Here is a 72,089-nt window from a genome sequence, read left to right as displayed (position 1 = left end):
CTGATCTCACTCCTGTGACACTTTTATCCCCATCACTGCACTAAAATTGCTCTTGCTCATCAGCCTGTGGGCCAAAGAGTCCCGGGTTCAGTTCCGATCAAGGACACGTACCATGGTTTCAGGCTCCTCCCAGGCCAGGGCCCTGGTCAGGGTGCATACAGGAGGCAACTAATTGATGTGTTTCTCTCACATCGATGTTTCTATCTTTCCCTCCCTCTTCCACTCTCTTTAAAAAATCAATGGAAAAATATCCTCGGGTAAGGATTATTACAATCGCTCTTGGTAATGCAACGAAGATACTTCCCACTACTAAAACCAGTGACCAGTTCTGTTCTTATATTTGGACCAACCAAATTTTAATCTGGTCACTTCCTCTTGCTTGCTGTATTTGGCTCACAAGACACCAAATACCTAGGCTTTCCTCCTACCTCAAAAGTGTCTTCTTACTCTCCTCTGCAGATCCTTCTCCTCCTCCAAACACTTCAGTGCTGGATCCCCCATAGCTCAGTGCTTTGCATTGTTCCATCCTCTTCTCTATCTACACTCCCTCCTTTGGTGATTTCAACCTGTCTCAAAGCACTAAACACTATTGTCACTATTCTGAAGACTACAAAATGTATATCTTATTTTAGATCACTTCAACTATTTTCTAAACATTTAAAAGAAATTCTGTCTTAGTTTAGGCAGCTATAACAAATAATAAAAAATGTGGTTTAAACAACAAACATTGATTTCTCATGGTTCTGGAGGCTGGGAAGTCCAAGATCAAGGTGCCAGCCAGTTCAGTTCCTGGTGAGAGCCCTCTTGCTGGTGACAGAGGCTGCTTTCTAGCTATATCATCACATGACACAGGAAGAAAAGGGCTGGTCCTCTTCCTCTTTTGATGACACGGATCCCATCTTGGGAGCTCCATCAGCATGACCTAATGACCTCCCAAAGCCCCCATTTTCAAACACCACCACACTAGGGCTTCAACATATACATTGCAGGGGGTCACAACAGTTCAGCCTATAGCAAACCCTAAATTTACAAGTCTATTTGAACCTTTAGTCTTTTTTTTAACCCATAAATTCTCTTCTCGCTGCTTTGCCTACATCAGATTATGACAACTGGATCCTTCCTGTTGATCAGACCAAAATCTCTGGAATCACCCCTAATTCCTCTTTGTCTTACACTCCATTTTTTGGACCCATCAGGATATATTGTTGGCCTTATTATTAAAATATTTCCAGCCGAAACCGGTTTGGCTCAGTGGATAGAGCGTCGGCCTGTGGACTGAAAGGTCCTAGGTTCGATTCCGGTCAAGGGCATGTACCTTGGTTGCGGGCACATCCCCAGTGGGGGATGTACAGGAGGCAGCTGATTGATGTTTCTCTCTCATTGATGTTTCTAACTCTCTATCCCTCTCCCTTCCTCTCTGTAAAAAATCAATAAAATATATTTTAGAAAAAATATTTCCAGTGTCTCTTTCCTTTGGCACCTAGAATGGAACTTGTCTATAAGAAGAGCTCAATACATATTTAATGATTGAAGAAAAAAAGGAATATGCAAAGAATAGAAGGAGCAAGGCTAAGACTGGATGCCTTGTTCACAGTAGTTTATAAGAGATTCGTGATCAAAGAATAGGCCATAAAGTCATCATCACAGAAGTATAAGAAAAACTAGAAAGGATAATATGAATGAAGCCAAGGGAGGAGTGGATTTTAAGTGAGTTGTCAATCATTTCAGTAAAGAAAAAACTGAAAGATATTCAGAAAATTTCCAACTAGAAATGAGGCAGATTTCATTTGAATGGAATTGCAAAGATGACTCTGGTTTTGACAAAATTTTGAAAAATAGGAAACAGGAGAGGAAGAGCCAATTTCCAGTAAAATATTGAAGCAGATACCAGATGCTTTGGGCCTCATATGGAGACATAGAAGTCAAATGAAGGATTATAGAAGCAGAGTACAGCCTCTTCTATTAACAAGCTGTGCTGAATAGAATGGGGCTTATAGCATTAAGGAATAATTTTCTCAAAGTGCATTAGCTTCTAGGAAAATAGTATGCAGAGGCAAAGAACCAATATGGATTAAAAGGTTGGAAATACTATTTACTAAGAATTCTCAGTAGTACAGCTAAATTATTTTCCCATATTTTTCCATCAATGGTCACCATTTCTTTTAAGTTATTTTTTTCTTACCTATGCCAAGAAGGAGCTCTGTAAAGAGCTTTACATAGGAACTGTACCTTCCCAATCCCCAGCAAATGAATTTGAAATGCCAACACCTCCATCACCCCAGAGCTCAGCACTAACCTGGGTCCAGTGACATCAGTAAGGTCTAGGCCCACTCATCCTTTTCTATCTGGAGCAAGAGGTGCCTTCTGAATACTCTTTCTATCATTCATGGCTGAGTGAACTCTCTAACTCAGCAGGGGCCATCCACTCACAGATGGGCTGCATACATATCAAACCAGAGAGCCAGAGCCCCAGCTGCCAGGAAGAGTAGACTTCAGGACCTGGCAGAGGCAAGCTGACACCACCTCCAGCTATGTGCTTTCTGCAGCAGAAAGGGGAGGATCAGCCCTCTCAGGCAGAGGTGGTAGCCAGTGTGATTGCAGAAAAATGCACTGAACAGAGTAAGGGGTATATCAGCACACAGGCCCAAAAGTGTAGCAAGTGTGACAGAGGCTGTACTTGGCCAAGAGCCTGACTTAACTGCCCCTTTTTAACATTTTTTTCTCTAAAGCGAGAGCAGAAGGGTCAACAACCCACTACTATGCCCTAATAAGCTCTGATCGCCTTACCATCTCTTTTTTTATTAGCACAAGACCACATTTGTTGACATAATTGATGCTTATTTTTCTTGATTTATTCATTTTTTTAAAATATGTTTTTATTGATTTTTAGAGAGAAGAAGGGAGAAGAATAGAGAGATAGAAACATGGATGGGAGAGAGGAACATCATCAATTGGCTGCCTCCTGCACGACCCCTAATGGGGATCAAACTTGCAACCTAGGCATGTGCCCTGACCTCTTGGTTCCTGGATCCATGCTCAACCACTGAAACACACTGGTCGGGTGATTTATTCATTTTTGACACTTTGGTAATTGGTCTTGCATGATAGTGGTATGTTTTTATTTAGATGTTTTGTTACATAACTTATGTTATTGAAAATAGGATCTCACTTTTATGTAATTATTTTAGATTCAAGGAAGATGATCAAAATTCAGAGAGACTAGATTTAAATATTGAATAGTAAAGAAGCCTTCATTTCCAAGGAAAGTATGAAAGAATAATGTACAGAGAATCCTAATGGACAATATTGAATACATGCACACACACAAATTGATTTCTAGAGGTGTGGAAAGTGGGCCAGTTGAGATGAGTCTATTTCATTTGTCAGTAATTTCCTAAAATGGCTTTGTTAACTATTATACTTACTCTGCTCTTTATGGATACACTGAACTACTTTATCATAAACTTCAAAATAAGGGTAAGAAGGTTGCCAAGAGGAAGTGTCTATGGGTATCATAATTCTGGAAAAACTGCCAACTTTGGGGAGGGAGGTTATAAACTAGGCAGCTTGGATTTTAGGAAAAGTGATTCATTAAGAAGTATGATCAATTAGCCAGAAAAACATCAATAAAGACTCTGCACAGTGGTCTACCATTTTTTGAAACAAGTCACAAATAAATGTCCATAACTGGTCAGAACATGAATAGAGTGGTACCTCCATTGGCAGGCAGCAGCACAGTGGGGAAGTTCAATGAAAACTCCAGGAAACTGTATGAATCAAGGCTGGCTGGATTAATTTAAGCTAAAGAAGAAGAAAATGTGGTACACCGGATCTTAATTTGATTATTCTAACCACAAGGGGATCAAAACATTAGAGCAGCAAAACAGAGTATAGCTCAAGAGATTTGGATATTGTGCGTGTGTGTTTGTTTTTTTCATGTGTGGAGCCAATTACCAGCACTCCCCTTGGCCTAAAGGTCACATTCTCCAATTAGCAAATCATTTATGGCTTCAGACTGGGCGCTGTTCCTTCAGCGATCAATTGGGGCACGTCAGTGAGAGCCTGCACCTATGGAGGTATCTTTGCAGGCTGTTGCTGGCCACTGTCACTGCCTTTATTCCTCTCCTTAGGGAAGATCTTCTAAATTCTTTGGGATATGTTTCTCCTTTCATTTTATGTGTTTATTTGTATTACAGAAGCCTAAAGAACAAAACTGATCTTTTCCAATTAAGGGCTAGTATCACCAGGGCATTTGCCAATGATAAATATTCTTTTCCATTGTTTCAGATAAAATATTTATCCTCCAGGAAGGAATATCCAGATGTCTGTGAAGCTTATTGTTACAAAAGTGTTCTATACTCACAGTGCCCAGTACATCACTAAAAGGGAGAAAACGTTTTCATGGCGGCCACAGAGGATTGTCAACCCTGCGAGGTGATTCTCTCATGGGTCTTACCACATCCAATCCTTACCTCAGAGGCCAAAGTTTTGTAGCTGTTCCTGGAAGTAATCCATATCACATTGTGAAATGTATTATAACCCCTAAATTAGAGAGACCTTGCCATGGAGCGCCTGGATTATTTTGTGGGCATGTCGTAATTCTGTAGGATCTGGCCTCCATCTGAAATCCTGCAAAAATCTTCAGCCAGAACACCCCAATAAATTGGCCAACTCCATATCTGGCTAACTTCATCCTCATAATGTACAAGAAACAATGTTTGAAATGGTAAATAATATATTTTGTAATAGGAATATCTAGGATCCTGAAGATCTAGAGTCTCAATTTACAAAGGACACTGATGAAAGTTCCTGTGGGAATATGCCCTCTGCTACTGTCACAGATATAGCTCACTAAGTGGTCTTCATCTCTTCCCATTTCTGTTTCCCAAGTCATTCCTTTCTCATTGAGTTCAGCTACTTCTTGGTTTGGTATTTTCTTGCTGGTCTCCTTCATGTCAATCCAGGGCACCCATAATTCTCCCTGGGAAATTTTGGTATTATTAGATTGCTCTTGAGATTTCTCAGATATTATATATTCAATGATAAAATGAATATGAACAAAAAATGGCAATATATACATACCTATCAACAATTGAATCTAAAAAAAATAAACAGACAAGCAGAACAGAAACAGACACAGAGAACATTTTGATGGTTGCCAGATGGCACAGAGGTTGGGGGGGATGGATGAAAAAGGTAAAGTGATTGAGAAGTACAAATTGGTTGTTACAGAATAGTCATGGGTATGCAAATTACAGCATAGGGAATATAGTCAATAATATTCTAATAACTATGTATGGTGTCCAATGGGCACAATTTATTGGGTTGATCACTTGGTAAGTTACATACTGTCTAACCACTGGGGTGTACATGTGAAACTAACATAATATTGCATGTCAACTATAATTGAAAAATAAAAAAATGATTTAAATTAAAAAATAAATCATATTAAAATGCACATATTTAACAAAAGAGAGCTAAATTCATTCCATTCTTTTATAGTTTATTTACTGTAACAATTTCCATCATTTATGATTATAATGCAATGGGTAGAATACTCACCTCAAATTGATTTAAACAATGAAGATAATTTATTGCTTTCATTAACATTTTATGAACAGGGTTATTTCTTCTGATACTTTTTCCAGAGGCTTCAGTAATATGTTCAGGACTCATTTTCTCTCTTTTTCTCTAGTCTGCTTCCTACAGAGTGAGCTCCATCCACAGCCTTTGCACAGTGGCCTCCAGGGTCTCCATTAATAACCACAAAAACAGTGACCCCTGTTTCAAAGTCTTAATTCTCACACCACATAGTAAGAGAAAGAAAAGGTGTCTGCTGTCCAAGTATTAGGATTCATCAGCCCTTATTGTGTCTGAGTGACTCATGCAGCCAGGCTTGGGTATGTCAACTGGATTCCACCAAACAGCGCTAATCCAGGAGGAGCAGGAGCATTTCCCACAAGCTATTAGGGTATTGTTAGTAAGAATGAGAATATGGCTATTTGTTGACACCTAAGGAATATCTGCATATTTACTATAACATTGCCTACAACATAGGTCCTCTCAAAAGTAAATCCATGGTAACTTTACACAGGCCTCCCTCCTTTGCTGAAGTCCTTTAGCTTTCAGCTTTACCTTATGGTTATAGCACTGCAATAAACCCCATCTCTCAAGTTTTTAACCGTCCACTGATCAGATTAAGGCACATAACCTCAGCTTCTTCTTCTCCATCCACGAGACCCTAATTCACACTGATGAGCTGTGTCAGCCATTGACTAAGAATTATCCCTTATGAACTTCAATGAAAATAGCTGTACAACATTAGGTCTCTAGTTAACAACACTGTGTTATGCACTTAAAAATTTATTAAGAAGGTAAATCTCATGTTAAGTGTTCTTAACCCCCCCCCCCCCCCACCACCACACACACACATAGGAGAAAGCAAGGAAGGAAGGAAGGAAGGAAGGAAGGAAAGGGAGGGAGGGAGGGAGGGAGGGAGGGAGGGAGGGAGGGAGGGAGGGAAGGAGGGAGGGAAAGAAACAGCTATTACTAATTTCTATCCCAGAAAACAATTTATTCTTAGCAGTTGGTACTCTACATGGTCCCTGGAATTTGCTCTTCAATCTTGTTAACTCAAGTTGATAAGAAAGAGAGACTCTATGTTCCAGGGGTCCTGGCCAACCAGAATGCAGGTATAAAAGTCAGAGCCAATGAATTTTTAAAATAGGTTCTGAATGTCAAAGTTAAGTGAATACATTATAATTTTGGTTTAAAAGAAAACAGCCTTCAAAGCTATGAAATATTTTCTTCATAAAATATAAAAATATAGATTCATAGTATGCATAGTTCATTTATCTTTTGATACAAACAATTCTGCCCTTTTCTATTGGTAGATTTTTCCAGTGTTAGATGTTTTTCTTTAATATATTTTTATTGATTTCAGAGAGGAAGGGAGAGGAAGAGACAGAGACATCAATGATGAGAGAGAATAATTGATCAGATGCCTCCTGCAAGCCCCACACTGAGGATCAAGCCCACAAAAACCTGGATATATGCCCTGGCCAGGATTCGAACCCTGACCTCCTGGTTCATAGGTCAATGCTCAACCACTAAGCCACTTTGAGGATTTTCAAAGTGCAGTCCTCAAATTGGCATCACTGGAATTATCTGAGAACCTGCTAGTAAAGCAGAATCCCACTAAACTTAATGAGTCAGAATCTGCATTTTAACAAGGTTCTCACAAGAATTACGCATGCACTGAAAATAGAGATGCTGTGCTGTATAGCTGGAGTGTGCCAGTGAGAATCCCTCCCCTCTAGTTGCAAGGAACTGAAAACAAAATAAAAGTGTCTTGGTCATAGACGGGAAGAAAATTATTAATCTAAGTCTCCATCTAGAGAATCTGGGAAAAGAAAAGCAATCAAGCCCAAAGAAAGTAGACAGAAGGATATAATAAAAGTAATAACCAATGCAATAGTAAACAAAAGTGCAACAAAGAAAATCAACAGAGTTAAAATAGGTTCTTTAAAAAGATTGGTAAAATTAGTCAAATCCTAGTTAGATTTATCAAGGGACAAATAGAGGAAACACAAATGATCAATATTGGGAATAAAAAAGAGGGGAGACCATGATTGCTCCTATAGATATTAAAGGGTAATGAGTTAATTTATATAGAACTATACATCAACACATTTGACAAGAAAGATAAAATTGAAAAATTTTTTGAAAAACATTACTTACAAGAACCAACAGAAGTAGAAAATCTGAACACCTATTTATGCATGGAAGACATTGAACTGATAAAGGCTTTCCTATAAATAAAATTCTAGACCCAGGTGGCTTAATAAATAAATTTCCTCAAACTTTTGAAGAAAAAATAATTGTAACCTTGCACAAAATTTTCCAGAGATGAGGGGAATAATGAATTTCCCAATTTATTTTATGAGGCCAGCAAACTCTTGCTACCCAAAATTGATAAGGCCACTAAAAGAAAGGAAAATTATAGATCAATCACTCTCATGCACATAGATATAAAATCTTAAACAAAATATGAGCAAAGCAAATCCAGTAACATATATAAAAGGACAATACATGAATACTAAGTGATAGCATGTCTAGAGTGCAGAGGTATCTTAACATTTGTACATTTCCATATTAATTTTTTAAAGGAGAAAAATTTTACAACCATCTTAGTAGATGCAGAAATGTGCTTGATATGTAATAGAATAATAAAGCATGGAACTCAAAACTTATTTTGTTTAATATATGTAAGACCTCTACTCTGAAAATTAACTACAAAATATTAATAAGAAAAATCAAACAAGATCTAAATAAATGAACAGAGATGCCATCCATGGTTTAATGGATTATAAGATTTCATGCATGAAATATGACAATCTTCCCCAAGCTAGCCTATAGTGCTCATTCAATATCAATAAAACACCCTGTAGGTTTTTATGGGTATTAATCAACTGATAGTAAAATGTATATGAAAATGCAAAAAAAAGCAAGAATAGTAAAGACCATCTTAAAGAAAAAAATATAAATCAAATGGTTACACTACAAGTTACCAAGACTTAGTATAAATGTATAGTATATATAATAATGGTTTGGGTGCAAGATTAAAAAAAGAAAGGACCAGTGGACCAGATAGAGTTCAGATATAGAGCCACACTTACATGGTCATGTGATTTACAGCAAAGTAAAGTGAAAAAGAATGATCTATTTCAAGAAATGTAGGTCACTTAGATATCCACATGGGAACAAACGAATTCCTGACCCCACCACATCATATAGCAATATAAAGTCAAAAGAGGTCAAAGATTTACACATGGAGGGTAAGTAATAAAGATTTTACAAAACAACGTAAGGAAATATATTCACAAACTTGGCAAAGATTTCTTAAAGAGGATACAAAAGCACTGACGTTAAGAAAAATTTGATGAAAATTAACATTAAAACTAATTTCTGTTAATCAATTTACACTATTCCCAGCAGGAAGTCCTCTTAGTTTCCATCAAACATTCAGACTTAAAAGCTTAATAGGCTATATTTCATGTGGGTTTACCTAGAAGTGTATTGTCAGGGCAGCGCCAGGTACCCTCTCCTGTGGGTGTCTGCTAAGCAATACACAGAGCAGGACAATTCAGGTATAGTGATGGGACACAGGATCCACCCTAGCTAAATGCCAAAGTACTGAAAATTGAAGTATCTTGTAACAAAATGAAAGGCATGATTTTATGGTCTCTGCAAAGGACATGCTCATTTATAAGAGTTACCAACCTCATTATGTACAGTTGTCACAATTCAATGCAGTTCATGACTTGGGTCATTTTTGCCCAAAGCAACCCAATTAACATCTTACCCCTATTGGGTTGCCAGAAAAACAGAGCTAGAAAGTTAACTAAAGGTCAAATTCTCCAGCAAAACAGGGTAGAACTGCTATCAAACACACACACACACACACACACACACACACACACACACACACGATCAAAAAGAAAAAGTCAAGCACCTAGTTTTAAAAATTGACCAAAGATTTTAAAAGAGAATATAAAAAAGCCAGCTATATAAAAAGGGGTCAACTTAATTAGACAACAGGGAAATGTAAATTAAAACCATAAAGAGATACACACACCAAGATTTGCATATGCTGCTGTAGAATTATAATTAGGGATAACCATTTTAGAAAACTCCTTGACAGCATCTACAAAGCTGAGCATATTTATATATTATGATGCAACAATTTTAATCATAGGTATATACTGAAGAGAAATGCATATGCCTGTTCATCAAAAGAAGTGCAGTGGAGATCTAATGTATAACATAGTGATTATAGTCAATCCTACCTAATAAAATAGTAATATGCAAATTGACCGCACCTTCGCTACGCCCAAGCCACATCCACCAGCCAAAGCCACGCCCACCAGCCAATCAGGGCGAGTATGCAAATTACCCAACAAAGATGGCGGTTAATTTGCATACGCTGAGGGAGGGAGGAGTGAAGACTGAAAACAACTTAGAAGGAAGACAGATGAAAAGCAGAAAGCAAGATGGCTGCCAGAGGGAAAGCCCGGCGGGGTGGGGCGGGGCAGGGCGGAGTGGGGCGGGGCGGGTGGCAACGGCGCGTGGGTGCAGGCGCAGCGGCCGCAACGGCGGCGGCAGCAGCAGCGCATGTGGCCACAGAGGCCGCTTGCAGGATTTTTCCTGCAAATGGGCTACTAGTAATATTATAAACTTCAAAGTTGTTAAAAGACAAAAATCTTAAAACTGTTCTCAACACACACAAAAAAAGGATAATATGTGGCATGAAAAAGTGCTATCTTACACTATTGTAGTAATCATATTGCATATATAAATGTATCAAGCCAATGCTGTACATCTTAAACTTATATGTTATATGTCAATTATATCTCAATAAAAAAGACACATGCAAGAATGTTCATAAGAGCACTCACTGTTTGTAATAGTGTAAAAATAGTGTAAAATTATTTGTAAAACTATAAACTAGTCAAATGTCTATACTAGAATTGATTAATACATTATGGTTTATATTAGAATCGTATGTAACAATAAAGAATGAATGGCCCCAGCCATTTTGGCTCAGTGGATAGAGCTTTGGCCTGCAGACTGAAGGATCCCAGGTTTGAATCCAGTCAAGGGCACATGCACGGGTTCCGGGCTCAATCCCCAGTAGGGGGAGTGAAGGAGGCAGCCAATCAATTATTCTCTCTCATCATTAATGCTTCTATCTCTCTCTCCCTCTCCCTTCCTCTCTGAAATCAATAAAGATGTCTTTTTTTAAAAAATGAATGAATGGACTTCATTTATTCCTAACAACTGGGATTTATTTTACAAACAAAAATTTAGCAAAGAGACCAGCTACATAAAAGTACATATTATATAATTCTTTCAATAAAGTTCAAAGAAAGACATAAAGATCTCTGGTGTTAGTGGCTAACTTTGTGAATAAAAGGTGCATCTAGAGTTCTGGAATATTTTGTTTCTTGCCTGGGGTGATAGTTACATGAGCATGTTTACTTTGTGAAAATTCATCAGGTATGTAGTCATGATTTTTGCACTTTTCTAAATGTTCGTTATACCTCAAGAAAAGGAGGGATGGGAGGTTTTTGGCTGAAAACATTGAAAAGGTTAGAGCTAATATGAGTCAGACATGGTTTGACCAGAGATTCATCTGCCTTTCCCTGAAACTCTCTGGGTTCTTCTTTCCTTCATAGGTTAGATTCATTGTTAGTGTTGCTTACCTTGTTTGTGGAATAGGGGCCACCAATTAAAAAAAAAAAAAAAAGGGCTTATTTATTTATTTATTTATTTATTTATTTATTTTTAAACTAGTGACCTGGTGCATGGATTCTTGCACATTGAAAGGAAATTAGTTAGAAGGTGGCCAGTGGGGCAGAACTGGGCAAGACTGGCCGGACACACCCTGGAGCTAACATCCCACAGTCCCTCCCAGGCCAGCTGCACTTGGGGTGGTGCCAGGGCTCTAAGGGCGTCTGCAGAGTGAGTGGGGTCCCTCCAGCAGGTGGGGTCCCTCGACCTAGCCTGCAGGGATCCAGCTGAAACCAGCTCTCCGACATCCCCCAAGGGGTCCTGGAGTGCGAGGAATTGGGCTCCCTCCTCTCTGGTTCTGAGGTGCATCACCCAGATTGCCAATGCCAAGTCACCACAGCTCAGCAGTTCCTGCGTTGAGTGTCTGCCCCCTTGTGGTCAGTGCACATCATACCTCCAGGCCGGTTGGCCGGTCGTATGGTAGCTTAGCCTTTTATATATATAGATATATTTTTTATTGATTTCAGAGGGGAAGGGACGGGGAGAAAGAGATGGAAATATGAATGATGAGAGAGAATCATTGATCGGTTGCCTTCCGCACACCCCACACTGGGGATCAAGCCTGCAACCCAGGTATGTGCCCGGACCAGGAATTGAACCATGACCTCCTGGTTCACAGGTTGATGCTCAACCACTGAGCCACACTGGCTGGGCAGGCTTTTTTATGTATTGTTCACATCAGGGAGTGAGAAAGTGTGTTTCCCCAAACATCCAACCAACGTCCTGAGTGTCCTTCTCATTGCCCCAACCGGAGCCAATATGTGGCCATGGGAAAGCTTGAGCTACCTTGTTTAGGCTGGGTCACTGCCCATCCCTGGAACAATCACTGGGAAGGGGACATGTGGCTGTGTTGATTGATGTAAGTCTATTAGGGCACACTGCTAGCTGCGGATGACACCAACAGCGTGCTCCCCATAGCAGAGGGGCAATTCCCCAAAGCAAACTATGCTCTTAGGAAGGCGGATGTATTAGTTAGAGCTTCAGCAGGTTTGAATGTCAAATCCAAAAGAGTAATTGAGAAGAGTTAAACAAGAGTAATATTTGCAAAGTGGTGGGCAGGGCTAAGGAAAACAAGAGATGTTAAAGCATCTTGTAAAGCAACAGCAGGAAACTGGTAATGCCCCTTGATCTGAGTAAATAATAGGCTATAGTTGGGGAAAGCTGGAGATATTAGATGTAGCTATAGAGGGGGATGCTTATTCGGACCTGCAGCTTTTGCAAAAAGGCCTCAGCCAATCAATAGAAACACATTAGGGAGAGAGCCAGGGAAATGAATACCCTGACCTCCTACTTTTTTTTTACCTCTAATCTCCTTTTGTCCAATTTTGCTGGAAGCTAGAGGAGAAGGCAGACATTGATAAAGTCTGTCATATTTAGCTTCTTTAGACACAAAGTATGATGTAGAGAAGTAAGGAGTGAACCTGGGAGAACAAATGAAAAATGTTCAATACAAAGGTAGCAAGGATGCTTGGGTAGAAAATTTATAAATACCTACTGTAAGAGTTAAGTCATAAAAGCATCGTTTTAAAAAGAGTATCACAGGCAACTGTCAGGACTCTCCTCTCCAACCCTCCAGGCAGGCATTTCCTGTCTTAAACATTTTTCAGTTTAGGGAGACTCACTATTTTGTGAACACTGCAATGTAGGAGCTGAAGTCATTGTTGTCAAATCACCTTAATTAAAGTCGGCCCTCAGGAAAGAAGTCCATGTTTTTCTGCTTCACAGAAACTAGACTATTCAGCTCTTCCTTTAAATTTGTTACCAGTTGTCTTAATAAATCCAAATCTTCCTTAAATTGGCCAAATCCTTTTCCTCTTGATTATAAACTTTAAAAAAAAAAGAAATGCAGAAACTTTTTAGAACTGAGGAGAGAACAGTGGGAACCTACTTAGAGGATATATTTGCCTAGCGGGGAAGAAACTCTGAGAAAAAAATGCTTGGTGATAACAAAATATTGTCAGCATCTTAGGAAAATTAAGTGTGATGTTCCTATTGAACTGCTGTCCCTCTAGAGAAGAAGTTGTGTGCTTAAATATTTTATAGACACAATGCCTTCCTAGATTTCTCTTTGAAAGACTTCTTTTTGTAGAACTCCCATGTGAGTTCTATAAAAAATTTTCACATGAGTTTTAAATGTAGTAAAAAGTTTAATTTAGGATAGTTTAAATCCATCTATAGTCAGCCTACTTTTCTTTTCCACCAAAATTCTAAGTCATATGCTAGGAGGAGCTGTCATTACAGAACTTAGATTTCCAAAAGTTTTACATATTAAATTTCATGCAACTTACATCTTTGTTCAACTTTATGAATCACACACACTAAAATGTCAAATTATCCAGTAAAAGCATTATAAACCAAAATGAAAAATATTCCTCACAATACTTCTAAGTTTGTTACAAAAAGATGACTAAACTATATAAGCAGCAGACTATGAAGAATCAACCTAAATTAGCTGAGTTTACTATATTTCAAGATACATTTGATCTCAACACTTTATGACATAAGCTTTAAATTTTTTTAAATTTATTGAGGTGACATTGGTTAATGAAATTATATAGGTTTCAGGTATACAATTCTTTATACATTATCTATATGTTGTATTGTGTGTTCACCAACCAAAGTCAAGTCTCCTTCCATCATCATTTATCCCCCCTTTCCTTCTTCTACCCCCGCCCCCGACCACCTCCTTTCCCTCTGGTTATCACCATACTACTATCTGTGTCTTTGAGGGTGTTGTGTTGTTTTTTTCTATATCCCTTCACCTATTTCAACCAGTCCTCAAATCCCCCTCCCCTCTGACAGCTATCAGTCTGTTCTCTGTATCTGTGAGTCTGTTTCTCTTTTTTGTTTATTTTGTTCATTAGATTCCACATATAAGTGAAATCATAGTATTTGTCTTTCTCTGATTGGCTTATTCCACTTAGCATAATACTCTTCAGCTCCATTCATGCTGTTGCAAAACTAAGATTTCCTTCTTTTTAAGGCTGAATAGTATTCCATTATGTAAATGTACCGCAGCTTTCCAATATGATGTAAGTTTGAATGATAGGCACAATACTTGTGTTCCATGGCAATTGTACAATTGATGTTTAGTTCATATAAATGCCTATACTTGATAAGTTTACAAAACATAACTAATTAAGAGTGTCAGGGTAAATCAAATCAAAATTTGCTAAAAAATAGACCTGAAGTTATCTAAGTATCTTGAGTTTATAGCCAGAGGTATATGTTTGCCTTCCCCACAGTGATTTCTCAATATCGTTAGGTTATCCTGAGCACTCACAATGGAAGATGTATATGGTTGCCATGGTAATTGATCTCCCAACCTCTATTTTATTACAAATAATTGGTCAAAGCAAGTTATGCTAATAGTGTCCCCTTGCCAAAGGGAAGTATAGACATGTAATCAAATTCTGGCCAAGAAGAATCTCCTCACCATTAAAACAGGAGACATAAGGTACCTGTGTTCCTTTATTTTACTGTTGATATTGCTTTGTGTGGACGTGATGCTTTGAACTACTAGAGTCATTTTGCAATCACTAGGTTAGTGACCAGGAGAGAAAATGCTGACACCTTAAAGATGGCAAAGGCTGGACATAGAAAAAGCCTGGTCCCTGATGGCATCACTGGGCCACAGAACTAACCAACTCAGGAGCCTGAATACTCCCACACCTCAGTTTCCTCATATGTAAAGTGGAGAAATTCTAATACTTACTTTAGGGGTTACTATCAAGAATAAGAGTCAATATATAGAGGGTGCTTAAAATAATCCCTGACATAATATAATCTCAATAAAAAATACTCGTTATTATCACCCTAATCCCATATTAACAACTATACGAGATCATTCATTTACCACTTATATGTGTGTTTTTTTCTGTTGGATTTCCTGTTTGGTTACAGCAGAATGTATATTAACTGACATTATATACCTGTGCCCAAATATATAAATAAAGCTAAAAAAGATGAAGACTGAAGTTCTAAGTCATACCTCTTTTTCTCTGGACAACTCTTATGAAGGTCCATTCTGCTTTATTTAATCTGAGAAAGACTAAGACAAGCAGCAATGTGAAGGGGGAGATGATGATGATGTTTCCTGAGGACTGCCAACATGATCTCGCCGCTCAGGATAAATTTTAAATGTTAGCTGAAAACTAAGTGGTGTGATTTTTAAAGGGCCCTGTCCCGGTATTTCACTCTACCTAAAATTCTGATGTTGAGGATTACATGTTATTGGAGAGAAAAAAATTGAGGAGAGTGCAGTTAGGTAAATTTCCATTCACATCTCACTTTAAAATTAATTCAGTAAGAATGCTTTCCAGACATCTAGCTACACAGAGTATGGAAAATGGACGGGAGGGAGAGAGGAAGGAGACACTACTTTAAAAGAAAAATGATAAGCAGTCTTGAATAAGAGCATTTTAAGAGGAGAGCTACTTGGCCAAAGAAATATAAAGATAATGGGATTCCTGGGATAAAGTAAAATAAGCAAAAATTTTGTGAGGGGGTCTAGATAAAGGAATGAGAAGGAGGTGGTATAACAGAACATTGAAAAGTGTAACAGAATTGAGACTCGATGTGTAAAAGTTGACACTAACAATATGGAGGCAGGTGTGCTGGAAATATGTTCTGACTTAGTACTATCATGTGGGTCTCCTCTCATTCTACGAGATTCTAAATTGAATGAGAACAGAGTTTATATTTTATACATTTTTACATTATTTTATAGAGTTTAAGAACATGACACATACTTCAAAATTTCTTACTCAGTTATAGTAATAAAAACCACCAAATTTATGTAGTCTAGTGAAAGCCATAACCAATTTTTTTGTATGCACCTTTTTTCAATGTAGTTTTCACAAATAATGCACAGGCCTTGAAAATATGATGTTCACTTTTTATTCCACATTCTATTTCAGCAGATTTGAAGTCGCGTTTTTAAAGTATCTGTTCCATTTTGATTTTTAAAGTAGACTTCAGAGGTCAGAGCACTACTTAGTCCTAAGATGCTTTTCAAGGCCATTGCACATCATTTTTGCTTCTCCTATTTTATCCCAGGAATCTTTGGCTTAAGATAAACTTGACAAAACAGTAATGAGAAAAAAAAAAACATACTCGGGAAATTTTAAAGTTGATAAATCAGCCAAAGGTAGTTCCCAAGGGGAATGAAAATCGATGCTAAAATTCTCCATAAAAGTTCTTGAAATCCCTAGGTCCTACCATTTGATTTTGACATGTGCTTGGCTTTTATATCGCTTGTTGAATTTACCTTAATTTCCATATATAAGCATTGTGGATCTGTCCAGTGTGTTCTTTTAGAAAAAGAATATGATGCCCAAAGCTCCTTTGAGTAAGATATCTTAACACCAGTACCCTGAGATCCCAATTAAATAAAGGTCAGGTTGTTTACTGGACCTTTGCTTACAGTGAACCATCCAAAGGAAAATCTCATAACTAGAGGTGCAGAATCCTTCCATAGAATAGGGAATATGCCTTGGTGGTATACATTTGAACTTAAAAAGATCCACGAAGGTATTATTTTGTTACATATGTTGGAGGGTAGATCCTGCCAATTAAAACTTCTGGAACTTTTGAGAATTGATTTCTCTATTCCTGGTGGCTACCAGATATATGAAATCTGCCTCAGTCAGCTCAGGCTGCTATAATAAAATTACACTAACTGGGTGACTTACAAACAATATAAGCCTATTCCTCACAGCATGGCCCAGTTCAGAGAAGAACTGCTGGGGTTTAAAGCCAACTTCATGATGCATCCTCAGAGGGCAGAAGGAGAAAGCTAGCTCTCTGTTGTCTTAAAATCCCATTCATGAGGCCTCCACCCTCCTGACCTAATTACCTCCCAAAGGCCCCACTTCCAAATACGGTTACATTGGGGATGCAGTTTCAGTACATGAATGCTGAGGGGACAAAAGCATTCAGTCCCTAGCAAAGTCAGTTATGGTACGTCAGTTTGCTGGATCTGATACTGTGGCACTTCCCAAGAGCACCTCAAATCAGAGGCTGTTGGCAACTGCTCTAAGGCTATTATGTGCCCATCTACTTATGTAATCATGATGGTTTTTGGTTACGCATTCATTTGATAGAAATGGTGGTTCAAACATGCATACCCCATGAAAGGTGGTGTTGTGGTACCACCAAGAAAAATTTTCCATACAGACATTGTTTGGTATTCTTACTATTCAAGAAAAAAAAATTAAGCCACCTTAGGTTGAATAGGTATATCAAGTTCAAAGAACCTTTTTAGCAATATTTTACATTTTGAGTTAACTTTTTTAAATATAAAGTTACTAATCAGTAAAAAGTATCTCTGAGAAGCAAGACATGACACAATAAATATTTTGTTTCAATGTTTCAATGCCTACATGATTATAAGACGCAGACATTGAATTGGTGTGATATTTTATTCTACCACTACTCAAATAACAGATTTTCAAACCTGAGATACCAATTCTTCCAAGACAAGGAAAACAAGCAAAAATGAGATAAGTGAAATATTCAAAGTTATTACAGGATAGGACTAAGAGGAATAAAAGCTGTGACATCATCAGTAGTGCCCGTTGTGAGTGTGGCTTATAGTGGTTAGTGTCAAGAGATAAAAAGAATAAGCCTGGCTGGTGTTGCTCAGTGGTTGAGCATTGAATCATGAAGCAAAAGGTCACTGGTTTGATTCCCAGTCAGGGCACATGCCGGAGTTGTGGGTGCGATCCCCAGTAGCGGGTGTGCAGGAGGCAGCTGATCGATAATGTTTCTCTTTCAACGATGTTTCTATCTCCCTCTCCCTCTCCCTTCTTCTCTCCCTAAAAATTTTAAAATAATAAAATAAAATAAAGAATATGCCCACAAAAAGCCTGCAGGCTACATTGGTAGATAATTCATAGCCTTTTTAAATTTTTAATTATTTATTTTTCTTTTTATATCTAAAATGCCAAAGAAATGACGAAGAACTTTTATATCCAAGAGAACATGAGAGAAGAATGGAAGAGGTGGCTTGAGTGAGGACAGGAAGGAAGGGATTACCGAGATGAGGAAAGGGAGCAGAGTAGACAGGCTGAATGTGACCGTGTGCACATCAGTTCCAGAGAATAATAAATAGCTCAGCTTTGCTGAATTATAGAGTTTAAGTAGGAGTTTAAAGAGGTAAGTTCTGGACTGTAGAGGAGCCTTGGTGTTCAGGGACCCCTTGACACTCTACTGTGGTATTTTGATAATGTTTTCCAAGTACACATAATAGTAATGAACATCATATTAATACTTGATTAATATGTCAAAAATCGGTTGAGCACAACCTATCACTTTCAGTGTTAAGCACTTTTAATGATGTAGCTAATATAACGTTCACAATATCATTGAAATAAATATTTCCTCCTAAAAATTTACAGAGGATGAGCTTTGGGACTGGCAAGGTTGAATACCTAGCCCAGTTTCATGTAGCTAGGAAAAGATAGATAAATCCCACCAATATGAAACACCTCCAAAATATCTTCTCTCGATAAACATGAGTCTAGAAACCCGAACTTATTTCCATTATCCAATCTATAATTTCTGAGTTTGTAATGTGGCCTTCAACAAGACCACTCCTGGCAAAATTGGTGCTTATTTCTTTCAGAAGCTCAACATGGAGAAACTAACCCCAAAACTTCTGCCTTCCAGAAAATATGTCCTAGTGGGGTAGATAGTTGTATCTCTTCCTAGAGTCTCAAGGCACCTTTTTTTAAGGCATCATAAATATATCATTCATTCTCTATGCCTGGTTTTAATAAGCAAACCACTGATCCAGCTGTGTGATATTTAACGCAGTATTAAATAAGGAACATTCAAAGGCCATTTTTAGCATCAAAGTCAAATTCTTCACAAGTATATTTGAGTATACAATTTAGGAGACAAACGGTATAGAAATGTAAAAAGTTCTGGATGCTTTATTGAGCTGAACAAAGGGTGACTAATTAAGCATAGAACATACTGTCATCAGGAAAAGGGAAGGTGATGATTCACTTTGGGGTAAGTGGATGGTATAACAATGTTTTTGGCACTTTATTGGATGTGCTTTAAACATCCCTGGCATGTGGATTGTAATAATCTTTGCAGTGTTCAGCCTGTCTAACTTTTACTAAGCTGTGATTTCAGTGTGAAATTTCTCTCTCTGCCCCCTCAATGCTCTTTGTGAATTGCAAACAGGTGCAGAGAGTACACCCTGCTGGTGCTTTTATTGTTCTTTTCATACAAATTTCACCACAAAAGTTGTTTTGTCTACCCCTTCTGCAATACTTAAGAAATTCACTATTAAACATGTATGTGATTATGCGTGGGTTCCAAATATATTCACAAAGCAAGTTAGAGCCCTGGTCACAATGCCCCTGGCAAAGGGGATTAAAAGCCGTATTCTGATCTTTTCCTGAGGCTCCAAAACTCATAACCAGGAGCCCGAGTAGATGCTAAATTTTCCTCTGAAGTAAGGTAGTTTAACTTGTTCCAGTGTTGGCTTCTCCACATCTTCTGAGCAGATAACTAATTATATCTCAAGATACTATTAAAAGGTATTTGTAATCAGTCTTGACTGTCTCTTTACTCCTATGTTAGGGTCTTGGTCTTGTTTCGTCTAGCTCTCTACTTCTGCAATCCTCCTTCACTCACTTTTGAAGCCCACATGTAGGATCAGCTTCATCCCAAATGTGAGGACAAACCTCACCTTAGGAAACAGCTTCAGGAAGCAATTCTCAAATGCTCCATCAAATCACCCTGGTTCACAATCAACTCCTTTGCATCCAGGTTCTAAGCATTGGTAACTGTTTCTGGATAGCTCCCTGTCCTTTTTATCTGCCAAGTGCCCCAGCCTCCAGGATTCAGAATGACTAGAATCCAGCTACGTTCTGTCTGAGGGTACTGCATGCTGCTTACAAACAGATCATCCTGACCTTTCTTGCCCATCTCTGAGGCGCTCCTGACCATGTGAGTATCCCATTCAAATACTGGCCTTGGAGGAAGAGGAGAAGGTCCTTACAACTTGTGCTTTCTATTGGTCAACTGCTTGCATGACACTGTCCACACCCTGGACCTCAATGCGTTATTTTTGCCCTACTATTTAGACGCACTTTTGCCTGCTGAATTACACTTCTGCCTGGTCCTGCCCCTTGGCCTGTTGGCTCTAGTACCCCCAGCCTTGTGGATACAGAATTCTAGGTGCTGGCTTCTACCATTTTGTGCCATCCCACAGCAGCTATCAAATCATATATAACTGACACAATTTGTTCTAGGCTCAATTCTCATTCCTTTTACTTACATGAGATGTGGTCCCAAGCAAGTTACTTTATTTTCCAAAGCCTCAGTTTCCTTATCTACAAAGTAGGTATAATAAACTCTACTCACTGATTTATGTGTTTATTAAATTATATGGACATATAAAGAGCCCAGTATAGTTTTAGGCAAATAGTATATTTATATATACTATATATATGTATATACACTGAGTGGCCAGATTATTATGCGTTCAGAGATCATAATAATCTGGCCACTCAGTATATATTAGTTATGTTTCCATTCATCTTGGGCTATAACATGAAATGTTATGGAAGCTTAATTTATGAAACCAAAAATGAAAATGAAAATTTTATTCAAGCTATATTTTCTTTCCACTTCATATAAGCATATTAGGAAGAAGGGGTTACCAAAAAAAAACAAAACTCATCAGCAATGAGTGGAACTATGGTTTACCTATACCTACAAAAGAAACAAGCAAATAAAAAATATTTAACAGTTTGGGTTACAACAAACAAATTATAATCTGATTACATATCATTATGGGCTGAATTGTGCCCCCTTTGAATTCATATGTTGAAGTCCTAACTCCCACACCTCAGTATGTGACTATTTGGAGATACCATCTTTAAAGAGATGGTTAAGTTAAAATGAGGTCATTAGGGTGGGCCCTAATCCAATATGACTGATGTCTTTAGGAGATATTAGGACACAGACACACACAGAGGGACCATGTGAAGACACAGGGAAGAGAAGATGGCTAGGAGAAAGGTCTCAGAAGAAACCAACCCTGCCAACACCTCATCTCAGATGTCTAGCCTCCAGAACTGTGAGAGAATAAACTTCTGTTGTTTAAACTGTCCCCCCTGCCCCAGTCTGTGGTATTTTGTTATGGAAGCCCTACTAAACTAATACACACCGAAACATGAGAAAGAGTCATCTCACATGAGAGAATTCTGGATTCCCATTGAGGAGATGTAAAACTCCCTGTCTCCAGTTAGAGAAAGGCTATCAAAGTAGTTGGCAGAAATTATTTTTTTAAATGACCTCAAGTAACAGATGAGTGATTTAATTAAGTTGAAATCAAACTTAAGTTTTCACCAATATTAAAGAGAAATCTTTTTCTCTTTAAATTCACTTCATTACTACATCTTATTGTGTGAATTCAGAGAACCAATGCTGAGTCATATATTTGCTGAGAGATCTTGATAAACTTTCAGCCAAGAACGTATATGCATAGCCTACGGACACAGACAGCAGTGTGGTAATGGCCAGAGGGAAGGGGTGGGGGCTGGGTGGAGGAGGGTAAAGGTGGGAAATAATGGGGGATATGTATAATAGTGTCAACAATAATAAAAAAGAAACAAAAGTAAAATAAAGAAGGTAAAAGTGTCAATCAGATCATGCCTCTTCCTTTCTTAAAACCTGATATGATGGTCCATCATCTTTGGATACCCTATCAGACCCTCCACATCTGGCCCCTGCTCCTGCTGAGTCTCCTGGGCTCACTTAGCTTCATTGCCTCCCTCTCTGTGCTATTTCCCCAAAGGGCTACTCCTTCCCTTGGGTTTACCCACATGCTTTTCCCTTTTAGGCACATAATCTTCCCCAGATATCCTAAAGTTTAATTTCCTCATTATATTAAACTATCTAAAATATCACACTATCTAAAATATTGTCCCATCCTGCCTGGCCAGTGTTGCTCAGTGTTTGAGCATCAACCTATGAACCAGAAGGTTACAGTTCAATTCCTGGTTAGGGCACATGCCCAGTTTGCAGGCTCTGATCCCCAGTGGAGCGTGTGCAGTAGGCAGCTGATCAATGACTCTCTCTCATCATTGATAATTTCTATCTATCTATCTATCATCTATCTATCTGTCATCCTCTATCTCCCTTCCTCTCTGAAATCAATAAAAATATTTTTTAAAAATAAAATATTGTCCCATCCAGTAGCTTTTCATTCCCATGCTTTACTTTCTACTCTACTTCTCACCACCTAATATTGTGTCACAGTTCCCATTGTAAGTGTGCATTGCCTGTCTGCTCCAGGTGCAGACTTATGGAGAGCTGGGTTCCCGTTCTTTTGTCAACTGCAATACTTTCAGGACCTAGGGCAGCACTTGGCCACAGGCTTTTGGTTCACACAAGTTGAAGGAATGATAAATTGGTTATTAATTGTATATCCTTCATGGAGTTATTTTTAAAACTATTTGTGCATAAAAGTATTACTTTAATAAAATAAAAATAAATGTTTTATAGCTATTATTTTATAGAAGTAGAAAGGTAAATAAAATGCATAAAAGGTATAGGTTTTATGCCAATACTTCAGTTACAAGGAACAACTTTGTAAGCCAAAACCAGCTTATCCCTAATCAGGCAAATGTAGATTAAATAGACAGTGAGCTTGAAGAGGGATAAACATAGCCTAGTGATGGCTTGGACTCAAAATGAGTGATATGTGTTACTCTCAAACCTAGCATTTCCAATGTTTGAGTTGGAAAACAGGATTAAGGTTGAGAGGATAAACCGTTTTTCAAAAAAAATTTTTTTTTTTTGCCAATAGAAGTGAATAAAATATTTTGCTTGAAGAGGCACAAAGTCCAGAAAACTCTAACTTACCCATATCACTATAAACAAAAATTCCCATTGAAAGCCAAGAAATAAATTATTTTTTGGATTACCTACTTCACCACTTCCCTTTACTGGCATAATAATTAGAAACTGATTATATGACTCAAATGTCAGTTTAAAACAAGCCAACAAGAATATTAAATGCCAAGCACATACCCCTCCCCACCTGCATACACTATTTTCAAGTCAATAAAATCTGTGTCTGGAAAATGTAAAGCCCACAGTATGAATATACCTTGGTTTCAGGATATGTAACTGATAAATTTGCATTCTGTTTTAGAAGGTTATCTAACCTCCTCATCCTCATCCTTGGAAAGTTTTCTTCCATTTTATACCTTAAATTTTTAGCTCCTAAACTCTCTTAACTGTTTGATGTTTTCTCTTTTTTCCTCAGAATCTTAAAAAGAAGTGACAATATTCATATTAATAGATAAATAGGGAAAAAATCTTCTAGGTTTTTAACGGAAAATGAGACAGCCCCATATATTCTTATTTATCATAGCTATGAAGTAAAAAAAAATAAATGCCTGCAGATTAAATATGGGAATTCTGCTAGCTACTGTGGACAAATGGTATATACATTTTTAGTTTATTTGCTGTTATAAAAAATATCCTTGTGTAAATTACTACTGGAAGAGTTTACATAAGTTTAATAAGACAATCCTAAGATTAAATGCTTAAGTGTGATTAAAGTCACATTAAAAGTGAGATCTGTGACAATGAGAAAAATAAACGTAGTAGCCAAAATATGTCACCTGAAAAGCAGAGTTGTGCTCTTCAGATCTCCTGCAAAGGAAACTCAATGGGAGGGCAGTTTTTATTTTATGTAGGGAGTTTGAAAACTATATAATTAAAGATATACCAAAAAATTTATGAGTAGGGTTAGAAAACTAAGAATAGCTAGAGAGAAAAATGGAATAGGTGAGTAAATAGTAGAATACTATACTTTTAAAACAGGCATGACTTTAGGAAATGTTTTTAAAAATTATAGCAGACATACAGAGTGGCCCCCTAAAGAGAAATGTTGGTTTTCTTTTATAAATTATACATGTAAAGTAAAAGTATATATCATCATTGACTAACAGTATAATTTCAATCATGTGTTCTAGCAAAAGGCATTTAGTGATTAAAAAAAAAAAAAGGTCCCACTAAAGAAAGATTAGACTTACTGAGTTCTGATCAAGAAGGCAGTAGACTGTGTGAATGCTGTGCTCACCTCCTCCCATGACCACATCAAAATACAACTAAATTATAGAACCCTGATTAAGAACCACCTACAGACTAGCTGAACAGAAGTCCTATAACGAAAGATATAAAGAAGCCACAACGAGATTGATATATATAATTGATTTGAAGGGAAAATTTTTCTTTAGGAAGTGTATGACTGACTGCATTTATTTTTTCCAACAAAATAGCTTTTAGAAAATAGGAAAATTTTCAGTATTTACCACAAATTTATTCATGCCTTCAACAAATATGTCTTGTCCCTTTAATATATGAAAGAAGAGCCCTGGATGGTGTGGCTCAGTTGGTTGGAGCATTGCCCTGTACAGTGAAAAGTGGTGGTTTTGATGCCAGGTTGCGGGTTCAATCCCCGGCTGGGGCATGTGCGGAAGGCAACTGATTGATGTTCACTCACACATCGATGTTTCACTTCTTCTCTCTCTAAAATCAATAAAAGCATGTCTTCGAGTGAGGATTTTTAAGAAGAAAGACAGAAAAGAAAACAGCATATATTAATATGTGTATATATACACCGAGTGGCCAGATTATTATGATCTCTGAACGCATAATAATCTGGCAATATATATATATATATATATATATATATATATATATATATATATATTAATATGTGTATATATACACTGAGTGACCAGATTATTATGATCTCTGAACGCATAATAATCTGACAATATATACATATATATATATATATATGTATATATATATATATATGAGGCCCGGTGCATGTGCATGGGTGGGGTCCAGCCAGCCTGGCCAGGGGGAGGGGACATGGGCGGTTGGCCAGCCAGCCTGCAAGTAGAACTCCTGGTCAAGGGGACAATTTGCATATTTGCCTTTTATTATATAGGATTATTATATAGGATATACACTGAGTGGCCAGATTATTATGCGTTCAGAGATCATAATAATCTGGCCACTCAGTATAATATATATATATATATATATATATATATATATATATATATATATGAAAGACATCAATTCACATACCTATTAGTGTTTATATTTGTTTGTGTAGAGGTTTTCCTGAATTTTAAAGAATTTTTCCTATAACTTCCAGATATCTAGTAGTGGCATCAATCTCCAAAAACCAGTCCCCCCACACCAGAACAGTTGACTGTTCTTGTTTATGGTCCCATGTGTGCCCATTCTGAAAAAAACTTGGAATTTTGGCAACCCAGTACTATCCCTAATTCGTGACTTTCAAAGACTGATTAATACTTTATTTGTAATATAACGTATGACTCGTCATTATTTTCCATCCTCATTGTCATTAGTGTTATTCATACTCAGAATGGAGTAGATATATCACTCAGGGTACCTTTGTGGATTCAGCATCTAAAATTAGTTCTGAGAACGTTTTTCGGGAAAATGGGATTTATGATCAAAATTGCAGGGAGACTTGAGAAGAGAGCAGGTTGACCAGAAAAGTCGTTCTGTTACAGTGACTAAGGATAATTACTTCATCTCAGATGCAGCACAAACTTCCTAAAGGAAAAATTAGTAGCTACTTAAAGTGCTCCTAACCTTAAAATCCCAAGATTCTATGAATAACCAAAAAGTGGAGATTTTTTCCTTGTTCAACATATAGTCCTGAGTTTATCTTTAGTTTACCTGAATTATATCACTGACTTTGAATATATTTAACTTCAGGCTTTAAAAAGTAAAGGGCAGAACATGGTGATGAAAATTAATGGTTGAAAAGCCACAAGAGTTTAAGCTAAATTTTCTATATAAGTTCTCTCTTTACACAGGGAGAGGTTTTATTCAATTTTAGTTCATTAATCTCTGATTATATAGTCTTGTAATTGTTTCCTCCTTATTCTTTGCTCATCAGCTGCTGAACTGAGTGAGAACAGCTTAGATTCAATATACTCCTTTCATCTGAAAGTTAAGAGCAGAATGAGAATTATCTCAGCAAGCTAGAAAATTTTACAAGCATACAGCAGAATCAATTACCTTTTTTTACTATGTTGTTCAAATGGAACGAATGACATACCTTAGGTTAGAAATTGTAAATAAACCTAGTTCTTTACATATCTGTAGGAGACTCAACTGTCAATAAAAAAAGTTTTTAATCCTTATTTATTTAGGAAGAGGAGGATATCCAGCCTGCATCCACCACCACCGATAATATGAGCTCATCTCGCTCAGTACAGTGGTCATTTCTATCTGTGCAAGTCTTTGTGTTGCTATCCCTTTCCTGCCCTTTATTCTTCTCCCAGTTTTTTTCTATGTCCAAGCCTAAGAACTACCATCAGCTTAATCTCACTGGCACCTGAAAAAAAAATTTCATTCTCTGAAAGGATTGATTCAAGGAGGTTCCTCAAACCCAGTTTGAAGGGGATGAGGGGTACCCAAGAGAAAATTTCCTCTCCAAGCTTTAGAACAAAGCTCTCAGCCAAAGGGCTGCTGCTAGGACTCCCTTTTCCCCACAACTTCCCATTGAGGGCTCCTTGTCATTATTCAGGTCTCAAATGCCATGTGAGACTATTCTGAACACTACTGAAGATCAGGGTTCTAAAATAATAGGGAGGAAGCTTGAGGATGGAACTGGGAATTGGATTCCTCAGTCAGCATGGATTTATTTGTTGGGGGAACAAGCATATATAGGTATCCCTTCAAAAAATGTATACACACACTTTGAATAATTATAAAGGCAGTGTTTATTAAAGTACATTTCATTTTCAAACTTGAGCTCTCAGCTGTTAAAGTGTGTATACATTTTGGGGGTCACCCTGTATAAAAATGAAAGACAGGTGGGTAGACCCTAGTGACTAGAAGCTGCAGTCAATAGCCCAGGCTGCTAGGCATCTGGGATCCCCTGGAGTGAGCAGCCACCCTGAAGCCATGAGGGAGCCTTCCTGCCCCTCCTGCCCACAAGCAAGATGATGTGAGGGATGTGAAGCATCAGTGAAGCATAATCCCCCCATAGAAGGAGATGGGAGTCAATAAAATATAGCATATTAATAGACTATAGAAAAAAATCACATGATCATCCTAATCAATGCAGAAAAAGCATCTGACAAAATCTAACAAATCATGATAAAATCACTCAACAAACGATAAATAAAGAAAAGCCCTCAGATGGATAAAGGGTACCTCTAAAACTACACTTCCCCCACCCAAACTAGCATGGGTGGGGGAAGTGTAGTTCATACGTGTAAACAGATCTAGGGAGAAATAATGCTGTGATGAATGGCATAAAAAAAAGCACCCAGCCATGCAGACAGATGTGGGGGTCAAGCAAGTGAGTTTGTAGATATTTCTTTTGTTTGAGCAGGGGAGAGTTTAGAGTGTGTTTGCACACTGCAGAGAGTAATTGGGTTCAGCATGTGAAGCTGACGATGCAGAAGAAAAAGGGGGAGAATAACAAAAGCAGAAGGACTTGAGATGAGGGCAGGTATATTCCAGAACATGCATTTGGAGACCAGCCTTTGAAAGCAAAAGGGTCACGTCCTCAGTTATATCAGGAGATTTAACAAAAACAGATGCAAGTAGGAGTAATTTTGAAGATGTTTAGGAAAACAGGAGATTTTTCATAATGGTTTATTACTTTTTTTATTAGTGTATGAGTTAAATTGTAAATTTTGAGTATGACAATACATAAAAAGATGCCATAGAAAGTTAAGAAGAGATTGTGTGTAATATTTTGCATGGAAAAATGAGAAAACTTAGTTTATAAGAGAGAGAAAATGTTGGATTATCAAGCAGTGCTGAGAGCCTAACTGATGACTTGGAATTAAACCAGTGAGTCCTATTGTATGGCATTCCCTCACTGTGTTCACCTAGATGAGTGCAGGCATAGAGGTCATGTGGCTGAGTTCATCTAGGGTTGGGTGTAGCATAGCAAATGTGACCATCAGAATATAGAAGAAGTGAGTTGAGAGTTTTTCAAGGGGAGTATTATAGTGATGGATCAAAATACTGAGCAATGCAAATTAAATAAATAAGTAAACAAGTGTAAAGGTAAAGGGACTAGTAGTGAAGTAAAGGTTTGGCATCAATGAATTGTAGGTCAAGATGGAGTTGAGTAACTGTTGCAGTTTGAGTACCTGAGCAAGTGAGCTGGAGGGGAAGAAGAGAAAAAGAAAGTTTGCATTTCAAATTTCAGAGATAGAAATTTTAATTTAAAAAGTAAGTCAAGTACATGACATGAGAATGGGTGGCTAATATGGAAGGAAAATTAATTAGAGTTTAGGCCAAGAAACTAGAATGACAGAAAAATGGGTTGGAGGAGGAGACCAATAATCAGCATCCCAAGTCCACAATCCTATATAATAAAGAGGTAATATGCAAATTGACTGTCACACCCTTGCACACAAGATGGACGCCCCCCATGTGGTCACAAGATGGCTACCCCATGTGGTCAGAAGATGGCCGCCACAAGATGGCTGGCAGGGGAGGGCAGTTGGGGGCAACTGGGTCAGCAGGAGAGGGCAGTTGGGGGTGATCAGGCCAGCAGGGGAGGGCACTTGGGGGCAATCAGGCCAGCAGGGGAGGACAGTTGGGGCAATCAGGCCAGCAGGGAAAGGCAGTTGGGGGCAATTGGGCCAGTAGGGGAGGGCAGTTGGGGGTGATCAGGTCAGCAGGGGAGGGCAGTTAGGGGCAAACAGGCTGGCAGGGGAGTGGTTAGGGGGTAATCAGGCTGGCAGGCAGAAGTGGTTAGGGACAATCTAGCAGGCAGGTGAGCGGGTAGGAGCCAGCAGTCCTGGGTTGTGAGAGGGATGTCCAACTGCCGGTTTAGGCCCAATTCCTGTGGGACATCCCCCGAGAGGTCCCAGATTGGAGAGGCTGGGTCACATGCCCTCGTTCTCCTGCAGCATCCTGCCCAGGCCTCTATCAACACAACTATTTCACTGAACCATAACTGTTCAGGGAAAAAATACAAGTTAAACAAGACATGTTCACCATATTGCTGAACAAACATATTCTCTTTAAAAGTTTAATCTTTTTTTGTTCCCACAGCTATAATGACCGGTTCTACTTGGTTTTTGCCTCAATATTTCTTTAGTGTAGAATGCTAGATTATAGAAACAAGGTTCCAGGGAGAAAGTTGACTTTAGCCACCTAAAGTATTCATGACTTAAGAATCACAGGAACCATCAATTCTTTGTCAATTATATTGTCACATAAGGTGAATCACTTGTATGAAGATCTAATCTTAGGGGAGAAAATCCATGTGAGACACCAGAACAAATGCATCCTTGTTGTCTGTGTATTAATGGCCCTGTAACATTTCACAGGGGCAAACAGCCACAAATAATATGCCTGACTACTGTGTAATCTCACCTGTTATTGCTCACAAGTTAGATAGAGTGAGAGGAGATATGGATCAAGGCAAACTCATCTATGATGCAATAGCTATTCAGAGCTCATGAGTAGTAAGAAATCTTTTGGCAACCGTTCATATACCAAATAAAGCCCACAGCCAAGGCCTTGCTGTAAATTGGAACATAGCATTTATAAAGTCATGGGTGCAACACAGTTGTATCAGGTATTTAGTGCAGCTGAGTTTAGAGATGACAATAGCATTAGATGTGATCATTGTATAGGGTTGTTCTCTCCATATTTTGTCTATAGATATCAAAACTCCTCTGTCAGTAGCAATGATTTTCTTCACTCCCTCCCTTCTTCCACAGAGCATTTCTGAATATATGCCAGAATATAAATACAAAATAATTGTATATGTAAATATACACAACTAGAGGCCCGTTGCAGGATATTCGTGCAAGAATAGGCCTTTCTTCTCCTGGCTTTGCTCCCGGCTGCCCAGGAGCCTGCAAGTCCTCACTCCCGGCCAGAGCACCACTCCTGTAGCTCCCTCTGCTGCCCCACCCCCCTTCATAGCAGGCATCCCACCCCTCCCGGCTGCTCCGTGCCTGCATATGCAAATTAACCCATCTTTGTCAGGTTAATTTGCATACTCACTCCTGATTGGCTGTGGGAGTAGCGGAGGTATGGTCAATTTACATGTTTTTCTATTATTAGGTAAGATAGTTCATATTTATTTAATACATAACTATGTGTCCAATACTCTGCTAAGTGTTTTTGCATGAATTGTCTCATGTAATAATTCCAACAACATTAGCACGTATGAGCTTTTGACTCTCCTGACTTTATCATTACAGAAAGCAAATAAATAAAAGCAGGTTGCAGGACCATGAAAAATAAAAATCTCTCAGTTATGCCTCTTTGAGACAGGAGGAGATTTGTCAGTTCCTGGTGGTAAGTTAGTGTTTTCAGTACTTATTCTAAAATGCTTTTCTCATGTTGCCTTTCACAAAGAGAATGGTCAATAACTTCAGCAACATCCCCAGAGTAAAATCAGCAGCAGGTTTTGTGAAGCTGTTTTTTGTAAGATTCTTCCATATACGCTTAGGAGTGAAATACAATCCACCAACTGAAGACAGTTCTACGAAGTGAAGAAAGAAACTCCACAGAGCCCACGATCCCCTCCACAATCTATCCAATGTGTCATCAAAGAAGATATGCGGATGGCAAATAAGCATATGAAAGAGTGATTCATATCTTTTGACATTAGGAAATTACAAGTTAAAACACTGAGATACCACCAAACACCTATTAGAATGGCTACAATCCAAGCACCTGACAAAACCAGCTGCTGGTCGTGATGCAAAGCAAGAGAAACTTGTTGGAATGCACTTTGGAAGGTTGGCGGTTTTTTTATGAAACTAAACATAGGCTTACCAGCAATACTGCTGCATGTGGCTGAGCAATACCTGTGTCTGCAGCCTCCTCTTGTCAGCCTCAGGTCTATTTCCATTCCTGGTTTTCCCATAATTTACACTTTCACTGGAGCCAAAAAATTTAGATTCATTCTCTGAACCAGGCTGAGTGGTGCTCATGTCCACCTTCCCAAGTAACATCTCCAGTCTTTCTTCCACTGTCAGACCACAATGGTTACCATTTTTAACATGGAGACATATGAAATATAGGGTTTCTCTAAGCTATACCCAGAGAAATGAATAACCAACATCAATATTCTTGTATTATTTCTAATCTGTCTGGATATTTCTTCTTCCCTTCTCCCCTAAAAAATTTGATGCTTGAGTAGGACTTTGGATATCCCCTTGTGACTTACTATCCCTTATTTGTTCTATTTATCTTCCAGGCTATGCCTTCCAGGATAGGAAAGGTAGCAAACACTTCCCTGGCATCACATCCTCATCCTATCTACTCAATAGTGTTCTCTATGCTTAATTCTTTAGGCTTTGAGTTTATATATGAAAACCTACTTAGAGAATTCTGAGAAAGTATATTTTTTTCCCTTATGAAATTCAGGTTTTCAAGATCATTGTCCCACTGTGGACTTCTAAAAATCTGACTTTAACCTCAACATTGAGCAATTATTTTCATTTTCTAGACACTTTGTTCTGTTCCTTCCCTGAAGCAATAAATTTGGATTTAATGATAGAAGGGCTACAAGTGATGGAAAAATATAATTATCTGCCCATAGAGGATTATTAGTATCTATGAGGACAATTTGTTGACAACTACAGACCTATTAACTTCACTAATCAACCAGAATGAATGAACTACATTTCCTTCATCCAGTCATCCTTACATATAACTCCTTTTGACTATTTTTACTAAATAGTTTTGCAGCAGCAATTTAGGGTTATATTTTCTGGCCAGGTTCTCTGGTGCATGTCTTTTGTGTAGGGGATAGGCTATTTGAAAAAGTCCATTTATTATCAAATGATTACTTCCCCAAGCAAAAAAACCTGGAATATGAACAAGATGTTTAACTGAAGTGAAAATATACCATAATTCTGTGAATTTCCAACCAACACATTTGTAGGACCATCCATGGTTTACAAAAGTCTTGTGCATACATCAGCACCACAGGCAACCAAAGCTTCCTTCCTCAGAAAGCAAGAAGAGATGCCCAAGCCAACATTTTACTTCCTCCATTATCAACAATAACCATGATAATAATAAGAAGTAATGGTTGAACACTTCTTATGTATCAGTCTCTCAAATAAGTGCTGTGTATGTACTATCTCACTCTACATTTCCAGCTACCCTGTGGGATGCTGGTGGTATCTTCTTTGCATACATGAAAAATATTAAACTTAGACAAATCTAAAGGCATGTCTAGAATCACTGAAGGCTGACCCTGTATTCAAACCCAGATCCATCTCTAAAGTTCTCACTCTGAATAATATGGTTGTAATGTCTCTTATACCCTATCACATTCTTTACTACAAATAGAGAAAAGATGTTTAGCTATTAGTGTATGTCAGATTATAGTATATTGTACTCCACCTATACATGCCATTATGGATACATTTTACCACTTTAAATGTTGTTGATGCTCCCAACTTGTGTTTCATAATTAACAAGTAGTAGGATCGGAGAATTCTAAAAGCAGAGCCAAGTATTGGTGTGTGTGTGTGTGTGTGTGTGTGTGTGTGTGTGTGTGTGTGTTACAGCAAAATAATCATTTGAAACTAATATAGAGATATAGCTTGTAGAGATAAGCTTGCCTTATTTTATAGCCATTTTAAAATTCTGGTATATATTTTTTAAATCTTAGACTGTCTGTTACTTCATTATTCACTTTAATTTCATATGGACTTTATTAAATAGACATTCCCTTTAAGTATGTAAAACTTAACCACTCAGCTAGGAACCAGAATGGCCCTAGACAATATTTGCCTTTTTACCAATTTAAGAACTATCAATAAATTATTAGTCATGTCTTAAGTGTAATAAAATTAACTTTACTTAAAAGATTTTTACTACTTTACTCACAATAGTTATTGAAAAAAATCTGTAATATTATCTGATTCTTGGAATATATTAGTCTTGGAAATGTGTAAATGTCTGAAAAGGATGTACAAGAAAGCTAGAAGAAATATACAAAGAAAGAAATTAAGAGAAAAAGGAAGGGAGGGAGGGAGGAAGAGAGGGAGGATGGGAGGGAGGGAGGGAAAAAAAAGGACAGAAAGAAAGAAGGGTTTAGACCTTTGAGTAGGAAGAGGGACATAGAACAAACAGTTCTATTAAACATTACATTACAAACAAACTGGTTAGCCCTTGCAGTTTCTATAAGGAGACCAATTTTTCAAATTAGAAAAGATGGCACAAGCCATCAGCATAAAGGGATACTCTGAAAGAAACATAAAGTAGTTATGTCAATTAGAGGACATTTTTTGTCACTAATAGAGGATGGATACTGTTCCTAGTAGAGAGGAATATTGGCAAAATGTTTCTAGAAGCAGTTTGAAAACATGTGCATAAAAGCAATCTCATGGCTATGGCTGCATTGTTTCTTTGAATACATCATATAATATTATGAATTCTCTAATTTTTTCAATATTTTTATAATGCATATTTAATAGAAAAACAAAGCTCTTGACAAAACTTTCCAACTTATTTATCTGAGTTAGTCAATGAATATATTTTTTAGTAAAATAAAGCTGAACTAGCTGAGCCAAATTTCAGTGACCTCTAAAGTAATCTCCAAAGAAGAAAAATGGAAGAAACAAAATGTGTCAAGAACAGTTATTAAAGATCTCTTTGAGGGTCTAATGAAAACAATGGTGCTCTCTATCCCAAATCACACACACAAAATACACATAATTCTTTTTATTAGACTTGTATTTCTGAGAGAAAAGAACACACACAATATTTACCAAGCTAATGCTCTTCTCATCCTTCAATTTTTATGAAAAAAAGGCCACTTTCTTTTTAACAAAAAGGAAAGAATTAAATCCAAATTATAATAAAACTTTAATTCTTCTCAAAACCCAAGTTCTAAACAAAGGTTGCTATGCTTTTAGCTTTAATAAAAGCTTAAAATTGTAGAGTTAACTGTGGCATGGCCACATTATCACACCTATTTTTTATTTTTATTTTTTACAAATAATTGATTCCAATTTGTTTTGTTAATGTGGCACATAGGAAACCCAAAGTGATTTAGGAGATTTCAAGTCAAAATATGTCACAAGTCCTTTGTTCTCCTGGCATTGAAGTCATCTTTGATAGGTCTTCATCATTAATAATAATAATAATAATAATAATAATAATAATAATAATAAAGAAAAAATAGAATTTATTTGAAAAGAAAAGTGTTCTTCAAATGAATGTTTTCAATATTTTTAGATTTATGCCTTCAGTGAAATGGAAATTTTAATACTCAAGAAATTCTTACTGTGTTGAAAATCTTATAGTCTCATTTGCCAATCTCCTCATGCACAGTGGTATCTTAGCTAAAATAGCAATTTTTCGTCAGGATTTCTAATGGAGAATGTTGGACCTTGAACAAGAAGATAGTAAACATGTGCCAATTCAGCCAAATCAGTAATAAACTGCACCTCAAAAAAGTTCTGAGTATGCTCCATTTTTTCTTTAAAATATACCAAAGGAGGCAGAAACTTAATTTTTTTTTCCTGGGAGAGCAAGAAAAATTTGTACCATAAACATGAACAAGTTTCATATTTTGATCCTTTTTCTTCACAAAACTCAAATGTGAGCAACTTAACCCATGTTTCTGATAAAACACAACATTCCTAACAAGATACAAGATATTTAGGGAGCGTAGCAGCAATTCAGGCCATCAGAAAAGTTAAGAGGCTGGAGCCTTTTCCTCTGCAAGGTAGAAAAATCAAATGTGTTCTCAATCTATTAAATTACCAGCTATTAGAGTCTCAAATTTTTCTTTCAGTTGAAACTTTGCTTAGAAAAGAAACATTTTTATCATTGCAGAGTAGTCTATATACTTATATTATCCACTAAAGGCCTGGTGCATGAAATTCGTGCATGGGTAGGGACCCTCAGCCTGGCCAGCAATCAGGGCTGATCAGGACCTTCCAGGTGCCTGTCCAGGCCTTCCTTCATTCCGCGCCACCCCTTGATGGTCAGTGCACATCATAGCGAGCAATCGAACTCCTGGTCTCCCAGTCAAACTCCCGAGGGGACAATTTGTATATTGGGCTTTTATATATATAGACTAGTGGCCCGGTGCACAAAATTTGTGCACAGGGGAGGGGAGTGTCCCTCAGCCTGGCCTGCACCCTCTCCAATCTGGGACCCCACAGGGATCAGGCCTAAACCAGCAGTTGGACATCCCTCTCGCAATCTGGGACTGCTGGCTCGTAACCGCTCACCTGCCTACCTGCCTGATCACCCCTAACCACTCTGCCTGCCAGCCTGCTCGCCCCCAACTGTCCCCCTGCCGGCCTGATTGCCCCCAACTGCCCCCCTGCCTGCCTGCTTGCCCCAACTGTCCCCCCCTGCCGGCCTGCTCGCCCACACCTGCCCCCCCCCGCCGGCCTGCTCACCCCCAATTGTCCCCCCCCTGCCGGCCTACTCGCCCCCAACTGCCCTCCCCTGCTGGCCTGATCGCCCCTAACCACTTCTGCCTTGGCCCTGCCACCATGGCTTTGTCCAGAAGGATGTCCAGAAGGTCTCCTGGAAGGTCTCCTGGTCTAATTAGCATATTACCCTTTTATTAGTATAGATTACCCGAGGCTTAGCAGCTTAAAACAAAAATCATATATTATCTCAAGTTTCTGTCAAACAGGAATTTGGGAGAAGTTTAGCTGGGTGGTTCTGGCTCAGGGTCTACTCAATATGGCTCTCTGATACGACTTTTGGCAGATGCCTCAGTTTCCTGCTGGATGTTGGCTGAAGGCTTCAGTTTCTCATCCAATGAGCCTTCCATGGGGCTGTACATGACATGGCAGTTGGCTTCTCCCAAACCAAGTGATGTGAAAGAGAAAGAAGAAAGACTCAATGCCTCTCTATGACCTGGTCTCAGAAGTCACACACTATCACCTCTGCCTTATCTCCTCCAGCAACTTACTGATTCCAGTAATACTCAAGAGGAGAGGAATGAGGCTCCACTTCTTATGTGAGAAGCATCGATGACTTATGGACATATGGGGCTTTGCAGTTTTCTAAAGAACCACTAGATTATGCAATCTTTGAGGGTGACTATGTGTGTAACCCACACAGGACACCAGAGATGTAAACTGCCCATAGAAGATATCAATTTTCTCCTACCACTTGCAGAAGAGAAATAAAATAGCTTAATTCTTCCAAGACCATCTTTAAATTTTTATAAAAAAAACACCAACAGAAATTCGAGTGTTATAGTCATTGCTACGGTTTTCTTCTCTTGTTCCATAGCTCTACATTTTTATTTAAATTCACTAATCAGTTAAAGAACCTGATCAGTTAAGGAACTGAAGACACTCAACATCAGATGGAATCTAAGAACCCCAACAGTACATCTCAGTGGTCCCCCAGCCTCTGTGATCTCTGTGGGCTACTTCCTAATAGTCTTATTTCTAAACTCTAAATAGTTCTTCTTTTCCCAATCTTAGTAAAATATAATTGGCCATTATGTGCCACTTTTAGCTATGCATTTATCTGTGTCTTATTTAACTTGAGTTCATAGTTCTTTCTTCTGACTTAAGTAAGCACACTATAAATTATACTGAATTTCCAAAGCTTAATATTGAATTACATATCCTAATGGAGGCAAACACTGATACAAATAACTGAGAAAAGGTTTTCAAATGAGATGGAAAATGGTTTCCGTTTCACTTTCATATATAGCAAGACCATTTTTGCAAAAGACTTATCTTCCCAACAGTGATTTCAGATTTTAAATTGGTTTGCATGCCTCAATACACACAATTTGATATAAGGAAAAGTATTGAGAAGCACCTGTCATGGCAAAAGATGTAAGATGCTGATTTAACATTTGTCATAGGTATTTTTTAAGTGAAAAATTGAGGCACCTACACAAATTCCACTTAATTATTAACAGTTCTGTCAGCAAATGACAAACTTAGTTTAATTTTTAAAATATCAGTTTTGTAACTGGCCTTTTGCTCATCTACTGGTGTAGAGTAGACAAAGTACAGATCAGTACAGACTTTGATAAGTGCCCTGAACTAGTACCAAAATGTTGTCTTTTAAATCCTGAATTTAACACTTGATATAAGTTTGCTTCTAAACAAAGTAGATTCCTATACATGGCATAATTCATTTCACTGAAGTGGGAAATGGAGGGGGTGTGATTGAGAACAGATAAAAATTTAACAAGAGCCCAACCTGTGTGGCTCAGTGGTTGAGGTCATAGTTCAATTTCCGGGCACATGCCCAGGTTGCAGGCTCAATCCCCAGTAGGGGGCATGCAGGAGGCAGCTGATCAATGATTCTCTCTCATCAAGGATGTTTCTATTTTTCTCTCCCTCTCTCTTTTTCTCTGAAATCAATAAAAATATATATTTTAAAATTTTAATAAGAAATGTGTGTTTCAGATCTGAGTACTAGGAAGTGCTATTCATGAAGGCCTCATAGAAAAGGATTAAAAGAATCTGAAGTAATGGCACATGTAAAAGCTGTCAGACACATTTGGTAATCAGAAGGTATTGAAAGAGCCGAAGGCTTTAGTGTCAAATGGAGCAAAAAGTTCTGAAGTGGAATTGAAACTCCCTAAGTGGTGTTATGCTTCAGTACCTAAGTAGGTGAGGATAAAAATCCTATAGGACATTATGACACAATAGGACTCTGAAATAGTGCCTAATAACTTACGACGAGACTCTTACCCATAATAGTCATATACAGGCAAAATGAATACGTAATCCCTCTAAGAAAACCGATAGTCCAGTCAGTGATCAGTAAATGCTATTAGAATAATTGTTTAAAATCAAATGGGCTCTAGTTAAAGTGCTCAATTGTATTTAAAAGCAAACCTCCCCCCAAAAAATAATAATAAATAAAATCTACACTAATAAAAGAGAAAGTTGCAAATTCACTGTACCTTCGTGACGCCCACCAGCCAATCAGGAGTTGAGTATGCAAATTAACCCAACAAAGATGGTGGGTTAATTTGCATATGCGGACACCGAGTGGCTGGGGGTGGGGCGGGATGCTTGCGTCGCCATGGTAACAATGCAGGCGTTTTGAACCGCCCCAGCAGCTCCAGGCCTCTGGGCAGCGTGGGAAGGCGGAAAGGTAGCTCCAGCCGGAGCAAAGGCGGTGCTGGAAGCCAGGGGAAGGAGGGCCCATTCTTGCACGAATCTTCGTGCATCGGGCCTCTAGTAGATAATAAAAGCAAACCTCCATTCCCTAATAATTTCCATGTAGCTAATCAGCTAAATAGAGTTGACTACTCAACTCAACAGGGTTTCCACCAATGCCTACTCCCTGGAATTGCCTTTGTGAAAGCCCACCTGCAAGATACTCCTCTCTGAGAACTGCTATCATCGGCAGTCACCCACAGCTAAGTACCTACAGGAACTGCAAGTGACTTAAGTGACAAAAATTAGTTAGATTGGTAAACAATACAGCAATACAGAATGGTGAAAATTGTGGCGAATTGGTGAACTTAAGTCCTATCTAAAGAGGCTATGGATACATAGCCTTAACCTCAACCAATTTTCAGCCAGTGGACATGTGTACCCAAGGTTGCCAGATATTCTAAGCTTTTTGTTCAAAAGAAGCTGGAACTCTGAATTAGGTAAAGTTGTCCAATTTTTAAGTGTTGGCAACAACTTTTTTAAACCTGTGCAACACAAACAAAACACCTGTCTGCATGTGCCCCTGGGCTGCTGTTTGCAATCTATTTCATGCTGTTTCCTCTTCTGTGCATGTTATTACAACTTCATCAGTCTGGGTAATGACTGAAAATTTAAAATAAAGGGTTTCATGTGGTACTGACACCCACAAAGTTATTCTGTCTGATGAGATTATAGTAACTGAGAACAGATAGATCATCAGGAGGAAACGTGGGAAGCCGCCTGAAGTATTTTACACCTGGAACAAATTATTTACCCTATCAAAAAGTATTTTATGTCCTAACAATATGTCCTAGTAGAACCTTACTACTATCAGTACCATTCAGTTTGTAAAAAAAAAAAAAAAATTTCTAGATATCTGAATACTTCCCTAGGAATGAATGAGAATGCTGCCCAAAATTGGCCATTTTTTATTGTGGTATAATCAGAATATCTGAATACCTCTGAACCAATACAAATAACAGCTAAAATGTAAAGAAGTTTCTGGCAATCATCAGGAGAAAAAATATTTTAAAAATATATCTCCAAATCAGTTTATTCAACAAATTCTTATTGAGTGCCACTGAGGACACAATGGTGAACAAGACAAAAATGTTGCCTTCCTCATGAAGCTTACATAAGTAGATGAGTCCATCAATGAAAAGTATATAAGATGGGGCACAATGGCTCAATGACATAGCCCAGGGTGTGTGGTTAGCCTGGAGGTACACTGCTCAGATTCTCTTTCAATGAGGGGAGTGTTGGCCAATTGTGGAAAGTGTGATCAGGAAACAGCTGTCCACATTCCAGCTGTCAGCACCATCAAGCTCTGCTTCAACTGCAGAGAGCTGCCTCATCCCAGATCATTCCCATCCTGAGGTAGGCTGCATCCAGTGAAGGAACAAGGAGGAGGAAACAAGGCTGGGCCATTTCAGCCCAAAGTGGACAATTCTAATGGACAATGCTCATTCCAGAGCACACCCCAGACTGGCTGAGGCTTTGTCAAGCCTACATTGCAGTTCAATTCCTTCCTTCGCTCATCCTGATCCCTCCCCATTTCCTTTCACTGGAATTGATCTCTAATAAACAAATTGTGCCTCAATCTCCATCTCAACATATGCTTCTAGAGAACCTAGCCTGCAACCCAGTGAATTACAAACATTTAACACAGAGGGAGGGGAGCAAGCAGAGAAAGCTTACCAGAGGAAGCAGCATTAAATCTGAGATCCAGCTCTAGTGAGTGGTTTGGTTCAGTGGCTAGAATATTGTCCCACAGATTGAAGGGTCTGGGTTTGATTCCGATCAAGGTCATATAACTTAGTTGCAGGGTTGGTCCCAGTCGGGGCCCTTGCAGGAGGCAACCTAATTATGTGTCTCTCTCACATCAATGTTTCTCTCTCTCTCTGTCTCTCCTCCTCCCTTCCACTCTCTCTTTAAAAAAAAAAAATCAATGGAAAAATATCCTAGGGTGAGGATTAACAAAAAAAAGAAATAATAATTTTAAAAAACCTGAGATCCAAGCATTGAGGCTAACTCATCATTTTGCAAATTAAAGGATAATAAAGAACAAGAAGGCCAAGACCCAAAGTTCTGGTAAAAGAGAAATGTGGAATGAAAGGACTACATTTTTCACAGGAAAAGAAGCAGGACATGAGGGACAGTCAGGATTCAGACCTGAAAGCATCTCACTAGGCAATTTAAGGTCAGAATTTATCATAAGGACAATGAGAATCCACAGGAAGATTCAAGCAGGGGAGTGACCATTCTGCCTACAGCAGAGAGACACATTGGAGGAGGACAAGGCCAGAGGAAAGGCACCCAGATAAGCAAATGATGTCATCTGGGTAACAGACTGTGGTGAAACAACTACAGAGTCAGGTCCAATGGACACAAATGAATGGACACAAGAAACACAGATGGTAGAATCAACAGGACTTTCTGATTTGGTAAATGTGACATGGGTAGGAGAGAGGGGGGAAATCAAGAATGCTAATTTGTTTTCTAAAATGGTTCCCTCTGAGATTGGAAAAATGAAAAAAGGAGGTTTGTGTATTAGGGTTCTCTAGAGAAATAGAATAAATAAGAAATGTAGAGAGAACTACATGAGGATATTTATTCTAGTAATTGGCTCATGTGGTGATAGAAGCCAGGAAGCCCCTTATCTGCCATTACAAGCTGGAGAATCAGGAAAGCTGATGTTAATTCAGTCTGAGTCCAAACACCTGGGAACCAGGAGCTCACATGCCTGAAGACAGGAGAAGATGGATACTATATTTCACCTCAAAGAGAGAAAGAGTTGGCTCTTCCTTTGCCTTTTTGTTCTATTTGGGCCCCCAGGGGATTGGATGAGGCCTGCCACATTGGTGAGGGTGAATCTTCTTTACTCAGTCTATTAATTCAAATGCTAATTTATTCCAGAAGCACATTCACAAACACACCCAGAAATAGTGCTTTAACAGCTATCTGGGCATCCCTTAGGCCAGTCAAGTTGACACATCGAATTAACCATCACAGTTTGGAGGGTTGATTTCAGCTTTGGACAGGATGAGATTGATATGGAAACCTGCTTTTCAAAAGGGAATCATCAGCATACTTGCATCATATCATCAGCATAGTATTAGCGTATCATTATCCAATTGTATCATTAGCATAACATCATCTTATCAGCATATCTCCAGCATAGTATTAGCATAGCATTACCCATTGTATCATTAACATAGCATCATCTTATCAGCATACCATCAACATGAGAGTGTTCACTAATGCTGTGGGATTAGAGAATAGCTGGGGCAGGGAGGCTGCAAAATGATGAGTAGCACCAACATTGAAGAGATGAGCAGAGGAAATGTAAGCCTGTTTGGGAAAGAGGCCAAGTAAGAAAGGGAATGACATTATCTGCATAACTTAGCAGCAGCAGCTTATTGACACAGAGTTCGTAGGCAAAAGTTCAGGTGAGAATGAGGCAGTGGAAGCATGTACTGTAGAAACTTCTCAGATATTCAGCGTGAAAGGAGTGAGAACCAGACAGAGTTGCTGATGCTGATGTTTTGTAGTTGGTGGGTTTGTTGCTGTTGTAGATTTTGTTTTAATGTGAGACCTTGGTTTAAGTGATTATGGGAAGGAATTGGTAATAGCGAAGACAAGATTGAAAATATAGTGTTGCAGAAGACCAAAGAAAACCAAGGACGCTTCTGGGGAAAAAAGGAGGGACACTGTTTAATACGCAGGCGGACTCAAGGAACAACAGCCTTCCAAATCTGAGTGAAGGAACACGCATGGGGCTTTCCTTTATATCTCCCTCCCTGTGGTCTTTGTCCCACAAGCATGGATTGTGCTTCCGGTCCTTTTCGCGGGCCTTGCAAGAAGGCCTCCAGGTGTTGGGGATCTCTAGGCCATATCTGATGGTCTGGCCTGGCACTAGCGTTAATAACCCTCCCTCCGGGGCAGTGCACTGTTCACAGTAACAGGTTCTGCAAGACCAGTATCTGGGAAGGAGAGAGGGACTTAATTATAGGTTATCAGGAATGTACACTGAGCTTGCTGGCTTGGATTCAGATCACTAGCCCCAAATATCAGGGTTACATTGGAATTAGCCCTTTTTAGCCTTCTCAATAGGAGAGAAAGCAATCAAAATACCCTAAGTAGGCAGGCAAGAGAATACTGTATGGGATCCGGAGAAGAGGTAGAGGGAATGCCCTTACAGTAAAGGTGCCTCTTTGTTTGCACCTGGGTCTCCATTTATAAAGTTGACTGGGGAGTAGCACCGAGAAGTCAATGCTCCTGAAAAGAAAGTTTAATATTACTCAGTTCTAGAAACAAGAGGCACAACTCACCATGCAGGGCCATAGGAAAAAAAAAAAAGGTTTTGGACAGGAGGCAGAGAATGGGAAGTACTGAGGCCACGACCTTTGAAACAGGAACTTTAGGGGAATATAGGCTTGCTATACTACCCTCTCTCCGTGGATTCATTCATTGACTCCAGTGGACAAAGAATCCGGGTTCCAGTCCAAAAATTCCGTTTCACCTTTTTTGGGGGTTTCTGTGGGAAAATAAAGCGGAATAAATAGTTTAGGATTAGCTAGATTGAATAATTTGAGTGAGTGTGGGGCTATAGTGATGGTATCCAATTGCTTGGTACCTGGCCCAGGGGTGATTAAGGCAGAGGAATATTCTCTCTGGGAGGTATACAAGCCAGATAGATGAGCTAGGTCTCTGGATTGGTTAGTTTGCATTTCAAAGGTATGCTTCCTGCTGAGTCATTTGCTATCTCTAAAAGTTGGCTAGCTCTTGGGAGAAGCAGTCTCTCCCCAGACAGACAGGTTGTTTTAGAGTGTCAAAACATTGTAATATTCAGAAAACAAACAAACAAACAAAAAAACCCAAGGTGAATACACTCTTGAATTATAACATGAGAAAAATAATGAGTGGAAGAGTCAAGTTTTAATGCCTAGAAGGAAATTTGAGTAATTCACTTTCTTTGGGTTCTATAATTTCTATAAAGTAGGAAAATGATGAGAGAACCTGACTAGTAGACAACAGAGAAGAGGTTTTGCAAAGGACCTTTGGAGATTAGGAGAAATAGCTGATGACAAGAGAAACAAAGTAGGATTGCTGTGTAATTGATAACCAACTGTCTGCTTTCCTGTTTACTTTCCTTCAACTCTTAAATAGCAGGGAGTTTTTATTCATCACAGCAAGTATTCTCAGTTTGTTCATAGGGGCATCTGTTCCCCAATCTTCCTCCCATGATTATTTTAATAAATAAACATGGAACAACACCCCAGGGCAAATCTGCTTCACACACTCTGAAAGGAAAGTGAAATTCAAGAAACTGGTTTATAAGGTTGCTAAAGAACAGAATTCAGAGAATCCTAGATGAAGAGGAGGGTTGAGGGGCTAGGTGAAAAAAGTAAAGGGATTAAGCAAATGAAAACCAATCTTATAGACACAGACAACAGTATGTTGATTACCAGAGGGAAAGGGGTGGGGGAGTGATGTATTATAGAATTGTACACCTGAAGCCTATATAATTTTATTAACCAATGGAAAATGGGCTATCTCTTTAAGTAGAATCTGTGTAAGGCCCCCAGCTAGAAACATTCTGGGTGTTTCAAAGATAATAAATGTTCATTGGGTGTCTGGATACTGTGTACAAGTCAACTTTAAGAATCCCTGAGGTGGAAGAGTTGGGAAGCAGAATAATAGCACTAGAGACGTAAAAAACAAAAACACTCCAGAGGAAAGAGACATGGTTACTGATTTACAGTTAGCTAAAAAGAGACAAAGTGAATAACAAAGACAGAGAAGGGCTTTGTTCCCAGAATTACTCTGGTGAAACCATATGATAGATAATTCGATTAGAGCAGAAGTCAGCATTTAGAAAGGTTGGAAGTAGCCTTTAATACTGAAGTAGCCTTGCTGTCTTGTGTCTCCCTGGGGGCACAAGGTTTCACAGGAACAAGTTCAAAAGGAGTTCAGCAGAGAAAAATGACTGAGACCTCAAAGGTTTGCAAACTGGCCCTAAAAAGTATCTCTCAATCACAGCTGAAACACCAGAATTTGGAGAAAAAAGGCTACATTGACATATGATGGCTTTTCTCCCTTAGTCTTTCCTTCTGGGGAAGGGTTGTTTCTTTTCTTTCTTGTCTCTGCAATTTTTCTACTATTCTTTATTTTCCTCTTTCTCTCTTCCATTTTGCTTTCTCCTTCCCTTTTTATAATTCACTAGAGGCCTGGTGCACGAAATTCGTGCACTGGGGAGGGTGTCCCTCAGCCCAGCTTGCACCCTCTCTAATATGGGACCCCTCGGGGGATGTCCAACTGCAGGTTTAGGCACGATCCCTGTGGAATCGGGCCTAAACCTGCAGTTGGACATCCCTCTCACAATCCGGGACCGCTGGCTCCTAACCGCTCACCTACCTGCCTGATTGCCCCCTAACTGCTCCCTTGCTGGCCTGATTGCCCCCTAACTGCTCCTCTGCGGGCCTGATTGCCCCCAAATACCCTCCCCTGCTGGCCTGATCACCCCCAAGGCTTTTATTAGTATAGATATGACCCTGCACAGAAAATTTTACTAACCCTGCTTTACAATAAGGGCTTGACGATTGAATCATTAGTACCAGACACCAAGATTTCCTTTCTTTGAATAGTGGAGGGAATACTTATCTTGTCTTTAAGTTGCCCGGAAATTAAAATGAGATAATGACTTAGAAAAGTATAAAAGCACCATATAAAGACAACTGTCTTTTTAATGAAGTGGCAAAATGAAAAACCCTTTTTATTCTCCCCTTCCTTCCTTTACAGCTTTTATTTAAACTTTGAAATTTATAAAAATTTCACTCCAATTTTCATTTCTTTACATTCAACATTATTTTGTATTGGTTTCAGGTTTTATATTAGTTACAGAATAGTGGTTAGACAATCATATACTTTACAAAGTGTTCCCCGATATTTCTAGTACCCACCTAGCATCATACCATCATTACAACACTATTGACTATATTCCCTATTTAAGTGACAATGGGTTTATAGGTTCCTTTCAGTCTTTCTTTTGTGTTGCTTGTCCTTCCTTTTCCTTCTCACTTCTTCCCTCATTTTCTTTATATAGTATCTCAATTGGCCATCAAAGCTCAGTGAAGGCACTGGGACACGCTTAATCCATTTTACAGACCAGGAAACTGAGGCCAATTCCAGTTGGCTGTGGAACTTGACTCAGCACACAGGAAGCCCTCAGAGCCATGCTCTTTGCGCTTCCTAAGGGGCAGAGGCCCAGCAAACAGAACAAACCTTCCAGTCAGGCTTCCGAGCCTCTTTCTCAAGCACCTCTTCATTGCGGATGCTCCACATTCTTTCCTCTCCCCCCATTCTTTACTGCGCCCCCTTCTCTGAAGCAGGTGGAAGGCTTCCCACTCACTGCCTAGGCATGCTCTGCTATGGGGCAGGGTGTAGCGAGCTTGCTTTTGGGTCAAGGCAGGAGCAGGAGTCACTGCCTCTGAAGTGTGAAGGCCGCCTGTGCAAGGCCCATTAGCACTGGGAGCTTCTCTGAATCACATCAGTCAGTCCAGTACCCTGCAGTGCAGCACCCCTCCACTGAGGTGGCACCACCCCTCAACCCCCGCCTCAGGGGTGAGGGTCCTGGCCCTCTGCCAGGAGTCCTTCCATGCCCCTTGATCCCTGGCTGGGCCCACCCATGTCTTGGGGGCACTGCAGAACCTCTGTCTCTCTGCAGATGAGGCAGATCCCTGCCCTAGGTCTCCGCAAAGCTATGAATCTGTGGCCAGAGGCCTGGTCTGGGTCTCAGCAACCACATGCCTGCAATGTTCCCAGGGACCCTGGGAGCGGCTGGGCGAGTCCCGCCTCACCTCCCCGGGGTGCCGATCTCCCCAGGGACCCCTGGGAGAGGCTGGATGGGCTGGCTACGCCACCCGGGTTGCCGATCTCCCGGCCACGCCCCTCTAGGTTGCTGATCTCCCCAGGGACCCCCTGAGAGGCTGGATGGGCCCAGCCACGCCCCCCAGGCGGCCGATCGCCCCCGGGACCCCCTGGAGGGGCGGGATGGGCCCGGCCACGCCCCCCCAGGCGGCCGATCACCCCTGGGACCCTCTTGAGTGTCTGGGCAGCCAGGTCTCGCCTCCCTGGGGCAGCCATCTCCCCAGGGACCCTCGAACTAAGAGGACTGGGCACCGCCATCTTGATCTTCTCAAGGGCCGGATAGGCCACCCGGAATCCCGCCCCCCAGCCTCCCGCCGGCCCAATCGTGGGCGTAGCGGAGGTGTGGTCAATTTGCATGTTTCTCTATTATAAGGTAGGATTATACTGCTTCCAATCTGCATCCTCTTATCTGAATTGTCACAAAGTATCTCTTTAAAGATTTTTAAATAAATATGTAAGATAAATTATATGTAAATGTAAATAAAATAGAGATATGTAAATAATCAAAGTTGCATTTAATTAATAGTATTTACTCTTCATTTAAAAAGCAGGTAAAATGAATGTATATTTTCTACCCCTCTAGAAAATCTACAGCAATTTGTAACAAAAAGTCTTACCTACTTAATTTAGACACAAATGCTTATTTTTTGACAGATTTGTCTAAGAAAATTGATTTCCATGCTTGCAGACCTTCAAAGGAAATTGCCATGAATTACCCTGATTTTTAGTATATGTTATATAACAAGATGATCATTAATCAACACTGATTTATTTCCTTCTTTGCTCTATATTTACAAACTGTCCTGTTTTTTTGGTTGCGTTTTCTTCTTCAATGCAAGAAACTAAGTCTTGAGTTATTCTTCAATATTTTATGTAAACTATGTTTATTTAAATATATTCAATAAATTTATTTAAAATATACAAAGTTGAGCTCTTAGAGAGGTAGTATAAATTCAACTTATAAATAGATATTGATTAGATTTGAAGAACTACCAAAGTATGGCACAAAATATATGTAATCCATTTTTTCTTACAGTAAGTAAAGTTTAAGACCTAATTATCATTCTTCATATATTGTGTTTATCAATGAACTTGCCCATTATAGAGGTAAGATTTATTGGACAATTTAATAGGTTTGTACAGAAGCTTTGAGCTCCATACTCCTGCTTCAGACTTCATAAGAGGTTCTGAGGGTATGGCAATCCTGAGAATGTTCAATTCTATCTTCAAATCTGGAAAGCAATATATTGTATACTTTCTTTATCTTTTTTGCCTTCAGCCTGAAGAAGAATGTAAAGGGTGATGAGGAAGGGAAGTGAGATGTCAAAGCGAACAAAGGGGTGACTTTCTGAAGGAATCAGCAGCTTCAAAATGCATGCTGCATAAGGGAATGCCTATTGTTGACATGGGATGCACTTCATACTAGGAAGTGTGAATTCTGGTACCCAAAATTTAAGATGTTACAGAATTTACCAGGCGACCAGAAAAAACACACAACGGGTACTCGGAGTTTTTAGGAAAAAACCATTTTTTTTTTTCAGATGTACTAGTACAGTGACTCAGGGGAGTCTGTTTCTCCAAAGCCTGAGTGATGAATATGGAGGAAGCTTTGGTTTCTTTGTCCCCCAAATATGGCAGGCTTCCAGACCTTTTGTGGGCTTTGCAAAAAGTCCCCTGTGCTGGGATGGGGGATGTGAGATTACACCCAAAGGCCTGGCACTGACAACCCCCTCTTGGGGTTGTGTATTATTCATGGTTTATGGCCTCTGTAAAATGGGAGTATTCGGGGAAATAGGTTCTGCAAGGTAAGACAGGCATCAATGGAGTTAATTATCTATCAGCTAGCAAGAGTATGCATTAGAAGGCAGGTTACTGGCACAGATTCAGATAGATAGGCCCCACATGTCTTGTTTTCTCTTTCAAAGAAAATATCTGAAAAGATCATGGCTCCCAATTGGCCTAACACAGGTTCAAGACTTTGCTTCTAAACTCTCTTACTCTCCATACTACTCATTTAGGTCACAGAACATAGGACATTCCACCCCTTATGATAGTTCAAAAGAGAAAAAAATAAGTTTAGATACAGTGGAAAAGAATCATTAATTCACTTTATTTCAAGCCAAAATAATACCTACGTAGAGCTTCTAACCAGGAACAAAATGTAAGCAAATGGCATGACAAATATGGAAACACACCAATACAATATTAAAAATCAAGCAAGATTTTTAAAAAGAACTAGAAGAAAATTGAAAGCCGTACAAATCTTTAAAAATTGCAAAGTTGATTTTTTATGATAGACAATTCAAGAAATGGGAAAGAATGTATATATATTTGAGGACATGATGCAAGAAAAATTTCCCTGAAATAAAAGAATATCTACATTTGCAGGTTAAAAGAGGACATTGTGAGCTATAAAATTTAATGCTCAATATTATAGGTGTCCCATTCACACTGTCAGACTTTAAAGACAAGCAAAACATGCCTTAGTCTTCTAGGCACAAATATCAAATCTAGAGAAGAAAAAATCTTCTCCTTTCTTGGGGAGACTAGTTCTCCAAACACTAACTGTTGAAGGCAGTGGAATGATCACTACAGAGTTAGAATTGGAGGGAGAGGGAAGGAAGAAAGAGTGACTCAGTAGTGTTATATCCAGTCAGGATATGATGTAAGAAATTTAACAGAATGAAGAAACTTAGAATATATAGTATCCAAATCCTCTTGAGGAAGGGGCGTGCAGGTGTGATAAACTACAGTGTCAAATCAACAAAGAATTCAGCATTGGAGAAGCTGTGGCAAAAGTACTGACAGTGAGCAATTAGTTCATTTAAAGAGTATCCAACAAACATGGCCATTATGGTGAAGGAACAGTAACGTTCATATGTCTGTTCAATGTAAAATACTGATAGAACTACTGGAAAGAGAGGTGAGGAAGGAAGAAATGCAAAAGTATGCTAATGTTAATTCTCTGTTGATCAAAGCAGGAAACAAGAGTGTCTAAAAACAAAATATATGTGAAAAATACGGTCACTACCTCTTGGGGTTTTTTTTTAATATATATTTTATTGATTTTTTACAGAGAGAAAGGGAGAAAGATAGAGAGTTAGAAACATTGATGAGAGAGAAACATCGATCAGCTGCCTCCTGCACACCCCCTACTGGGGATGTGCCTGCAACCAAGGTACATGCCCTTGACCGGAATTGAACCTGGGACCCTTTAGTCCATAGGCCAATGCTCTAACCACTGAGCCAAACCAGTTAGGGCCCTCTTAACCCTTTGCATTCGCTTGCTTTTTTCTCAATTCCTTTATTCTAATGCTAACCGTGTTGAGTCACACTTGACATCCGAGTGCAAAAGGTTAAGTTCTCATGATATTTTTCTTAGCCTTAAAAGGATCTTTTAAGAAAGAATGTCTTATGATTAAGAAATGCTTATTAAATTGAATAATTCCTACAGTTTTTACTTATGTCTTTTTTATTGTATTAAATTCCAGTAAAAATAAATATAACATTTCATTTAGCATTAGTGTTTTTAATGTAACATTATATTTATGAAAGCATTTCTATCGGCCCATCTATCCCTGCATCCATTTCTCTGCAGAAATGTCCAGAGAAAGATACCTATGTTGATATATAGAGAGAAAAAACTGATGGGTGCTCAAAGAAGATTTTTTCTTCTCTAGGGTAGGGGAGTTGGATGAAAAAGGTGAAGGGATTAAGGAGTACAAACTGATAGTTACAAAATAGTCATGGGAATGTAAAGTACAGCATAAGAATATAATCTATAATATTATAATAACTATGTATGGTACCAGGTAGGTGCAATACTTATTGGTGGGATAACTATCCCATCTAATAAAAGAGAAACATGCAAATTGACCATACCTCCACTACACCCACAAGCCAATCAGGAGTGAGTATGCAAATTAACCCAACAAATCTGGTGGCAGCCACGGAGCTGGAGCAAGCAGGAGGCTTGGGTTGCCCCCAGTGATGAAGGAAGCCAAGCTTCCCGCCCGCTTTGGCCAGCCCTGGACTCTGCTCAAGGCTACAAAGTTTCAATTATAGGAGATAAATAAATCCCAGATACCAGGGCCTCCACTTGGGTCACCGGGGGGAGCGGGGTGGCTGGCCTGAAAACCACCACAGGCCCCTCACCCAAGCCACCCCAAGCCCCAAGGGAACCCCCACCCTGATCCAGGACACCCTTCAAAGCAAACCAGCTGGCCCCCACCCGTGCACCAGGCCTCTATCCTATCTAGTAAAAGAGTAATATGCAGATTGACCATCACTCCAACACACAAGATGGTTGCCCCCATGTGGTCAAAGATCCTGCCCCCATGTGGACACAAGATGGCCGCCACAAGATGGCCAGCACAGGAGGGCAGATGGGAGGGACCAGGCCTGCAAGGGAGGGCAGTTGTGGGAGATCAGGCCAGCAGGGTAGGGTAGTTTGGAGGGACCAGGCCTGCAAGGGAGGGCAGTTGGGGGCGATCAAGCCTGCAGGAGAGGGCAGTTAGGGGTGACCAGGTCTGCAGGGGAGAGCAGTTAGGGGTGACCAGGCCTGCAGGGGAGGGCAGTTAGGGGCAATCAGGCTGGCATGGGAGCAGTTAGGCATCAATCAGGCTGGCAGGGGAGTGGTTAGGGGGTGATCAGGCTGGCAAGCAGAAGCGGTTAGGGGCAGTCAGGAAGGCAGGCAGGCGAGCAGTTGGGAGCCAGCCGTCCTGGATTGTGAGAGGGATGTCTGACTGCCCGTTTAGGCCCTACTGGGATTGGGCCTAAATGGGCAGTCGGACATCCCTCAAGGGGTCCCAGATTGGAAAAGGTGCAGACTGGGCTGAGGGACACACACCATTGTGCACGAATTTTGTGTACCGGGCCTCTAGTAAGTTATATAAATGTCTAAATACTATGCAGGACTTCTGAAACTGATATAATATTGGATGTCAACCATAATTGAAAAATATAGAAATATCTTTAAAAGATATCTATGTTGATATATAAGTGACAGAACATAAACAATGTTTCCTTCCAGGTGGTAAAATTTGAGGGTGTATTTTTCAAGTGTTTATCTCTGTGTCTCCCTGCATGCACACAGCCAGGAGTTCTACAATGAGTGAAGGCTCTAAAATGCCAGGATGAAGACGATGTTTAATCCATGCATCCTCCTGAGAAAGTGGAGGAGTTCTACTAACTGATAATTGACTAAGCACAAAGCAAAAAATGGGGCGGACCTAGATAATTATTGCAAAATGGTTCACAAAACTGAATAGAAATTTCACAAACCTCAAAAAGTAGCTAAAAGAAGAATATTTTTTACAAAATGTAAAACAAGCATGAACCTCTAACCATGCGTAGTATGTATAAAGGTCAGGAATTTAGTGGTTCAGACATGGGAGAAAGTAGAAGTGAAGAGAAAATGCGTACAAGATACTTTATCTTAAACCAGTAGATATAGCTATCATATATATAAAATGGTTTAATAATTCATCTTAGTTTTACAGTAAGAGAACATAATGTGAAATAAAGTTTTGGAAATGTTTGATTTACTACTCACAGAATTTAAACTGGCATGAAAGTGTAAACTGGGAGTTAATCCAGAATTATCCAAGCAAAAGGATTTTACTAACAGGTTTTTTTTCCAGTGACTTCATTTTTTAATCATGCCACTGTTATTATTACAGAATTCTTTGTTCTCATAGATGATACATGGGATAATGTGATCTGACAGGATGTCAACAGCAGCCTGATTCATGAAATAGACTGGGTTGGAAATAATAGATAGATCTTTCTGCAGCATCTAAATGTTCATATTCTCATAAAGGTCATGTTACAGACATTATTTTTAAGTAGAATATATTTCAGATGTACAGTCAGAAATTGAAATATGAAAGGAAAAGCCACCGCAACATAAACTGATGGTTTTGCAACAACCCTACTAGTAGAACAAAATAGGATTATTAGTAAGTAGAAAGACAATATATTATTATTGATGAAAGTTTTTTTGCCATTTTAAAAGAACCTAGTAGGAATTTTAACTGATAATTTTTGTTGGGTAAAAAAAGAAAGTAGAAGATATTTGTTGGCTAAAAAGTAAGGATGTATATATTTTTTCATTTTATGTATTTAGATATTTTTAGTTGACACAAAAGGAGGGAATTTCCTTATTCTTTAATTGATGCCTATTATATGTGTAATAGTTTGGTTGAATAAGCATGACTGTGGAGTAATGGGTAATGCAATTTTATTTTCATCTCTCATAGTCTCTTAAAATTAAATTCATGTGGATAGATTTTTCCTGCAAACTGGATGAAATTCAGGGCAAGGGCCATGATTTTTCTTATTATTTTTAAGTAACAAAAAGTGACACATGTACAAAAGAGTTCAATTCAAACATATGTTCAATACAGTGTAATACTCAAAAGATTCACAATTCATTTAAGCAAGGGCATCTTTCCTCTGACTTGGACTTGGCCACTAGCAGTAAGTAAGGGAACTTGGTCAGATTTTCTTTTTTCTTTCACTTGCACTGCTATTCTCTCCTTCTCCATTTGTTGTTGCATTTCCTACCTACAAGATCAGAGGTGGCGAGAGAAAGAAAAAAAAGGAAAAACTTCTCACTTACAGGTATAGCTGTGAAATGAGGTAAGTCCACTCTGGCTTTTGTTAGTGTTTAAAGAAGCCTAATAGAGCACTATATCAGGTTTTAGTTTGAGGTTTGGGTTTTCCCATTGAGCTTTGCTACAGCTTTTTTTACTCCAGTTTCCTCAATGCAGGTAAATGCACCTTTCTGGCTAATGAATTTTGCCTTTTATATCAATCATGTTAACATTCTACCCCTTAGATAAAATTTACGAATGGAGAAACATACTGTTTGGACTTTCTACACAGTGGTGCTGAAAATTTTGCACTGTATTTAGACACATCTACTGTAGAAGAATCATCAGAGGCATGATTTCATCTCAGTTTTTATTTACAGTGTTAAGAAAACATAAATTGAATTGTCTATGACTTGGACTCACCTTAAAAATATGGAGAAAATAGACTGACAACAGTTTTTTCCTGCAAAACTGACTTGTCACATTTCCTTCCAAGAAAATAGTTACTCTTCCTATGAGTCCCCAAGAGAATGGAAACATTAAATTCTTATGCCTGTGTTCTTCAGCTTGACTTTAAGAACTGGAATTCTGTTATTAGCTTCCAGTTTTTAAAGTCACATTCTGATAGAAGCTTGCTTATTCTAAGAAACACATGGAAATCTCCATCTATTTACTCCAGTTTCTGAGTAGCAATATGTTATCACTGATAATAATGTTGTCGTTCATCATACTGTGTAATTGTACTTGGAGTTTGGTCTGGATGGGTATAAATTATAAATACAACCTGATAAGGTGACAAAACTAATCAGTCAAACTCTTAAACTCAACAATAAGAAAATAAACAACCTGCTTTTAAAAATGAGTTGAAGACTTTAACAAACACCCCAACAAAGAAGATATACAGATGGCATATAAGCATATGAGAAGATGCTCCACATCACATGACATCAGAGAAATGCAAATTAAAACAATGAAATACCACTACACAATGGCCCAAATTCAGAACACTCACACCACCAAATGTTGAAAGCATATGGAACAACAGGAACTCTCATTCATTCCTGGTGGTAATGAAAAAAGGCACAGCCACTTTGGAAGACAATCTGTTTTTTATTACAAAGCTAAACATATTCTTACCATATAATCCAGAAATCTTGGTCTTTGGTATTTACCAAAAGGAGTTGAAAACTTATGTCCACAAAAAAAACCTGCTCATGAATATTTATAGAAGCTTCATTCACAATAGCCAAAACATGGAAGCAACTATGTCCTTTGGTAGGTAAGTGGATAAATAGATAAACTATGGTACCTCCAGACAATGGAATATTTTTCAGCACTGAAACGAAATGAACTATCACGCCATGAAAAGACAACAGGAACCTTACATATGACTATTACTAAGTGAAAGAAGCCAATCAGAAAAGACTGCATACTCTATGATTCCAACTCTGACATTCTAGAAAAGGCAAAATGGTGGTGACAGTAAAAAAAAAAAAAAAAAATCAGTGATTGCCAGAGGTTGAGGATGGGGGAAGGATGAATAGGGAGAGCTCAAAGGATTTTTAAGGCAGTGAAAATACTCTGCATGATACTATAATGGTGGATACATGTCATTATACATTTGTCCAAACCCATAGAATTTACAACACCAAGAATGAAGCCTAAGGTAAATTAGGGACTTTGGATGGTTATGCTGTGTTAACATAGGTTCATCAATTACAACAAATATACAACTGGGGGTGAGTGGTGCTGTGGGTGTGTGGAAATATGGAGTATATATAGAAAATCTCTGTACCTTTCCCTCAATTCTGCTGTGAACCTAAAACTACTCTGTGAAAAATTAAGTCTTTTAAAAAACTAATTAGTTATACTAATCACTTAGGAATAAAAATAATAACAGCTATAGAAACCTGTGATTGAGTTTACTTACAAAGCTGAGTGGCATAATATTGATTGTGCCCCTATCTGTATTATGACATTCAAATTTAACATGACTTTATTTTTGCTGGTAATACAAATTCATGAAACTTTATTTGATTTATGTAGATCAACTCATTTATTTATGAAAATTTTAAGATGAAAAACATCAAAGTATATAATACATATAATATTACAGCTGATACGTATTTTCTGGCTCTGGAAACCTGCATCTGCAAATAAAACCCTCAATCAAATCAACCTCAAAAGTGGCAAGTTTTACACTTATAGTAGGAAATTCACTCTATTAATCACTTTGATGGATCTTTCTTTAAACTAACAAAAGTTGCAAGGAATACTCTTGTTTTAGTAAAAATTTGTTTGCATGATTTTGCAATCTTTTTTAGTGAGTATATTTATGACAGCATTTTAAAAGTGTGTTTGAGTGAACAAAACACTGGACCAAAATAAAATAAAAATTGTGAGGTCTCCAGTCTGCATATCTTTGAGGGAAGATCCATTACACTACACTCTCTGAGAAAGGAAGGAAGGAAGGAAGGAAGGAAGGAAGGAAGGAAGGAAGGAAGAGAAGAAGAGAGGAAGAGAGGGAGGGAGGGAGGGAGGAAACACAAGAGATGCTATCTTACAGGTGGCATCTTATGGAAAATTTAAAATGCAGCTAAAACTATATGAAGTACTTGTCTGCATTTTTATTAGCTGATTACGTACTGGCTTTGGGAACAAAGACTTTTCTAAGAGCTCTAGAATAAAGTAAAATTGTACTTCTTTTCAGATTTACCTTTAAGCATGGTTTATAAAAACCTAATCACAATAGTTAGGCTTTATCCTCCAAGGTACTTGGTAAGACAAGATAAAGCAGAGCATTTAATTACATTTTAGAGCAACCAATATATTCTCAAGAACAATTTCTATTGATTTAAAGTTTTGACTTATAACCCTTAACGCTCCCTTGTGCTATCCTTTAACTTTAACTTTTATTTATTGTTTCATTGCTGCCCACCTCATAGCTCATAATATATGCAATATTGGTTGTTTTTACTTTGGTGTATATGCTAACCCTAACGCTACAGATTTTTGTTTTCACATTAAAAAATACTCACTGTTTATTATTTTAAGCAATAGTCTCTGCAGGCCCCACTTCCAAATTCACAAAAAAGTAACACAAGATAATTGTGAATCTACCTTTTGATTTATTTAATTTGAGGACCACAAACTTTGGAGTCAGAATGCCTGTGTTCAAATCCCATTTCCACAATTTAATAAAATTGGACCAAAATAAAATAAAAATTGTGAGGTCTCCAGTCTGCATATCTTTGAGGGAAGATCCATTACACTACACTCTCTGAGAAAGGAAGGAAGGAAGGAAGGAAGGAAGGAAGGAAGGAAGGAAGGAAGGAAGGAAGGAAGGAAGGAAGGAAGGAAGGAAGGAAGGACTTGTGCTTAAGTTTCCTCATATGTAAAATAGGGATAAAATAATAGTACTTAATATAGAGGGCTGTTTTAAAAAGCATTAAGTGAGTTAATCTATGTACAGTGCTTACAGGTGTGAATTCTATATAACCATTTGTTACAGAAAATATTCCCTCTAAACCAGTATTGGCTGATAAGAATCACCAATACTTCCTGATTTATATCAATCACACTGTTACTTATTTGGTTAAAATAATAATTAGAAGAATACTCAGAATATAAAAATAGGCCCCATAAGAAACTACACTATATTATTATTCTCCTGATCATTAGATCTAAGAAAGCAGGAATCAAAGATTTATCATAAACTGAGATTCTTTCTCTTTGTAAATAGAATAGTACTAAAGGGATCTTCCAAAATTACTTAGAATGTTTGTTACTGAATGAATAATCATGGGCATTTTACATGGATGAAGATTTCATGAATATTTAAATTTGCCTTAATTACCTCTTTTCTCATAAGACTCAGGGATGTTTTTTCAAAAGCTCTTTGAATATTTTATCTTTCAGTTAATATAGTATTTCAATTTTCATAGGGTTAATACTAGTACTTACAAAATTGAAAACTTTTTACAAGTTTATGATTTTACAAGATTATAATCTTATTAAAATGTCTAATTATTTAATATGTAAATTAAATGACTTATGTAACAGCACACAAGTCTAGAATTTAGCGTTCTCTGTCATGTAAATACTCCATCTGATACTGTGCTATTTAACCTAGCTATTAATAACAGGAAAGGAGCAAAGGAAAGGCCAAATATTATAAGCATGTCATTTAGGCAGCTTGGCCAGGAAGCAACAACTTTACATTCCCCAGGGGCCCAGCAAAAGGAAGATAGATGCATGCCCAGTAAAGTTAGGGTGAAATGGGAAAGGTACTTGGCTGTCAGTCACACCTGGGAACAGGTCATTCTCCAGAATTGGCATGGCCACTGCAAGCACATGAAGAGCTGAGATATTTAATATCCTAAATGAAGTTCGCTTGGTTTCTCTTGTCATGATGTGCTTGACTCCTGGCTTCTGGGGCTGTCGACCTTTGATAATATAGTTCTAGAGAACAGATAGATCTTGTCCTCCCCAGAAGATCCTATTGGGTTCTGAGTTTTCATTGTATAGGTCAGGCGTCCTCAAACTACGGCCCGCGGGCCACATGCGGGTGTTTTTGCCGTTTTGTTTTTTTACTTCAAAGTAAGTTATGTGCAGTGTGCATAGGAATTTGTTCATAGTTTTTTTTAAACTATAGTCTGGCCCTCCAATGGTCTGAGGGATAGTGAACTGGCCCCCTGTTTAAAAAGTTTGAGGACCCCTGGTACTTCAGAACCTATCCAATACTCAGAAAAGCAAAGAACTACGTAGTTGATAGTCTGAACCAGAGCATTTCATGCTATAGAACAGTGCTTTTGTCTTTTGATCCTCATATAAGTTAGATTTTAGTATTCCCAATGCCAAAGATGTAGCAAGTGACCAATAAGACTTTGTTATAAACTTAAAGAATTGTTTCTCAACAGAAAACAGTCATTTTTAAGAAATAAAATGTAGCATATTGCTTTTGAATAAATTATCAGTTTCGATTTCTATCCCTGTCTGAATAAATCTTTAAAACGATAGTTAATTTGTCTCAGCAGCTGGCGTAGCTCAGTGGTTGAGCATCAATCTATGAACCAGGAGGTCACAGTTCGATTCCTGTTCAGAGCACATGCCTGGTCAGAGCACATGCCAGAGCACATCCCCAGTAGGGGGCGTGTAGGAGGCAGCCAATCAATGATTCTCATCATTGATGTTTCTATCTCTCTCTTTCTCTGCCTCTCTGAAATCAATAAAAATATTTTTTAAATTATGCTTAATTTTATGATCTTAATATCTGTTCAGCAACTTTCCAAGATAAAACCCTATATCCTATAGGGCAGACATTCTTAATTTGAGGATTCATAGGTTGAAAGAATATGCAAACTCGTGTGTGTACTGGTTCTTGTGGTATTTTTCTGGCAAGAGACAGAGTTAGAGAGTTAATAGACGTTTAATAACTATTGAGTGTTAAAAAATCCAAGTAGAAATACAGATCATTTGAAATTTTATCTTAGTCTTTGGAACACTGTCTTCAGTGGTGCCTTTAAACATAAAAATAATTCGGGATATGCTCCAAGTTGAAGTAAAATATGAAATATTTAAAATGAAATTACCTGATTGATTCCTTTCTGACAATGTGTAATATCTAATGTAAGCTCATTTATTATTGTACTAGAGGCCCGGTACATGAAATTCGTGATTGGGGGTTGGGGGGCGGGGAAGGTGTCCCTCAGCCCAGCGTGCATCCTCTCCAATCTGGAACCCCTCGAGGGATGTCCAACTGCCCGTTTAGGCCCGATCATATGAACTGGGATCGGGCCTAAATGGGCAGTCGGACATCCCTCTCACAATCCAGGACTGCTGGCTCCCAACTGCTCACCTGCCTGCCTTCCTGATTGCCCCTAACCGCTTCTGCCTGCCAGCCTGATCACCCCCTAACCACTCTCCTGCCAGCCTAATTGCCTCTAACTGCCCTCTCCTGCTGGCCTGGTCACCCTTAACTGCCCTCCCCTGCAGGCCTGGTCACCCATAACTGTCCTCCCTTGCAGACTTGATCGCCCCCAACTGCCCTCCCCTGCAGGCCTAGTCCCCCCCCCAACTACTCTCCCTGCAGGCCTGGATCCCCCCCAAAGGCCCCTCCCTGCAGGCCTGGTCACCCCCAACTTCCCTCCTCTGCTGGCCTGGTCACCCCTAACTGTCCTCCCCTTCAGGCTTGATTGCCCCCAACTGCCCTCCCTTGCAGGTCTGGTCCCCCCAACTGCTCTCCCCTCCTGGCCTGATCACCCAAAACTGCCCTCCCTTGCAGGCCTGGTCCCTCCCAACTGTCCTCCCCTGCTGGCCATCTTGTGGTGGCCATCTTGTGTTCACATGGGGGCAGCCATCTTGTGTGTTGGAGTGATGGTCAATTTGCACATTACTCTTTTATTAGATAGGATTCCATGGCTACATTAGAATGAAGAGAAGATAATAAGATGTTATTTTCCAAATGGTGCAAAATATACTAATAAATCAAATTGTATTCCTTTAGTCTAATTGCTTATGATTAAAAAGATAAATGAAGTTCATACATGCAATAGTACAGTATTATCTTATGTTGTATGTTAACCTGATATGGTTTATTATTTTTTATAAAATTATACTGGTGATATCAATGACATTGATTTTAATTAAAATACCCAGTCAACAACAACAAAAAAAAGATTGAAGTTGATTCAGACTGCATTTCTTTCACAGTTAGATATAGTGAATAATCAATTCTCACTAATTGGAGAGGATTTAAAATGGGTTAAATGGTTTCCTTTACTAATCATTGAACCTCTAGTATTTGACTATTTCTTCTTTTTTAGTGTATTCTCTTTCATTGACTGAAAGAAAGTGGCAGACAAATAATTTAATCCCAAATGACATCATTTAAAAATATATAATAAGTATTGGCTTATAAAAATTACAGTCTAAACTACCACAACAACAAAAGCAAGAAGAATTAGCTACTGTAACTTTGAGTTATTATTCCATCTCAGAGTTATTTTTGGCCACAACTCAATTTTATTTTATAATTTTATACATATGATGTTATATAGTTTTCAAATTATTCTAAGGACCTGAGAAGCAATCTCAAGGGTTACTGTCAGGTTAGACAACTTACATTAGGTGCATATTCCACTTCTAAAACATTGCCTAGTGAGATGCAATTAGAAACTTCTAGGGTCTGCTATATAGGGAGAAAAAGTAATTTGGGGATCAAAGGAGAGTGCTGGAACAGTTATATGGAACAAAAACAATACAATATACAGATGGTGTGTTATAGAATTGTACACCTGAAATCTACATAATTTTATTAACCTTTTGCACTCGGATGTCGAGTGTGACTCGACACGGTTAGCATCGGTAGCAGCTTGTATGTCGAGCCACACTCGACACATAGTTTCACCGCGGGGGGTAGGGGGATTTTTGTCTATTTTTCCAGTATCTTTTCTTGTTTTCATTAGCATGAAAGGACAAGTAAAATGTAAATGCCGTCTCAACTGATGCCAAAAAAGAAAAAATGAAAAACCGATAACGCATGTGAAATTTATTAGGAAACTAGTACATGATCTTGTTGGAGAATTCAGAGATGGTACACTAACTTCCAGGGGTAAATTATTATCCACTAACTTAGAGCAACGTTTAGATGGAAAGCTCCATATAATCACACCTCACCCTAACAAAAAACACAAAGATTGTGTTGTTTGTTCTAACAGAAAAATCAAAGGAGGAAGAAGAGAGATGATTTATATTTGCGAAACATGTGAATGTAAACCAGGTCTTCATGTGGGTGAATGTTTCAAAAAATATCACACCAAGAAAAATTATAGAGATTAAAATTACTCTTTGAATGTATCAATAATTTGAAATATAAAAAAATCCAAATAAATAAGTTTGTATGAAAAGAAACTCCAGTTTTTTATTCTACTGCCGTGCTTTGTAAAATCTGGGGTATTTAAAAAATTAAATGCCGATTAGAATAAAGGAATCGAGAAAAAAGCAAGTGAGTGCAAAGGGTTAATGAATATCACCCCAAAAAAATTCAATAAAAATGTATATATCCTGGAAAAAAATGATCAGCATATAAGTCAGGGAATTGAGGCGGGAGGAAGAATTGTATTCAAATAGGTGAGAAACAAAGAAGCAAAATGGAAAAGCACTGAGGAGACTGTGAAATAAACTATTTGGCACCCCTTTGTCCCTTTGGGAGAAGTGTTCATTGATGGCAATAAGGTGTCATGAGCAGAAGAAGGTTAAAGGCCAAGGGGGTCAGCTGAATAAGGTAGAAGCAACCTGACATTACTGAGAACACAGCAGCAAACGTAAGAATCCCTATGCCATCCAGACACTTAAAGCTGGGTGTCCATTTCATACTTCCTCTGGGATAGGACCACTCTCTAGGACAAGCCACATTTTCCTATGTTTCTTTGTTTATAAATAAGGATATAAACACCGACCTACTGGTATTTATAGTAAGGGGGGAAACCCAGATAAGTACAACCACAAATCCTTTGCAATAGGAGGCAAATCAGTGTCCTTTCTTTCTTTCTTTTTTTTTTAAATATATTTTATTGATTTTTTTTTTTTTTTTTACAGAGAGGAAGGGAGAGGGATAGAGAGTTAGAAACATCGATGAGAGAGAAACATTGATCAGCTGCCTCCTGCACATCCCCTACTGGGGATGTGCCCGCAACCAAGGTTCATGCCCTTGACTGGAATCGAACCTGGGACCTTTCAGTCCACAGGCCGACGCTCTATCCACTGAGCCAAACCAGTTAGGGCATCAGCATCCTTTCTGAATATTAATAACCAAAAAATTTCCTTCTTCAGATTTCTCCATTAGATATTAAACAGGCAATATTTATAGTGTACCTAATAGATTTTATATTATACTTGGTGTGTTTTAGACATAGAAGTAGGGAAAAATATAAATATGTATCCTTCTTTCTTCAAGTCTGGAAGCATATGACAAAGACCCTTGCACATATTATTCACTTCATAAATATTTGCTGAATTTCTTAAATTTTTGTAAGAAAAGATTCAGTAGCATTTCTTTACAAGACAATCTTACTAAGAAATCAAGACAAAACTCATGTATTGAAAACTGAAAGAAAACCAGCGTTTCGTTGAAGATATTGCAAAATGAAAGAAAGCCTCTAAGAGTGTTTCTCCCATTCACCATGGAACCAGACACTAACCAGAGCAAAGCACAACATTCAAAAGTAGTTTTGTTTCTGGAAAAGTAAACAAAAATATCAAACTCAATTTTCAACAGCAAAAAGTATTGCAAAATCCAAAAGGAAATTTAACTCCACCTTCCAGGGGAAAATATTTCCTATAAGAAATAATCAAGTGGGAATTAAAATCCATTTTTAGGTAATTAAACAAATAAAAGTAAATTGATTTTCATTTGAAAATTGATTGTGCTTTAATATTAGGAGTTATGATTCTATACTTCTTTACTCAGCTTGATAAATTACTGATTTAAAAGTAACCACCAGAGTGGGTCATAATTTAAGTCCCGTGAAAAGATCTTATTTATTACCAGACTACTGGGAATATTCTGTTATAGTGAACTAATTAAGTATAAACTACCTAACAGGCTACTATAATGATAGAAGTTCCTGAAACATTTCACTGTTTTGCTGTTGTGGCATGGGTGTGTGCAGGGCATGCACAGTACCAGGGGTACTGTCAAAGAGTCATTTATATAGTAAGTTGATTAAATGACTGGGGTACAGTCTTGTTCCAAATGCATGCTGACATTATAACTGTGGGGTGAGATGTGGATAATGAATGAAGGTCAAAGCTGTATTAGTCGTGAGAACAGGAAGAACATTATTTGGCCAGAAGGTGTCACAGCTAAAGCTAGGAAAAAAGCAACCAAGAAATGCTGGGTCTGGGATTTAATTATCTAGAATGGTTTAGATAGCCCCAAGTCAGCTATTGATGAGGCAATCTATCAACTGCTTTAAATGGAAATTAGAGTCTGCCAGGACTCCACATGCATGTCAGGCAATGCTGTACTGGGAGTTCAGCTGTGTGGTCAGAAGGCATATCCTCCATAGGGATAGGTGCATTCTTCTAACCTGTGCCATCTTGTTTGGTCATATGGTTAGGCTTTGAAAGAGCTTGAGGTTGAATTCCCTTCTCACATCCTTTCCCACTCCAGGTCCATCCAGGCACCCCCCATTTGCCATCAGATTCAGGTTTCAGTCCTTCCACAAACTAAGCACATGTTCTATCATTGGTAAGGAGTCAAGAGAACTCAGACTTGTCTATCAATAAGTCTCTTTCAAATGAGAGTTTTCCACACCTGTTGACTAGAATTTTTGAAGACATTACTAATACATTATTTAAGACCACCCAGCTTTCATACTCAGTCTATCATTATAAATTTGAGGCCTCTTTGTTCTTCTACCCTTGTCTTTGGATTTGATGCTCCCTCAATCTATTTAAAGTGGTAACATAAGATTTTTAGCCTTGCTTTTATGACAGGCATAATAGCATGGTGTTAAGAGTGCAGGCTTGGCCCTAACCGGTTTGGCTCAGTGGATAGAGCGCTGGCCTGCGGACTCAAGGGTCCCAAGTTAGATTCCGGTCAAGGGCATGTACCTTGGTTGCGGGCACATACCCAGTAGGGAGTGTGCAGGAGGAAGCTGATCGATGTTTCACTCTCATATATGTTTTTAGCTCTCTATCCCTCTCCCTTTCTCTCTGTAAAAAAAATCAGTAAAATATATTTTTTTTAAAAAAAAAAAAAGGAGTTCAGGCTTGGAATGTGTCCAAATCCCAGTTTTTTCATTTACCAGGAGTGTAATTTAGGCAACCTAGTTATCTCTTCTATGATTCTATTTCCTTTTCTATCAGTAGAAATAAGAGGTATCTACCTTATAAGGTTCATATTTGTAAAGCACTTAAAAAAGGGCTGGTACACTCCATAAATATGAGCTTGTACTAGTATCACTCTTCTGGAAAAAGTCTAGTTTTAGACCTGCATCTTTCAGAGATCTGTTAGCTGTCTGGGGTTCTGATGGTGCTCCTCCACCCAATCCTCTCCTCCATTTGCTGCTGATGCCCCCAGGTGGCATGTGTCTATTATGGCTTAATCTTTATGGAACATTCAATAATGGGACATATTTCCTATCATCTAAAATCTTAGAAGATTGTTTCAGTTTCTCAGCAATGGGGGGAAAGAGTATCTGGGGTAAGTTTCACCATATGTATTTAATGTAAGAGAACAGTAGAACCCAGCTGGTGTGGCTCATTGGTTGAATGTTGACCTATGAACCAAGAAGTCATGGTTCAATTCCCAGTCAGGGCATATGCCCAGGTTGTGGGCTCCATTCCTTGAGTGGGCATGCAGGAGGCAGCTTATCAATGATTCTCTCTCATCATTGATGTTTCTATCTCTCTCTCCTGCACCCTCTCTTAAATCAATAAAAATATATTTTAAAAATAAATTAAATTAAAATTCTGGGAACAGTAGAATCCACATTTCACAATCCTCAGGCTGGCACTTTATCTCAATTATTCTGCTTCTCAGAGTTTTTATTAGTGTTTGTTCTTTATGGGTAGCCACTATTATGTTACCAAATGGGGATGAGAAATATAGCACCCCTGCATTGTTTTACTGAACATTTGTACAGATGAGCAAAGCAATCCTGATAATAAATCAAAGAAAATAGTAAAGCTTGGAAATGTCATAAAGAAACTAATTTTTTCCGAAGTAAATGTCAGTAACTCTGATTTCATTTCAAATCTTCAATTACTGTTCTGCTGTTTCATTTATGAGAAAATATATGACAAAACTAGCTGATGATCCAATGGTAGATTTTTTTTATTCTGAATATCAACTCAGAAATACTCTTTTAATCAGGGAATGTGTCCAATTGACATCTGCAATGATCAGCATATATTTGGTCTTGTCCAACATGTCCACAAAGACATTTGGTCCATGTCAAAAGGTCCTTGTGTGAAAAGATAACCAGCAGAGCCATGAACAAGTGGTCACCCAGGTTCTTGGTGGTCACACTCAAATGTGGCCACCAGCTTCACAACTATACCTACGGAATCAAATCTGTATCACTGTAACTTTTCAGAAATGGAACAATATCAAGCCAATAATAAGGCTGATATATACAGTTGACCCTTGAACAATGAAAGGATTAGGTCACCGACCCCTGGTAGTTAAAAATCTGAGTATAACTTTTGACTGTCCAAAAACTGAAACACAGTTGTCCTTCAGTATCCACAGGCAATTGGTTCAAGGACTCCTCGCAGATATCAAAATCTGTGGATGCTCAAGTCCCTATATAAAATAGTATAGAGCAATGCATATAGATCCTCCACACCTGCAATCCCCAACTGTTGGTGCCTACCCCAGGGATTTATAGGGCGAAATGTATATTTATAGAAAAAAAATGAATGTATAAGTAGACCTACTCAGTCCAATTCTAAATTGTTCAAGGGTCAATTGTACTTGATAGCAATTTCTCATGAATTCCAAATAACCCTGCTGAACTTCATGATGAAAAGAACATGAATCAATGTGAAATCTAAGATTCCTCATGAGTTACAAGGAAAATAACATCCATACAATTTGAACAAAGCTCAGTGTTTGCATCCTGTAATTAATCATCGACTGAGTGTCTCCATGGATGTTTTGGACAGGATCAAATGTCCTGTAAATTCCTCAATAAGTATCAATATTTTTCATTCTTCTTTGATGTTACTCCTCTTAAAATTTTCACTTTTTACAATTATAGGACACAGAAATACTTCTTAATCATCTTGAACATTTACCTTGCCTAGATATCTATTATGGGCTAAATTGTGACCCTCTCCCCAAAAGTCATATGTTGAAGCTCTAACCCTTAGTACCTCAGGATATAACTATTTGAAGATAAGACTTTTGAAGAAGTGATTAAATTAATATGAGGCCTTTAGTCTTGGCCCAAATCCAATCTGACTGGTGTCCTAATAAGTAGAGGAAATTTAGACAGAGAGAGAGAGACAGGATCATGTGTGCACAGAGGGAAGACCAGGTAAAGAGGAGCAAGAGGCTGGCCACCTGCCTGGCAAGGAGAGAGGCCTCGGAGGAAATCAGCCTTGCTTACACCTTGATCTCTAGCTTCCAGCCTTGTTGATCATCTTCTTCTATTTGTAAGAAAACATGTTTCTGTTGGTTGAGACATCAAGTCTGTGGTATTTTGTTCGGCAGTTCTAGAAAAATAATCCAGTACCCCATTCAAAAAATTACCAGCTCTTGCCCCATATTCAGTTGGTCAGCCAAGTTCTATCTTAGTTCAGATTAATTGGCCAAGCTTGACAATTTAGCTAGGCTGAGCCTCTAAGTCCAAATTATCACACAGCAAGATACAAATGACTTCACTGTGTCAGATCAAGTAAACTTTCTGAAGTTCATCTCCCATAGTCAACAAATCTTGAAGAATCGGTTGAAGACCCCAGTTAATTTAACTTTTTGATTGTTTGGTAGCAATCTAAAATTACCATATTAATTTGAGTAGGCTGTGATTATGTTCCTCTGACCTTTAACACTATTTTTTTCAACTATGTTTTTACCTATTCCTCCAATATCTAGATGGGCATTTGAGAAATCTGCAATGAATTGAGGGAACTTTATCCTGAATTGCTTCAAAAGAACAATGGCATCTGTATTTGTTTTCTGCTGTCACCATGTACCACAACTTGGTGACTTAAAACAACAAAAATTTACTTCTTTATAGTGTTTAAGGCTATAAGCCTGAAATCAAGGTGTGGGCAAGGTTATGCTCTCTCTGAAGGCTCTAGGAAAGAATCTGGCCTATGCCTCTCACCTAGTTCCCAGTCTTACTGGCAATCCTTGGCATGTAGACACATCCTCCAGCCTCTTCCTCCATCATCACATGGTTCTAATTCTTTCTCTTTAACTCTTCTTCTCCCTTTTATGATGATATCAGTCATACTGAATTCAGGCTTCTTCCTCTTAGTTGGGGTTTCATATTCACTAGTTATATTGGCAACAACCTGATTTTCAAAAAAGGTCAATTCTGAGGTTCCAGGAAAAACAAGAATCCAAAATAGCACCTAAAAGATCAGATATCCATGCCAGATAGTGACAAGTAATTGACAAGGTACAGAATACATTCTCTTTGCAGTAGTGAAACAATTGTGGCTCTTGTTTCTCTAACTCTAGATGGAAAAGGGACCATGAAAAGCTAAATAACAAAGACCAGAAATACATCAAGGCAGCACTTGAAATAAAGAAAATAGAAAAACAACAACAACAACAAAAAACTTGTTCAGGAAATAATTGTAGAAAGTTTTCTGCAGTCTCCTTATTTTAAAAAATCCTTTATACAACAAATTATAAAAGTTAGCTCTAGCTTAACTGTTTAGACTAATAAGAAAGGTTGCTTCTAGGGCATAATTACCTGCAGGTTTATGTAAATAAGTGGCAAAGCAAATCTCTACTGACCTGTGGGTGACTTTCCCAGCATCAGAGCCCTGGAGCAACTCATTAAATTTTCTGAAATCTAGGACTATCCCTGAGACCTTCTAACCCATCCTTCCAACTGAGTTAAACTCAGAGCATGCTATCGGGAGAAGGTATTTTTCTCTGAAAATGATTAAGCCAGTTCTAAATGGTGAGCATTAATCCTTATCAAAATCATTCACCTTGGCAAGTCATCATGCTTAAATGTCTTCTAACTTTGAAACAACCTTCCCCTGAGCCAACAATACGTTAAGCAAACAGAGGCCAGGGCTCATAAAAGTACTGTCATCATGTCATTGGAAGTTTTGCAATGGCCGCTTAAAACAATAGCCAACTGTTCACTAAACTCTTCCTCTTTACACATACAAATAGCCATCTCCACTTTCTGTTGCAGACTCTTCCCTGGCCAACTCCCAGTTTGATCCTAGATTTTTATTGCTTGATTTGCTTCTTTTTTAGTGTCCAGCCCCCTTCCATTCTATTAATATTTTCTACCTACCTTCTAATCCATTCTTTTGGATGATGTATATATTTAGCAATTATTCTTTTTTGGGGTACTGATCCGGGCAGAATTAAACTAATATTATCTCATCAGGGTGAACTTGATACCAAAATATTGTCTCTTGTATCACCACGTCATATAAATGGCCTTTACTATGCCTATCTCCTCATTCCTAGCGCTCCTCAACTCACTGAATGCCAACATATATTTCAATTGGTTAGCTCAGTGGTCGGCAAACTCATTAGTCAACAGAGCCAAATATCAACAGTACAACGATTGAAATTTCTTTTGAGAGCCGAAAACCCGACTTCTGCGCATGGGCCACGAAGTTTCAATCGCACTGTACATGCGTGCCCGCACATGGTATTCTGTGGAAGAGCCACACTCAAGGGGCCAAAGAGCCGCATGTGGCTCGCGAGCCGCAGTTTGCCGACCACTGGGTTAGCTGAAACCACCCTCCCACAGTGTCACCTGATGCTATAGGAGATTTTCTTTATTCACATCCCCACACTGTTTTCTATTGGTTCTCCTGAGTTATTGATTTGCTCATCTGCTATTTACTCTCTCTCATGCTCTTAAGTAATGGCTCAAGTTATCTTTTAGCTCACTATATATTTATTGAACACTTTCAATGCATCATGTATTTTGCTGGATACTGGTGACAAAACAGAGTAAGACTGACATTGTCCCTATTCTTCTGGAAATTAGACCTTCTAAGACCCTGAACACCTCTTAAGTGCTGTGCTATAGCTTTGGTTATTCCCTATGAATTGACAATTTTTAGGTTAATATATTAATTAGTCTCACCCAACCCATTCTGCTCTATGGTCACACTCATTCCCACATATCCGTGTCTGTCAATTCCACCTCCTAAATAACACTCGAACTTGCTTCCTCCTATTAAAAGTACAGATTAAATCTTACTTCAACTGTTTACTTACAATCCTCCATAATATGCATTTTTGTAATTGCGTTTTAACTAGTCTCATCTCTGGATTTAATCACTCTTAATGACTCCATATTGCCATCAGAATAAATTCTAAATTGCAAAAAAGGACCTTAAAATATGAAACCAACATACATCACTTATTACAAAACAAAACAAAATAAATAAAAATAAACAAAAGATCACCATACAAAAACTCAAAAGGTAAACTACAACCTGTGAGAAAATTTTTGTGACACATAAATGGGCAAAAGATTAATAATATTCAAAAACTATAAAGAACTGCATATCCACAAGGAAAAAAAGTAACCTGACAGGAAATAAGAAAAACAATTGGCTAAAAATTTCCAAGAAGATTACCCTTGACCAATACCGTATGAATGAAAAGATGTTCAATCTCATTTGTAATCAGGGAAACACATTAAAACCACAGAAATCCCATTTCACACTTACCATATGAGCAAAAAATTTAGGTTAATTAGAGCCAAGTACCATTTTCGTAAGAAGCATGCATCCTCCCCACTGCAGGTGGCAGTGTGATTGACTTCACTACTTAAGAAAAAAAGTTTCCTAGCAAAGTTAACATGTGCATAACCTACCCAGCCAGCCACTCCATTCCATTCCACTCTAAACTCTTGCACATACATAAGAAGACCACATAGAAGCATTTTTCATAAAAAAATGAAATAACCCAATGCCCACCAACTGAGAAATTGTGAAACTAAAGAAACTATTTAAGTTGTAATATATCCTTACAAGAGAATTCTACACCTTATAGTATAACCTTACAAAGGAATTTCAAAAACGTAATATTTGTCAATTAAAGCAAGTCACAAAAGACTACACATAGGATAATCCACTTATAGAACTTCAAAACCAGGCAAGTTTAGGAGTATGCACTTGAGCGGTTAATACAATATTTAGCATTCTGATGAACTCTGGGAGAGAGAGCAATCAGAAGGAGCAGATTTGGGGATTTTTAGGGTATGGTAACCTTTGTTCGAATCTATCATTATTTAAACCCTATGCACATGATTCAATTTAATTTCATATAATGATATATTTTGCAATGGGGAAAAATTATCATCTGCATCTGTTCTCCACATATCCAGTCATCCTAAAATCCATAGCCAAGAGTTTTCTGCCAATACCACAACACACACACACACACACACACACACACACACACACACACACACACCATGGTTACTTCATTATAACACAATTTTTCATTATCCAATAAACTATTTACTTGTTGTACCTGCTACTCATTTTTCTTAGGATATCCCTTCCTCCCTATTGCTCACTGTTGGGGGAGTCAGTTTGGACTAACTCTGTAAAACTTTTCCAATCCCAGAAGGTACAGTGAATCATTTCCTCTTTGACCTCCCACCACACTCATAGTTCTTTTGCTGCTTTCTCGAAATCACGTTAAAGTTACTCGTGTGATTTTTCCCCCTGTCATGCCATACCATGAGCACAGAGATATTAACTCTCATTTGTCTCTTTAAAATTCTCATTTCTATTCTGGCATTTGGTAAGTGTTCGTCAAATTATTTTATTTGAATGAACATACTGGAAATTGGAAACAGCATATTATCAAGTTCTTTGTTTCACAGTGATACAAAATTCACTTTTATTTACATGGGAAAGAAACTTGTAAAATAAAAAAGCAGTGCATTGAGCACAATGGAAAAAATTACAAAAATTCAAATACTATCAAGGACCAGAGTGCTTGGCAAAAAAAAAAAAAAAAAGGCATGTTAGGAGATACACGATCATATGTTATATAAAAGATAGTGGGAAAACTTGAAAAGGTCAGTAATTTGGTACTTCCAAGTGCACAATGTTCTCTTTAAAATGATGACTCAAGACATATTCTCAAAGATAACAAACTCTAGAACATTTTCCATAAAGAATGAAACTTGAGTTGCTGAGTGCTAGAAACAGAAAAGAAAAACATAAAAAGTGTGTTCCTCAGGAAGGCAGTGAGCAACATTGAGTGTGTACGGAGGATGTGAGTCCTCATCAGAAACTACAATTTACCCAAGACCAAGATTGCAAGTGTTTCCAAATCACAAAAGAGGGCAGGCATTTCATTGGGCACCCTATACACTTTAAGTGGAATGTTTGATGCTTAATTCATAAAAGTAAAAAGCGTCTATCAATTTCATCACGTAGAACATTAAGTTTTACATAATACAACACAAAAGGAGGAAACTGCCTAGTGGTTAGCTTCCATGTTATGATAGCATTCCAGCTCCTAATATTTAAACTACAATAGGATTTTCAAGTATTATATGCACTTAATTCAAAAGACTTGGTTTCAAGTGACTTAGCAACCTACCTTCAGAACCTGAAGTTTTGCTATAGTGCAGGATGTTTATTTGAATGCATATTCATGATCAAAGTGATTAGAAACCAGAAAGCCCAAGTAGTTCTGTACTGTAAATCTTAAAAGTTCTCATCACAAGAAAAAAAATTGCAATTATTGTGTGGTGGTGGATGTTAACTAAACTTATCGTGGTAATAATTTTGCTGGTAATCATTTTGCAATACATACAAATATCAAATGATATAACTAATACAATGTTATATGTCAATTATATCTCAATTTTTAAAATCAAAATTTTAAAAGATATTTCAAAGGCAGTTTTATGAAATCATGATTTTAAACAGAGATAACCTACCAATGATGAAATGAGACCTATACATGTCTTTTAATCCATTCCCTTGACCAATCTACTCTTCCTCAACATGAATGACATGCTTCAGTATACTGAAGAGTAATAAAAAGGGAAACCATAAATGTGAGTATATTAGTCTCAACTGACTTTCCCAATGCATTCATTTTTCAGTGGTATCTTTTTTCTTTCATGGTATAGATTTTCAATGAATCAACATCAGGCAAAGGCTCTTGTTAATGACATAAACTGTGCATTTGGGGGACATATGGCATCAAAGAAAGTCTCATGAAGTGAGTGCTTGCTACTCTTTGGGATTTCAGTCAGTACACATTTAAAAAGCGTCTGCAGTTGAGAGCACTTTAATAGCCTCTCAGTGGAAG

Source organism: Cnephaeus nilssonii, assembly GCF_951640355.1.
Source record: "Cnephaeus nilssonii genome assembly, chromosome: 11".
NCBI classification, from domain to species: Eukaryota; Metazoa; Chordata; class Mammalia; order Chiroptera; family Vespertilionidae; genus Cnephaeus; species Cnephaeus nilssonii.
The sequence above is the reverse complement of the archived record's forward strand: the minus strand, read 5'-3'. Positions refer to the sequence as shown.